Below are 72,089 nucleotides of genomic sequence, written 5' to 3'. Positions count from 1 at the left end.
CTGAGAAACATGATAATTGATAAATTGGAAATAAATAGGAACACTAGATAGCACTGATTTGATCAGGGTTAACTTTCCTCCTTAACTGAGCAGTTCTGATTTCAACAATGATAACTCGGGCTCTATTTTATCTATTATTGGTTGAAATATTTTACCCTTTTTTTATTTTTGAGTCCAAAATACATCCCTAGATACTTACCCAAATCTCCACTTGACTTAACTTGCAAAATGCCTCTGAAGTTTCTTTTGAACTTCGGGTGACAGTTCTTTTTGATTTTGAGCTCTAATTTGTTATAATTTATCCTTAAACATCATAAATTATAGTATTTCTCCAAAATCTTCTTCATTGCCTGACATGATTCCCTACTCATTTAAAAAAAATAAAAAACTATCATCTGTAAAACGAAGGAGAGAAATCGGTATACTCCTCTTGCTCTCTTTGAGACCCTGAAGTTTGCCTTCTCTTTTTGCTTTACTAATCATGATCGAAAGAACATTTTTTCATGAAACAAAATGATATGGTGAAAGAGGGTCACCTAAACTCAGTGCTCTGGTAGGATTAAAACTACTCGCAGGAGAACTATTCATCAGTATTTGGCATCAAACTATCAAAATACATTGCATGATCAAGTTTTTCCATCTTCCCTCAAAAACACTCGCATTGAAAATCACCTTTAGGAAATTCTAGCTCAACCTATCATATGATTTATTCATATCCAATTTCAGTGCACCTATACTTCCATTACCTCTTGTTTTTCTGTTAATCAGATTGATGATCTCTGAGGCAAGAATAATATTAATTATCTCCTATTTTCCTTCGTCCAATGAATGCATTTCAATACAAGGATATGAGATAGATAAGAATTGACTTTAATCTCTTAGTTAATACCTTTAATACAATCTTATAAGCAACATTACAAAAGCTTATCGAACAAAACTGACTATCTTTCTTCGGGCATTTACTTTTTTGCATTAAGACGATAAACGTTTTACTTCTTTTAATAACTTACCCTAATTAAGGAAGTTTAGACATGCATCAGTCACAAGAGCACCCATGACATCCCAATTTTTCTGAAAAAAATATCGCTAGAAAACCATCCGGTCCAGGTGCTTTGAATTTTGTCCAAACCATTAATAAATGTTGGAATTGCATTTAAGTTTTTGGGTTTTTCCAGCTTCTTTTTTTTCTCTAATTTTGAGTTTTTGACATCGTTCACCGTGGAAATATACCTCTGGAATTCCACCACTCTTTGAACTTCTAAATTCAGATAAAGTGCCATGAGCGGAAAAGTAGAGATTCTTCTGCATAGGCCAAATAATTGTTAGGATTAAAGGAATACTAAGACACTGAAAATCATTTGGTAAGAACAGATGACAACTAACACCAACATAAATGGTTTAGTAACAAACATAGACAGATTGATTTTGCTTCATGACAACCTTTAGTACTAAGTCTACTTGTTCTTGAAAATGATTAGAATGTAAAGAAAGTGTTGAAAGCTAGACTGCAATGCAACATGGAACCAGCAGCCAGCTACTGTCAAGCTTAGCAGTAGCAAAGCAACTGGAAGTGCAGCATTGAAGTTTGACCGAATGCCATAGTTGCTTAGTTGATTTTGTTTTAATGTAATCTTCCTTAGTTACAAATTTGTGTAAGAAAGTTAGTAGGATTAGTCTTTGATATAGTGGCTGATTGGTCAGCTACTTTTGTGTATCATTTTAGCTATAATCTAGTATTGTATTAGTTGGGGCAGTTAAACAATTAGGTAACTGTCAAGATGATTTTTGTAACTCCTTATATTTCAAAATTTGAATGAAAATACATGGTTGTTCAGTTACATTTGCTGTGTGTTCAAGTTCTGCTTGCTGATTTCATTTTTCATTTTCTTTTGCTTCGACTTTTCATTGGTTTTGCTTTGTAAATCTGTTATTGTTGCTGCCAATGTTCCAACAAATGGTATCATGAGCCCAAGTTTTTGAGGGGCCTCTGTTATTGGTTGTATTTTGTCAAAATCAAAGCTTAAAAAAGGGAAAATCGAAGGCTTGAATTCAGTCTAGCAAAATGAGTTTCACTCCACCTCCACCACTTGTGTTCACTAGAGAAAACTATCACATTTGGATAGTTAAAATGAAGACATACCTCCAGGCACATGATCTATGGAGTGTGATTGAAATTGATGCTGAACCACCTCCATTGAGAGCCAATCCTACCATTGCTGAAATGACGCAGCATGCTGAGGAGCGAGCCAAGAAGCACAAGGCTATGGCCTGTTTGCAGAATGGTGTGTCTGATGTGATCTTCACTCTTATCATGGCCTGTGACTCACCTAAACAGGCATGGGAGAAGCTGAAGGAGGAGTTCATGGGGACTGACAAAACGAGGCAGCAGTAGGTGATCAATCTCAAGAGAGACTTTGAAAATTTGAAGATGAGAGAATCTGAGACCATCAAGTGGTACTCAGACAGGATAATGGCCATTGTCAACAGCGTAAGGCTCCTTGGAGTGGACTTCAGTAAGAGCAGAGTTGTTGAAAAAGTCATTACAACTCTCCTTGAGAAATTCGAGTCTAAGATCTCTTCACTTGAGGACTCGAGGGACTTATCAGCCATCTCACTGTTTGAGCTGATAAATTCCCTGTATGCACTTGAGCAAAGCAGAGCAAATAGGCAGGAAGAACAGCCTGAAGGTGCTTTCCAGGCAAAAGCCAGTGAAGGCTCAAGTTTGAATGTGAAAGGCAAAAAGCCTTGGCACAATAGGAGAGACAAACCAATAAGAGATGAAGGAAAAATGGTGTTTCCACCATGTGCTCACTGCAGGAAAACAACACATTCAGAGAAGTATTGCTGGTATAGGCCAGACATCCAATGCAGGAAATGCAAATAGTTCGGTCATGTGGAGAACGTGTGCAAAGGCAAGGCAAAGGAGGCTGCTCAGCAACAAGCTCGACCTGCTGAAGATCTACAAGCTCAGGAGGAGCATGTGTTTACAACATCCTGTTTTGTTGGCACAATAAAAGCCAGCAGTGATTGGCTAGTAGACAGTGGCTGCTCACACCACATTGCATCTGATGCAAAGCTGTTCAAGAACCTTGACAGGACCTTCACCTCAAAGATTAGAATTGGGGATGGGAAGCTGATTGAAGCCAAAGGCAAAGGCAATGTGCTAGTAAACACTGGTTCAGGTAACAAACTAATCACTAATATGCTCTTTGTACCTGACATAGACCAGAATTTGCTTAGTGTGGGCCAATTAGTAGAAAAGGGCTATACTTTAGTCTTTAAGGATGGCTGTTGCATTGTTCAAGACTCACTTGGTCAGGAGCTAGTTACAGTGGCCATGACTGATAGGTGCTTCATACTGGATGTAAGTCAAGTAGAAAGAAAGGCATACACCAGCCTTGTTGTTTGCACTGATCTATGGCATAGGAGATTAGGCCATGCTAATTTCAGCTCCCTTGATCTGTTGCATAGGCTAAATTTGGTTGAAGACATGTCTAAAATTGATGCTAATGGGATTGTTTGTGAGGTTTGTTAGCTTGGTAAGCAGGCTATATTGTCTTTTCCTACTGATAGTGCTTGGAGAGCTCAAGAAAGGCTTGAATTGGTGCATTCTGATGTTTGTGGTCTTATGAAAACACCTTCAATCAGTGACAATAAGTATTTTACTCTGTTTATAGATGATTTAACAAGGCTTTGTTGGTTTTATTTTTTGAGGCAGAAGTCAGAAGTGTTTGAGGCCTTATGCAAGTTTAAAGCATTTGTTGAGAACCAATCTAGTTGTAAAATTAGAGCCTTGAGGACTGATAATGGCTCTGAATATGTGTCTGATAGATTTCAGAAGCTGTGTGAAAGTGCTGGGATTCATCATCAACTCACAACTGTCTATACTCCTCAACAGAATGGAGTATGTGAGAGGAAAAATAGAACTGTGCTTGATATGGCCAGATGTCTGCTATTTCAAAGCAAACTTCGAAGCCAATTTTGGGCTGAGGCAGTTAACATCTCAATATACCTGGATTGCCAAGTCGAGCAGTTAAGGATAAAACTCCTTTTGAGGTTTGGCATGGAGTCAAACCAGTTGTAGCACACTTGAAAGTATTTAGTTGTGTGTGCTATGCTCATGTTCTAGTGGAAAAGAGAACCAAGCTCGAGAGCGCTGTTCCAGGAATTTTTCTTGGTTATAGCAGTAACAAGAAGGGCTATAGGGTGTATAATCCATCAACAAAGAAGGTTTTAGTCAGCAGAGATGTGAAGTTTGATCAAGATAGGGTATGGAGCTAGAATGGTGCTGAAACAGGCTTGTTTGAATAGAATCAGTTGGATTTGGTTACTGAACCTACAAAAGAAGGACCAAATGCTGATGCTGTTAAAGATACACCAGTGAGAGGCACTAGAACCTTAGCTGATGTTTACCAAAGGTGCAATGTTGTTGTAGTTGAGCCTACTGACTATGAGGAGGCTGTCAAGGATAGGAACTGGAAGAAGGCAATGGAAGCTGAATTGGATATGATCAACAAAAACCAGACATGGGAATTAGTGAACAGACCAGACCACAAGAAGGTCATAGGTGTTAAATGGGTGTTTAGAGCCAAATACAATGCTGATGGCTCATTGAACAAGCACAAGGCTAGGCTTGTGGTGAAAGGCTACAGTCAGAAGTATGGAGTTGACTTCAAGGAGACATTTGCTCCAGTAGCAAGATTGGACGCAATCAAGCTTCTATTTGCTTTAGCTGCTCAGAAACAGTGGAAGGTTCACCAATTAGATGTGAAATCAGCATTTTTGAATGGTTTTCTCAAAGAGGAGATCTTCATCGAGCAACCAGATGGATTTAAGGTTTCTGGACATGAAGACAAAGTGTACAGGTTGAGAAAGGCATTTTATGGCCTGAATCAGGCACCAAGGGCCTGGTATGACAGGGTTCACACCTACCTATCCATGCTCGGGTTTGAGAAAAGTGCTAGTGAACCTACACTTTATGTCGAAAAGTCAGAGTGTGAGACTTTGCTGATTGTTTCTCTGTATGTAGATGATCTACTAGTGACAGGGAGCAAAAATGAGCTTATTGATGAATTCAAAGTCCAAATGCAGCAAGTATTTGAGATGACTGACTTAGGAATCATGACTTACTTCCTTGGTATGGAAGTGTATCAGTCTGATCAAGGCATCTTCATCAGCCAACACACATTTGCTTCGAAGATACTTGATAAATTTTGCATGCAAAACTGTAAAATAGTCAGCACACCAGTGGCTAAAGGTGAAAAACTGACTAGTAATGAAGATCAGGAAAAGGTTGATGAAAGATACTATCGAAGCCTAGTAGGTTGCCTGTTATACCTAACAGCAACTAGGCCAGATATTATGTTTGGTGTCAGCTTGCTATCGAGATTCATGCACTGCTATAATGAAGCTCACTTGAAAGCAGTAAAAAGGGTCCTTAGATATGTTAAAGGGACTGCAAAGTTTGGTGTGATGTTTGAAAGTGGAAAAGAGCTGAGACTTGAAGGATACTCAAATAGTGACTGGGCAGGTTCTTTCGGTGACATGAAGAGTGCCTCTGGCTACTTCTTCACACTTGGATTGAGTGTGTTTTGTTGGAGTTCAAAGAAGGAACAGACTGTTGCTCAGTCCACAGCTGAAGCAGAGTACATTGCAGCTGCAACAGCTATCGATCAGGCCATATGGCTCAGGAAACTCCTTCAAGACCTTAATGAAAACCAAGCTAAAGCAACTGAGATTTGGGTGGACAATCAATCAGCAGTTGCTATAGCTAAAAACCCTGTGTTCCACGGTAAGACTAAGCACTTTAAGATTAAACTTCATTTTGTTTGAGAGGCTTAGCAAACAAAGGAAGTCAGCCTAGTTCATTTCAGCTCAGGGGCACAATTGTCTGACATGTTGACGAAGCCCTTGGGAGCTACTCGATTTGAAGCCTTGAGAAGTGCTATTGGTATGTGTTGCATACAGGCCAAGGAGGAGTGTTGAAAGCTGGACTGCAATACAACATGGAACCAGTAGCCAGCTACTGTCAGGCTTAGCAGCAGCAAAGCAACTAGAAGTGCAGCATTGAAGCTTAACCGAATGCAACAATTGCTTAGTTGATTTTGTTTTAATGTAATCTTGCTTATTTACAAATTTGTGTAAGAAAGTTAGTAAGATTTGTCTTTGATGAAATGGCTGATTGGTCAGCTACTTTTGTGTATCATTTTAGCTATAATCTAGTCTTGTATTAGTTGGGGCAGTTAAACAATTTGGTAACTTTCAAGCTGATTTTTGTAACTTCTTATATTTCAAAATTTGATTGAAAATACATGGTTGTTCAGTTACATTTGCTGTGTGTTCAAGTTCTTCTTGCTGTTTTCATTTTTCATTTTCTTTTGCCTCGATTTTTCATTTGTTTTGCTTTGCAAATCTGTTATTGTTGCTGCCAATGTTCCAACAGAAAGTAAGGTAGCACTCATTGCTGTTGAATAGGAGTACCTTCTATTTTTTTTCTTTTCTGGATAGCTGATTTAATAAGGAATATCTGATCCTTGATTGCTTTATTTTTGTCGAGTTCCACTGCAGCTACACGATTATGATTATATCAATGAAGAAAAAGAACTAGACCATCCTCCTCGCTGTACCCCAATATCATCTAAGCCAAGTTCTTATTCCCGTCACACATGGATCAATAACTGAGACTGACATTACAGTCCATCTACTAAATAATGAAATGGTGATTAATTCCTGCACCAGGCCTTACAAATGGTATGGAAGATGGGAAGTTAAAGAAACTTGTGATTGTTACGCTACCATGCGAAGGCAGAGGCACTATGGACATCTTCGAGGTGAAGTTGGTCCACCTGTGGAACTGCTGATTCTTTGAACAGCAAAAAGCCTTAATACTAGAAATCTTGATGCATGGTATGTAATATAAGCATGACAACATGTGCATGTTAAAGACAGAAGATTATATATCTGCCAACCTTCCCTTCATATGTTCCCTTTGTAATCAGTGTCAAGTGGCAGCCAGAGTTCCCCCAAACACTTCAATAGGTCATCAAGGACCTCTCTTTTATCAAGGCTCTCAGAAGAGAAGAGCAGACCCCATAACCCCAGTGAAGTGATCAGGGGAATTCCAGAGGATAGCTGACTCTCTATTTCTCCTTCGTGGTTAGATGCTTAGGCAATAGGAAGCCAGCCTACCTATTTATAGGTGAAGGCTCTATACGTGAATGTTGGCCAAGTCATTGTGACGCTTCAACAGATCCAACCGGCATTACATACGAGACAAAATCCAAATGCGGTAATTTAGTGAAACTCAATCTAGTCAGAATTATGGCATTTGGGAATTGGAAATGATGAGATAAAGAATATTTTTTTAGTGGAGTGAACTTGAGCTTTCCCCACACTTTTTCCAGACTTGTATCGTTGTCATAGTTGAGAAAAGTTTATACGCATTGCACTTAATAACTTTGACATATCAGGCATTAATATTCCAAGCTATCTTTAATTAGGAGTTGTCTATATATATGTTTTTGAGAAGGCATTACAAAAAAAAGGTTCAACTAACAGCTGCTTAGAGACTATCTGGGGTGAAGAAAATGATGGATAGTGAATAAAAGTATTTACGGCTAGAATTTTGTGCAACGTTTGACCTCAAAATCCTTGCTAAGGATTCATCTTGCCTGCCATTGCGTCTGGATTAATTTTTGACAAGGGAATTATCTGAATAGCAAGTGCCTTACAGAAAAATTGAGGTTAATCAGCTAAAGTTTCCACATGAAGCAGCCAGGACTGGGAAGCTAAACAAAAAGTAGATATGTTGAAGGTACTCTTTCGAAACTATAGGTTAGGGTTACTTCCAACTGAAGTTTTCTTGTTTTTGGAGACGGTCCTGACATAATTTAATACATTAGGGCAGTTTAAGTGGAACATTTTGCAGCCATAAGCTTTCTCAATTATGCATATCAATGTTATCCAAGAGAGGAACGATTGTTTCAAGAAAGGAATATCTGACAATCTGTGTATTTATAATGTAAATAATAAAAATATGTTATCTCATTGAAAATTTTAATAGAAGAAAAATCTGCAGCATTTGAGCAATCATACACAAGGAATAGGTTAACTCTCTCATGCAATAATTTATATATCAGAGATAATATATTTATTGGAGCAGTTAGTTTGAGATTTACTCTCACTGCAATCCGTTGTTTAGAATATTTAGGTACAAAGTGGAAATAGATCAATGCCAGTTCCCCAACATAGAATACAAGTGGAAACTGGAAAAAGTGAATGGTTGCAAGTTCTCTCTTATAAGACAAACTTTTTCCATGACGGTTATCGAAACCATTTTTTATTTTTGGAAAAAAAATAGTAGCCGATGAAAATTGGAGTCGCCACCAATCTTTTATTAAGGTGTGATTGGACTTTGGTACTCTTCTTCTTCAAGTAGCCTCATTCCTTCCTACTGCATCTTCAGAGGTATAGGAACTAGTGCTTCGATCCACTCCACTGCAACGTCAGAGAGATAGGATTTGTACTTTGTAGCTTCTCAAAAGAACAAAATTTGCTATCTTTAGTCTGCCCCACTGCAACTTCAGGGAGATAAGACTTGTAGCTTCAACTTATTCTGCTACAACTTTAAAGATAAGTCTGATGCGATCTGCTTTACTGTAATTTCAAAGAGATAAGATTCATCATTCTAATCCACTCCACTAAAACTTTAGGGAGATAGGATTTGTTTATTCAGTCTGCCCCACTGCAATTTCAGGAGGCTAAGACTTGCTTTCTTGAGTCTGCTCCACTGCAATTTCAGGGAGATAAGACTCACTTTCTTGGGTCTGCTCCTCTGTAACTTTAGGGTGATAAGACCTGATATGACCTGCTCTCAGCAACTTCAAAGAGATAAGACCTATCCATTTAATCCACTCTACTGCAATTTCAGGGAGATAGGATTATTGGCTTTAATCTGCTCCACTGCAACTTCAGGGAGATAAGATTCGCCATCTTCAGTCTGCTCCATTGCAACTTCAAGGGGATAAGACTTGTTTATTCAGTCTACTTAACTGATATGTCAGGAAACAAGATTCACCGTCGTAGCTTCAATCTGTTCCACTATACTGCCAAGGAAGTAAGATTCACCGTTGCGGCTTCAATCTTTTTAATTGCAATGTTGGAGAAACAAGATTCGCCGTCGTAGCTTCAATCTATTCCACTACATTGCCAGGGGAGTAAGATTCGCCGTTGCGGCTTCAATCTTTTTAATTGTAATGTTGGGGAAATGAGATTTCCCGTCGTAGCTTCAATCAATTCCACTACACCGCCAGGGGAGTAAGATTCGCCATTGTGGCTTCAATATTTTTAATTGCAATGTTAGGGAAACAAGATTCGCTGTCGTAGCTTCAATCTATTCCACTACACCGCCAGGGGAGTAAGATTCACCGTTGCGGCTTCAATCTTTTTAATTACAATGTTGGGGAAACAAGATTCACCGTCGTAGCTTCAATCTGTTCCACTACACCGCCAGGGGAGTAAGATCGCCGTTGCGACTTCAATCATTTTAATTGTAATGTTGGGGAAACAAGATTCACCGTCGTACCTTCAATCTGTTCCACTACTCCGCCAGGGGAGTAAGATTCACCGTCGTGGTTTCAATCTGCTCCACTGTAATGCCAAAGAGATAGGACTCGCTGCCCACAGCTTCAATCCGCTCCACTTCAACTAATCCAAACCTTAACGCCAAGGAGATACGATTCGCCGTCGTGGCTTCAATCTGCTCCGCTGTAATGCCAAAGAGATAGGATTCGCTGCCCACAGCTTCAATTCACTCCACTTCAGCTAATCCAAGCCTTAACGCCAGGGAGATAAGATTCGCCGTCGTGGCTTCAATCTGCTCTGTTAGAATGCCAGGGAAATAAGATTCGTCGTTGTGGCTTCAATCTTTTCCATTGCAACGAGAAGGAGATAAGACTGATGTCTTCGATCTGCTTCACTACCAGATCTGCTATTTTCAACCTACTCCACTACTGCTCAAGGAGACAAGGCTAGAGTTTCATTGGTTTGTTCTCTAGGGAACATGACCTATATAATTCAATTCATGAACCTAATTATGCCTAGTGATTAGGATGTCATGATCAGAATGGATCAAATGCTCCTAACTAGACGTGTATGAATGACATTTGAATGAATGCAAAATGTCATTTTTTTGAGAATAATCCCTCATTATCACTCAGGTTATCATTACTCAAAGTTTATTAAGGTTTTATTGCTGACGTGTTACAACGCCTTTTTGCTCAGCTGGCGTCTCCAAAGAAACACTTAGTTAGATTGCCCCACTGTAACCGTCAAAGTTTAATCCATTGGGATGTAAAATTTGTACCATCTTTCTCTTGTTGTAACCCAATGGTAAAAAGATCTGGCCTTTTCTCAATCCTCTGCTATCACAATTCAAGGATACAGAATGTGAAACTCTTTGGTCTTTTACACCATTCCTAGGGTGTCATATCAAATGCTCATGCACAAATGAAGAGTTTTCTTCTCCAAGGAAACCTTTTCCTATTGCTTGGTGATCATGTTAAGGTTTTTCACCAATCTGACATCTTGCCATTTTGTTCAATCAATATTTTTGACAACAAAATCCAAAGAGAAAGTCTTAATTTAGACACTTCCTTCTCAGGTTTCCAAACTTTAAGCTTGGTGCGTTCTAAATAACAGTCTTGTTTCAGATTCCCGTATTATTTAGAAACTTCTAGAGTAATATTCAAAACTTCCCCTGTGAAAGTTTTATTAGTCTATCAATCATTATTCTAATGCAACATGCTTGCACAAAGATCGTAATACTGACTAAGAAACGAATTAATTCGAGGCATAACTTGAAATAGATAAATTATCAAATATGATAAAAGAAAAAAATGAATTTATTGAGAGTAAGTGTCTTGAAAAGAAAAAAGTATTCAAGAACAGCAAAGAATAAAGTATTTGAAGAACAAACAAATTCAATACAAGTAATATGAGGACTAAGTGCTTCAGATATCGCAGCTTGAACTTCTCGGTACAAACTAAGAACCATTTTGAGTTTAAAATATGTTTAGGAGATCTAGAGTACTTTGTCTATGTCCCGATATATCGACTATTCTTTTCTGTTGATTTAGGTATAGCAAGATCACCGCATGCCCCCAATTTGATCAATATTTGAGCCACCCTTTTCGGGTTTTCAACTCAAATCCCCTTTGGTCTCAAGGTGCCCTTTGCGGGTTTTCACCTTAGCCTCTCCATTTTTTTATTCTTTTCACATTTGTTTCTTTTTTTTTGCGTCTCAAAGTGCCCTTTGCGGGTTTTTACTTTGGTCATCTCTTTCTTTAAGCGAAGTATTTCTTGACTAAATCTGAGTTTACAGGACTTTGCAGGTTTTTATCATCCATCTTGCTCAAAATTAGAGCTCCTTTGGAAAATACCTTCTCTACAACATAAGGTTCTTCCAAATTTAGCATCCGTTTCCCTCTAAAATATTTTTTGTAGAAGGAGATCTTCAACATTAGGTCACCCTCATGAAATTCTCTAGGACGAACCTTTTTGTTATAGGCTTGCATCATTCATTTCTGATACATTTGGCCATGATGAATAACTTTTAGCCTTTTTCCTTCTATCAAGTTCAACTGATCACATCACGATTGGATCCATTCTGCTTCATCCAACTTACACAGCCAATACCTGGAGAAAAAGAATTTCAACCGTAATAAACTAAAGAGAGAGGCATTACCTCGGTAGAGTTTTCATTGCACCATTCATGATATTAATCTTGAACATACCACAAATTTTTGATATCGTGCTGTTGTTTAGATTGCAATGACAGTGTTTAACCCAAACATATCCTGGTATGACTATACGAAGACATCTTTGAATTCTTGAAGTAACTCAGCAACGTCTTGCTTTGTTTCTTCGGTCCTGCATGTTCCCTCAAGGTCACAATCTCCATTTGTCTCCTCATGAGGTAATTTTGTTTCTCTTCTTGCTTTACCATCCTCAAAAATTCAAGAGATAAGCTACAATATATGTCATTTTCAAAGTCATGAAATCCCTCTAAACACATGCCTCGCTCGAAAGGAAATTCTGAGCTTGTAGAAGCGTCACTCATGTTATTGATATGTGAGGACCCATAACAAATACCAAAGAATATACGAAAGAATGTATAAATTTATGAATAACTATTTGTACAATTATGATTATGAATGAATAAAGGAATAATGTGGAAGACAATCTAAAAGAATGAAAGAATAATTATTCGAAAAGTATGCAAAGATGTATTTTCTTAGAATAACGACATTCAGACATGAGCCTATTTCATAAAGGAATTCTTGTTGCCTCTAGGCTAAAAGAAACAAGTGCGTTTTGAACATTATTCTAAGTAAGCTCTAGATACTATAGAGATCTCTTCTACAGTTCAATTATTTTGCTCGCTCCCAAGTTCATAACGGTAGATCTCTAACAAGGTCCCTCCTTCAGTTGTGTCTATGGCATTGATATGAACATTTTCTAACTTCCTCATAGATCACATTCATCCCATTATCAACATGATTGGGTAGTGGAATTTTTTGTACTGGATGAATCATCAAACTTAACAACACCCATGTTAATGAGTCTTTCAACTAGCTTTTTAAAGGTAGTGTAATTCTCTATTGAGTGCCCCGTAATTCCCGCATGGTAGTCGCATTGTGTGTTCGCATCATACCATTTGGGATACGGAGGTTGCACAGGTTCTGAGTAGAATGGAGATACCACATGTGCATTAAACAGCTTCTGATACAACTTCTCACATGTCGTTGGGATGGGTGTGAACTGGAGCTTCTCAGTACCTTGCTTCACACCTGAGTCTTGTCTTGATGAACCCTGCTAATTAGCAACCACCTTTCTTGGCTGATTCACCGTAATTAATTTGCTGTATGAATTCATGCTGTTCACCTCATTTTCTTTTTCTTTTGAGGCTTGCCTTCTGTTATTTCCTCCAACATCAATCTTTTCACTTGTTATGGCACTTTCAATCATTTCACCATTCATGACTATGTCAGAAAAGCTTTTTGTGGCACTTCCTAACATATGTGTGATGAACGGGGCTTTCAATGTATTTATAAAGAGCATTGTCATTTCCCTCTCCAAGAGCGGTGGCTGAACTTGGACAGCGACCGCCCTCCACCTCTGTGCGTATTGCCTAAAACCTTTATTCGACTTCTTTTCCATATTTTTCAAGGTGATTCTATCAGGAATCATTTCTGCTATGTGACTGTATTGCTTCATAAAAACCTGTGCCAAATCTCTCCAGGAACTAATCCTAGTACGACTCAATTGATTGTACCATTTGGATGCTGCCCTTGTGAGGCTATCTTAGAAGCAATGTATTAGTAGTTGGTCGTTATTGACATACCCAGTCATTCGCCAACTAAACATGGTGATGTGGGCTTCAGGGCAACTGGTCCCATTATACTTTTCGAATTCTGGCATTTTGAACTTGTGAGGGAGTACCAAATCTGGGACCAAACTCAGATCCTTAGCATCAACCCCGCGATAGCTCTCGATGCTTTCCATATCCTTGAATTTCACTTCAATCCACCTCTACCTTTCCTCTAATTGCTTTGGAAATTCTTATTTCACTTTTTCTTTTTCAACAACCTCATCAGAGTCGGGTATAATAGGATTAACAGGATTATTCTCAAGGCTAGAGCCCGATCTAGCTCGATAATTCATTGGCCTTGAAGCGTCAGCCTGAAACTGCTGAGGCCCAGTTGTAACAGAAGATTTGAATGAGTATACTTTATCTTGGGCTTGCACACGTGGAGGAGTAAAGCCTAGGGGATATTGGGGTCCATTATTACCTTCCTCTTCGACATTGGCCACAGGGCTCTTTCCTTTATCCTTTCTATTAGTCAACAGTCGCATTAACTATTTCATCATGCTCCCTTGGGATTCCTTCATTTCATCTATCATATTCTGCTAAATCTTCTCGAATTGCTCTTTCATTTCCTGTTGAAGTTGATCCTATATTTCTTTTTGGAATTGTTCGAGCTTTTCCAATCTTTGGTCCATTACTTTGTTTTTTCCTTGTGTACTGATATTCTAGGATAACTGTCAAAATTTTTAGGGTCATTTTGTGAGATTTAATGTACATGATGCAATGCAAAGATAATGCATGAATGCAAAAGAAGAGAGGTGTTGATTCTGATTCAATTCTATTAGAACAACTTTTCTAGCAAACAAATCTCTTTACATAAAATGGATATTTATACGGCCTTGCCCTCATAGGCGGAGACATTCGATCCTCTTCTTCATTCGAGCGTTAAGAGAAATCTCATGAACTCTTCTAAAGGGACGTCTCTTCTATCTCCTTTTTGCTTGATCCGGGCCGCAACTCGTTGCTCACTCATCCTCGCGATGCTCGTTGGCTTCTCTTTAAGAAAGTTCAGCAGCTCTCGAATAATCTTTGTCATCTAGAATCCTTAAGCAATAGAGCCATAGTAGTCCTCCATTAAACTATCATCCTTCTCTTATCACGTTTTCTTGGACCATATTCGGACAACCATATTATCATCCACTTTATCAAGAAACTCATTTTCTTATGACAACCTCTCTATTTAGCAGCTGAACGTGAATCAACACCTCTTTTTTATGATGAAAATGCAATGCAATTGCAACAAAAAAGAAAACAGGTTAGTACAAAGCTAAAGCAAGAATAAATAGAAAGCCTATTCGGGTGACCACTAGGGGTTTGGCATAGCTCTACCTAGGGCAAGTTCCTAAGGTTCCCTATATGTGGTTTGGTTTCTAAAGTAAGGGTACCTGAACCAGAAAATTCCTCAATCCTTACCCATTATAGGCTCATACAGACCGAATTCGATTTAGAGGAATACATTTCCCTATGACTATGCGGAGACGCAAATCTCACGGAGGCATAGGTATGGATGTATCCCAAAAGCGATCCACTATCCTATACGGAGGTGAAAACCTCACGAAGGACTAGCTTCTCACTCCCACTTAGAGGGTAAAATCATTCAACTCATGTAATGTATAATGCAAAAATAACTAAAACAATTAGATCAATTAATAATGAATGCAAAAAGGATCTCATGAATTTTTAAAATCTATTTTTTGACCATAAGATAGAAATTAATCAACTTTGTGGCTCGACTCTCTTATTTTCGTCCCCAGCGGAGTCGCCAAGCTGTCGAAACCATTTTTTATTTTTGGAAAAAAAGAAATATTAGTAGTCGATGAAAATTGGAGTCGCCACCAATCTTTTATTAAGGTGTGATTGGATCACCTAAAAACAACTTTGGTCTACGAGTTTGAGAAAAACAGGTTCGGGAGTTAGTTACGTACGAGGAAGGATTAGCACCCTCGTAACGCCCAAGAATTGGTACCAAGTTGATTAATTAGTGTCTTAATTTCGAGAGTTGATAAATACGATCCTTAATTATTCGTTAAGACTTTTTTATTTCTGAGAAAAAAATGCCACACCCAATGCATTAGGGCACTATATTTTATTTCTTCAAAAACGAGTTTGTCCTAAAAGACTTGTGTTATAAAATTTAAAAGAATATTCAATTGTTTAAAATTTATGAAGAAATCACAGCCCAATACATTAGGGCACAATTTCTTAAAATCCCAAACATCGAATATTTCTTTTATTAAAGTTTTTTAAAAAAATCTTCATTTCGAGAAATCAACACGTCACATCCAATGCATTAGGACACAACATATTGAATTCCCGACAACAAGTTTTTGTTTGATTAAAACGTTCTCAATAATTAGTTTCAACGAAGAAAATTAGAACCCAATACGTTAGGGCTCAATCTTTTCGAAGATTCTAAATACGAGTATTGCCTTTTTTTTTCAAAGTTTTGCATTTTTTATGAATTCAAAAAAAATCGATATAATGTTTTATTAGATGTATGCATAAATGCCACTTTAACAAATAATGATAATGAATACAACAATGGTATAATAGCATGAGTAGTAAACAAACTAAATTAATATAAAAGAAAAAATAACTAATGACATACAAAATATCAAACAAACGAGGAAAATCAAAAATATTCTTTTAAAATATAAATGTAAACACAAGTAAATAACGAAGGAAGAAAATAAAAAAATAAAAATAATATAGGTATAATATATATATATTGAAATTATGAAGAATAAAGACAACATATGATTTACATATAAAATTTTGGATTATAAAATTTATATAAACAAAATGCATAATACATTTATGAAAATAAAGAAAATATATAAATATATATATGTATAAATTATAAAATATGTGTTAAAAATATAAGTATGTATTTAAGCATTTTCAAAAAAACATAGATATATATATGTATATATATAAATATAAAAATATTCATTAGAAGGAATATATGAATATATACATGAACATATATAAAATAATAATTATTTACATATATTTATAGATTATAAAAAATAATTACATATTGAAATTAATTAAATTAAAAAAAAGACTAAATTGAACTATATATAAAAAGTCTGGGGCAAATCCGTAAATAAGTGAAGCCATAAGGACTAAATTGAACGCGTGAATTACATAGAAGGATTGGAAGGGAAATTCTCCCTTTTTCTCTAAACGACGTCGTTCAATTGGGACCAAATTGAAATTGGAAATAAATTAAAGGGCGAATTTTAAAAATAAAAAGAACTTAATTGTAAAAATATTAAAAGGCGGAGGGGTTAAAAGTGAATTTTCCCCTCCGCATAAAAACACGCGGATCCTAGACCGGGTCAGGTCGGTTTTGGGTCGATCTGGGCCTTAAACGACGCCGTTTTCAGTAGGCTATTTAAGCCAAAAACCCTTTCTAAAAATCACTTTTTCGTCTCTTTTTAAAAAAAAAACCTCTCCTCCCTTCTCTCTCAGACATCAAGTCTGGCCAAGGGTCCGGGCATCGGCCGGTCGCCTACCACCGCACCGGCCGCCGATCTCCAGCAACGGCCCCGCCTTCTGCGGTGATCGAAAAAGGGGAAAACCTCAGATCCGATCCATTCGAAGCCCCTAAACCCTGAAAATATCAACAAAAATCCTCAAAGCAAATAAGAAACCTTTCAGTTTCTGGCCACCGATCCTCGGGGGTGGCTCCCTCAACCGTCTCGGTGACGTTTCTGACTCAAACAAAGGTGATTCTTTTCACATTTTATTTTATTCTATTTCAGTACGCAAGAAAAACGAAAAAAATAAATATATAAAAAATCAATAACGAAAAGAAGCAAAAACAAATATCAACCTTTTATTTTTCGACTAAATTTTTTTTATTTTATTATGTTGCTCTTGCGTTGTAAAAATGCTTGTTTTCTATTCATTTTCCCCCCTTTACAGTATCTCCATGGCTTTTTTTTATAGCCAAAATAACAACAATATAAAGAAATGAATCTCTTCTATTTGATTTGAAATCTTTGATTTTGTTTCCATTTTTGTTGTTTCTTGCTGTGTAGGTGAACGTGGCTCGTCCGAGGCGGCGCGGATGCTTGCCCTAGACACCCTAGGGTTTCCTGGATCTGTTTTGGGCCGCATGTAATTGGGCCACTATTTTTTCTTATTAGTTGGGCCATACAGGCCCGTTTGTAATTTGGGCCATTTAGACCCGGGAAAAATCGGGTATTTACAACGATTATAGGATCATATCTACAGATCAAACTATTACAAATTTCTGAGTTGCTCCTTGGTTATTTTTCCCTACTATCAATCATGACTATTACAGGATCATAGATTAATACGGAGAACTACTTGTGCCACATTCATCAAATCCCTTTATTATTTCATTCATCAAGAGAGAAGTCTCTGCCAACTGAACATAGACGCAAGCATCGGATAAATGAGAGGTAAAGAATCCAAATGGTGTCAGTTGATTGTTTTTGAACAATCTTGTTGGTGTTTGACAGAAAAACAAAGGAGAGAGAAGCAAAGAAATGGATGCAAGGAGAATTGAACAAAAATTGAAACCTGAAAACTGATTTCATCTTAACTTTCATTAAGATAAAACATATAAGTTACATAATAGTTTCCTAATACATAACTGCTCCCACTAATTTCATGACTAAAACATAGCTTGAATTACACACAAAATACAACTGACTTATCAACTATTACATCACATTGGACACCATTCAAATCAGCAACTAATCCTACTAACTTTAAATACAAATTACATAAGAACTAAAGCTAGTTACACATGAACAAAATGTTGCTGCTGTACTGGTTGAGCTTCAATGCTTCTTTGTTGTTGCTTTGCAGGCCAAAGTTCAACACTCCTCCTTGGACTTTATGCAACAAACACCAATAATTCTCCTTAAGTTCTCAAATCTTGTAGTACTGAGAGACTTAGTTAGAATATTAGCAAGTTGGTTTTCTGAGCAGCAATGAATCAAATTAACTTCCTTTGATTATTCAGCCTCTCTAACAAAATGAAATTTAATCTTAAAATGTTTGGTTTTGCCACGAAATACTGGATTTTTTGCTATGGCAACAGCTGACTGATTGCCAACTCTAATCTCAGTAGCTTCAACTTGATCTTCATTCAAATCACATAAGAGTTTCCTAAACCAAATGGCTTGATTAACAGTTGCAGCACCTATAATGTACTCTGCTTCTGCTATAGACTGATCAACGGTTTGTTGTTTCTTTGAACTCCAACAAAAGACCCCTGAGCCTAGGGTGAAGAAATAGCCAGATGTGCTCTTCATATCATCAATGGATCCCGCCCAATCACTATCAGAATACCCTATCAACTTGAGTTCTTTTGCCTTCTAAAATTTTACTCCATAATTCAAAGTCCCTTTCACATATCTAAGAACTCTTTTGGCTGCCTTAAAATGGACAACATCACAACCATGCATGAATCTAGAAAGAAGACTAACAGCAAACATGATACCAGGCCTTGTAGCTGTCAAGTAAAGTAGACAACCTACAAGGCTTCTATACTCTTTCTCATCAACTCTTTCATTGTTGCCACTGTTGGTTAGTTTTTCACCTTGAGCCACTGGTGTGCTAACTATTTTGCAGTTTGACATGCAAAATTTGTTTAAGATCTTCAAGGCAAATGCCTGCTGACTTATGAAGATGGCATGATCAGACTGATTCACTTCTATGCCAAGAAAGTAAGTCATTTTCCCTAAGTCATTCATTTCAAAAACATCTTGCCTCTGCATTTTATACTCTTCAATTAGTTCATCCTTTGCTTCCAATTACCAACAAAATATCTACATAAAGTGACACAATCAGCAGGGTTTTATTCTCTGATTTCTTCACATCTTTGATAGATGCCAGTGATGGTTCTTATGCCTCTCGTAGGTACATCATCAAAATCATCACCAATTAGCTCTTCTTCTACTTCAGCTGGTTGTAGATTACTATCTTATTGACCTTGTTCACACAAGCTTGCATCTGTACCATTCGATTTCCATACATTTCCTTCATCAAATTTCACATCCCTGCTCACCATGATTTTTTTGGTGGAGGGATCAAAGACCCTATAACCTTTCTTTGTGCTGTTGTAACCAACAAAGATCCCTGGCACAGATCTTCTTTCTAGTTTGGTTCTCTTCTCAGCTGGAATAAGTGTATAGCAAACACAACTAAACACCTTTAGATGTGAAACTGTTGGCTTGAGTCCAAACCAAGCTTCAAAAGGAGTTTTTTCTTTGACAGCATTGGTTGGCAATCTATTAAGCAAGTACAATGAGGTGTTCACAACCTCAGCCTAAAACTTACTTGGTAATTTGCTTTCAAACAGTAAGCATCTAGCCATGTCAAGTATTGTTCGGTTCTTTCTTTCACTAACTCCATTTTACTGTTGAGTATAGATGGTTGTCAGCTGATGTTGAATTCAGCCTGCTCACACAGCTTTTGAAACCTTTCTGATAGGTACTTAGTGCCATTGCCTGATCTCAAGACCTTAAGCTTACAACTTGATTGATTCTCAGCTAAGGCTTTGAACTTGTTGAATATTCAAGTACTTCAGACTTTTTTTTAGAAAATTAACCCAACAGAACCTTGTATCATCATCTATAAAGAACACAAAGTATCTTCTGTCATTCAAAGAAGAGGTTTTCATTGGTCCACAAATGTCAATATGGACCAATTTAAGCTTGCTCGAGCCCTCCATGCCTTGCTAACTGAAAATGGTAGTCTCACTTGCTTCCCAAGCTGACAAATTTCACAAACTCTGTCTTTGACTTCAACCTTGGACATGTTTTCAACTAAATTGAATTTGTGAAGCAAACGAAGTGATCTATAGTTAAAATGGCCTAACCTTTTGTGCCATAAACTAGCTTTATCAATAAGACTAGTATAGGCCTTCATTTCCAACTGATTCACATCCAACATAAAACAACTCTCAGTCATAGCTACTGTGACTAGTTCTTTACCAAGTGAGTTCTTAATAACACAGGAGTTGTTCTTAAAAGTAAGTGAATAACTGGAAACATGAAAATTTACACATTTTTACATACCCTTTTTAACTTAAAATCATACAATTTCGATAAAATTCTTGTCGAAAAAATAATTAATTTTTACAAAATAATTAAACTGCACTTAAAATATGAACATGTTGAATTTTAGTTAATTTTAATAATTAATTTTGATGAATTTTGGTTATTTTTGACAGATTTGCACAAAGGGCAAAAAATGGCTCGACAGACATTGCTAGAAGCACAAAACCGAGAAGCAATTTGAATTATCGAGGTGAACTAAATTTTAGCCTAAGATGGTTCAAAATTATATGTATTAATTCATATTATAATTAATTTTAATTTATATCCAATTTAATTTGGGTTAATAAATTATTATTAATTAATTATGAAAAAGTAGTCCAGTTGAACTGAACCGAGTGAACCGAACCGACCAAGAAATGGACAGACCAAAAACCGTCCCAAGAGCTTACCCAAATCAACTTATTAGTTTATTATTTAAGCTTGCAAAGAGGCAAGGGCTGCAATACAATTTATATAACCCATCATGGCGAAACCACCCGAATTTTTCTTGGAGTAACCAAGGGGCAGGCACCAGTAACAATTATGTCCAACCTAGATTGACCCAGCCACCTAGTTTTTCCCAACAAGCTTAGAAACCAACGCAAGCTGAACCATCCAATAGCCTAGGGAGTCTATTGATGGCACACATGGCAAAAAATGATGCCTCTCTGAAGAATTTGGAGGATCAAGTGGGCCAGCTTGTAGCTGAACTCAGAAACCTACCACAAGGTGCTATACCTAGTGATACGGAGAATCCGAGGAATCCAGGGAAGGAGCATTGTAAAGCGTTAACATTGAGGAGTGGAAAGACTTTAGAGCACAATTTCGTCGAAGTTGAGAATGAGCCAACTGACGCTCAAGACTTAGAGGAAGTTCAACCAAGTGTTGAAATTCCAATTTCACCGAAAATTGAATCTAAAAAATCCAACAAGGTAACTTCTGAACCAACTAATTCTGATCAACTAATAACTCCGTTAGATGCAGAATTGCCACAGAAAATGAATCAACCAGTTCCAGTAAAGAAACCTCCACCACCCTACCCTCAAAGACTTCAGAAGCAGAAGTAGGAAATTCATTTCAAGAAGTTCCTAGACGTACTCAAGCAACTTCATATCAACTTCATTTCAAGAAGATCAGCATAAGACAACATTCACCTTCCTGTACGGTACATTTGCATTTACGTGCATGCCATTTGGTTTATCTAATGCACCTGCTACATTTCAAAGATGTATGATGTCTATTTTTACTGACATGGTCCAGAAATATTTGGAAGTTTTTATGGATGATTTTTCAGTATTCGAAGATACATATGATGATTGCCTAGCCAATCTAGCCAATGTACTAAGGCAATCCGAAGAAACAAACCTTGTACTGAACTGGGAAAAGTGTCATTTCATGGTACGAGAAGGTATTGTTCTAGGGCATCGGATAAAAAAACATGGAATCCAGGTAGATAAAGCAAAGGTAGATGTTATTAAGAAACTCCCACCTCCAATATCTGTAAAGGGTGTTAGGAGTGTTTTGGGCCACGTCGGTTTCTATCGAAGATTCATCAAGGACTTCTCCAAAGTTACTAAACCCTTATGCAAATTATTGGAGAAGGACACGGAGTTTAAAATTGATAAGGAGTGCTTAGGAGCTTTCAATAATTTGAAGAGTCGGTTAGTCTCGGCACCCATAATAGTCACACCAGACTGGGATTTGCCATTTGAATTTTTATGTGATGCTAGTGACTTCACAATCGGAGCTATCATGGGTCAAGGAAGGAACAAAGTTTTTCATCCCATCTACTATGCGAGTCAGAATCTGACAGGAGCTCAACTGAATTACACGGTAACATAGAAAGAGTTACTTGCTACTGTGTTTGTTTTTGACAAGTTTTGATGTTATCTTGTAGGTACCAAAGTGACTGTTTATACGGACCACTCGGCAATGAAGTATTTACTTGCCAAGAAAGATCCTAAGCCGAGACTAACTTGATGGGTACTTCTACCTCAAAAGTTTGATCTAAAATTCCAAGATCGAAAGAGAGTGGAAGACTAAGTAGCAGACCACTTGTCCAAATTGGAGCTGCAAGAAGGGAACTCTCCTCTTATACCAATTCGAGAGACGTTTCCAGATGAACACATACTGAAGGTAAATCATGTCTATAATACCCCTTGATTTGCTGATATTGCTAACTTTTTAGCTTGTGGTTTGTGTCGATTAATAAGACGTATCATCAAAAGAAAAATTTTATTCACGATATGAAGTACTATTTATGGGAAGAATCATATTTGTTTAAAAAGTGTGTAGATCAAATGATCAGGAGATGCGTGGCAGAAGATGAAGTACATAAGATTTTATACCATTGTCACTCAGCGCCGAGTGTGGGACACTTCGGAGGTACACGTACTACAACCAAGGTATTGCAAGCCGGATTCTTTTGGCTAACACTATTCAAATATGCATATGCTTACATAAAGAGTTGTGATCGATGTCAAAGGGTCGAGAATGTTGCCAACAGAAATGAGATGCCTCGAACAAACATCATTGAGGTAGAATTATTCGATGTTTGGGGTATTGACTTTCTTAGTCCTTTCCCTCCATCTTTTGGTCACAAGTACATATTAGTAGCAGTAGACTATGTGTCTAAGTGGGTTGCGGTAGTGGTATATCTGACAAACGATGCTAAGGTTGTAATAAAGTTTTTGCAGAAACATGTGTTCACAAGGTTTGGAACCCTAAGAGCCATCGTCAGTGATAAAGGGTCCCATTTTGTGAACAAGTGGTTGAAATGGTTATTAGATAAACATGGAGTGAAACAGAAGGTCGCTACAGCTTACCATCCGTAGGCGAATGGGCAAGCTGAACTGGTAAACAAGGAGATCAAAGGCATACTGGAGAAGTAGTTTGCCCGAACCGACAAGATTGGTCTAAAAGACTGGATGATGCTTTATAGGCTTACAAGACAGTATGCAAGACACCTTTAGGGATGTCACCCTATAGGTTAGTCTTTGGGAAAGCTTGCCATTTACCTTTAGAGTTAGAACACAAAGCTTACTAGGCTCTCCAACGACTCAACTTGGATATTAAAAGTGTCAAAGAGAAACGGATGCTTCAACTTAACGAGTTAGAAGAATTTTTAATGTCTTCATACGAGAATGCCATATTACTTAAGGAGAGACTCAAGAAAAGGCATGACAAGCACATCCAAGTTCGAGAATTCGAAGCAGGTCAACAAGTCTTGTTATTCAATTCCAGATTAAGGTTCTTTCCGGGTAAGTTAAAATCACGTTGGTCCGATCCATTTATGATTCATCGAGTCTATCCATACGGAGTTGTTGAACTTCAAGGTAAGGGAGGTAAATTTTGAGTTAATGCTCAACGTTTGAAACATTACTAGGGAGATAAAATTGAACAGAATCAAATCTCGTTCATTTTATCATATATTTAATTTTTCTTGTTCTTCTGTTTGAATAAATGATTTAGGGTATATTTTCGGGATTAGTATGTTTAAACAAATTTTGTCTAGGAGATTGGAACTTAAGCGGGACCGCTTGTGACCTCTCCAATCTTTCCTGGGAATTGATTTTAACATAATTTCCCAAGAAATTAATTCTTAAATGACAAAATAAATTTTTAGTTATTCAAATAAAAGGGTCAATTTTGATCCAAGTTTTATGTTGCAACTCAATTTTGAATTTTCATTAAGTCTAGGAACTTAATTGAAATATTTTTAAAAATTTAGATGCTCTTTTGTAAATATTAAAATTAGATGCCTCTTTTGTAAATATTTTCAAAAAGCATCTAGAATAAATGTCTTTAGTTCAATAAAAAGATGATAATTATTAATATATAATTATATCCATTATAATATATATTAATTATTATCACTTTATTTAGAGTTTGGATTAGTTTTAATTTAATCATATTTTATTCGATAAGTTTTATCTTAATAAATTAATAGATAATAATAATTTAATATGCATTATATTAATTATTAATTGTTATTTACTTTGAGTAGAATTTTAATTTAGAATTTTTAAGAATTTTACTCTAGCTCCTACTATTTTCACTATAAATTCCACCCATCTATTATTATTATTTTCATTCATACACCATTCCCTCCAAAAACAACAAAACCCTTCAGTCTCAAAACCCCCTAAAATTCCCTAACCACAGCATCGCCCAGCTGATCGGTCAGCGCACCCCGCGCGCGCCCACACCAGGCCTCCTCAACGATCCATACGCTGCTCACATCTATCCCCTACTGCGCGCTGCTGCCTTGCATACCCGAGCTCTTAATTTGTCAAAAACCCCTCAACTTATTTTAATTTGTCATCTTTTGATTCAAAATTATTTTTCTTAAGAGCTATTAATTTTTACAAAAAAGGTGGTAAGACCAATTTTTCTCCTAAATTTTAATTTAATTATCTAATTTTTCAATTTATTGAATTATTAATATTTTATATTAATTAAATTTTTGGGAAAATAATTGTTACCATCTTATGATCAGGTTAATCATGCCTCGCAAGAGAACTCGTGCATTTGCCCAAATTGACGAATCACAAAACAAGTTCCACCGTGAAGAAGCCAAAGCAAGATATGAGAGTATCTTCAAGAATCAACAGATGCATCCAGAGAAAGGTTTCACATTGAAAGAAGACAACTATATTGGTTTTATGGCGCGTATTCGTCAGGTTGCTGAAACTCTCAACTGGGAGTTGTTTTGTGAGAAGAGACCTAGTGTGGATAAGGAGTTAGTGCACAAATTCTATGCGAATTTAACCTCAAAATTTAAACGCTATTAATTCTATATGGATAAGGAAGTTCCAGTTCGCAAAATCAAGGTACCAATAACTTTAAACGCTATTAATGAGCTCTTTGAATTGCTTGATTTCGAAAATGACGAGTATTCCTCCTTGATAAGCAATATAGAGTCTGAAAATTTGCAAGAAATTCTTGAGGAACTTACAGTTTTAGATTCTAAGTGGACTGTGTCAAAGCAAGGAATCCACACTTGTCGAAGAGAATATTTGACACCACTCGCAAATGTATGGTTCTACTTCATCCGATTTAGCCTTATGCATAGCTCACATGGGACAACAATCTCACTAGAGAGAATGGTCTTATTATATTTGATTTTAACTGGGAAGACCATTGATGTGGGAAAAATCATTCTGAGGGAAATGTAGAATTGTGCCGTTAGACGTTCACGTTCTGGCCGAGCTTACTTTTCCTTTACGATAATAATTCTATGCTTGAAAGCTAAAATTCTTGCAAACGTAAAGAAGACAAGCTATAGCCAGGGCACATTCACAGATTGGGACCTCTATCGAATAGCTGGAGACTTTGTTCTACAGCAACAAGTTGAAGAATGTGAGGATCCCTAAAAAGAAGAAGAAGAAGAAGATCCCACAGAGATCGAGCCAGTGCAATCGGCTGAAGTCCCTGATAAGGTGGAACCAATGGAACCAGAAGCTGAACCTAATAATGGGACTTCAATGTTGATAGCTCAATCGCCTCGCCCAGATCTTTGAGATGAGCTGTCAAAGTTGATGGACATAATGCAACATATGAAGTGGCAGCAACAAGCTTACTAGAAATACTCAAAAATAAGGGATGGCTTGATGAGAAGTGCTCTTATGAAAATTTACAATGACCCATTTATTTTTGTGCCTGAGTTTCCAGATTACATATTTGAACCATGGAGCCCATTATTGAAAAAGGAACGAGGAGATTCATGCGAAGACAATAATGATGGAGCAAAAGATGAGTCAAATTCAGAAGGATCTGCAAATAAATAAAGGGGGGATCTCGACTTTATGTTATTTATGTTCTTAGGTTATTTTAGGATAAAGTTAATTAGGAATTTTTGCATAATAAAACAAGATATGGAAATCATTAATAAAATTGAACAAGTCGCGAAGTATAAAATGTGGCAATAGATATATACATGTCTAGGATTAGATTTAGAAAGAGCTTGGTACTTAAGCAGTCAAATTGACTCACCTCCTCTTTACTAGAATCCTACTTGGTGTATAGTATCTATTCACTTTAAACAATGAGCACATAAGTAGGGGGACCGAAAAATTGAAATTATTTCCACTCAGAATAAATATTTCTTTTAATTATAATTAGGATATATTTTGTTCAATAATTTGAAATTTTGTTAAGTATGCTAAAATTCAATATAAATAAAGTTCTATTATTTCAATAAATTTTTATGTTAGTTGAATAATGATATAAATATATTTTTAATAAAGTATGCAAATCGTACCATAAAATTTTTAGTTCCTTAAGAAAGGTAGGCATGCTTGAAAGTTTAAGTCTCTAGAATTGACTGAGTAGTTTCTTGAGGTGAAATCCTAGGAAGCATGGAATGTTGAAAGTGATTTAGGCAACTCTTGTTTGGATCGTTTGAGCCTTTCAAGCCAACCTTGATGAAATTTTATCCATTGAAACTCAACTTTGAGACTATATGGCCTAATTTTATTTGAACCCTTACAATATTTAGCCATCACTTCTCTCTTAATTATCTTTAAATTGTCTCAAACACTAGACTCAGTACTATTTAGAATATTCTTTGAAAATAAGTTTGAGGGAGTTGAAAGAAGTATCAAGTGCTCTAAAAATTGTAGTACATACAGTAAAATAGTAAAAAAAGAGAGCACATGTACTTGAAAGAAAATAGATGTACAAAGGAGCATGTGAAAGCAAAGTAAGTTGGAGCATTGAGGGAAACTATTCCAAAGGTCCGATTGAAGCTGAGTCTAGGGTTTAAAAGTCTAAATATATCTATTTTTTACTTACCTCTAGCCTAGCTACGTTACAACCTTTTTAAAGATATATTGATTCATGTTTTCTATGTTACCTATATTAGTGGAGGGAAATTCCTTAATCTTGTTAAGGAAGCATTTAGTCTAATTGTGCTATCATAATAGTTGTTGAGATTCATTTGAATGATATGTATACTTAAGTAGCATAACTATCAAATTTCTTATTTTTGAGCATAAGTATATTAAATTCATAATTCTTGGAAGAATGTTATTTTGAAGGAATTTTTCAAATGTGTTTTCTGAGTAATTCTTTTTAATTTGTGCATTACTCGGGATGAGCAACGAATTAAGTTTGGGGGTGTGGAAACACGAAAATTTACACATTTTTACATATCCTTTTTAACTTAAAATCATACAGTTTCGATTAAATTCTTATCGAAGAAATAATTAATTTTTACAAAATAATTAAAGTGCACTTAAAATATGAACATTTTGAATTTTAGTTAATTTTATAATTAATTTTGATGAATTTTGGTTATTTTCAACAGATTTGCACAAAGGACGAAAAATAGCTTGACAGACACTGCTAGAAGCACAAAACTGAGAAGCAAATTGAAGTATCGAGCCGAACTAAATTTTAGCCTAAGACGGTCCAAAATTATATGTGTTAATTCATAATATAATTAATTTTAATTTATATCCAATTTAATTTGGGTTAATAAATTATTATTAATTAATTATGAAAAAGTGGTCTAGTTGAACCGAACCGAGTGAACCGAACTGACCAAGAAATGGATAGCCCAAAAACCGTCCTAAGAGCTAACCCAAATCAGCTTATCAGTTGATTATTTAATATTTCAAAGAGGCCCTTGAAGACTTGTTCAAGCTACATTCAAACCCCTCCACAATTGGTGGCTTTATAGGTTGGCCCCATGTAACGCCCCAAAAATTTGAGTCTTTAATTACTTTGCATGTTTTGACACAAAATTGCTTGTTTGCTTTAATGGCTTAGTGATTTGGGTGTGTATGGGAGTGTTTGAGAAGCCTGGGTTCAAGTTTTGGCTTCTGTAGAATTTTTAGTTTTACTCTTAAATGAATCTGGACACTGGCATATAGGCCTTATAAATAATAGTTTTTGTTTTATGACACAAAAAGAGCATGTGGTCTAGTGGCAAGGTGGCGTGTTGTGTAACTCTGAGGTTTGAGGTTCAAGTCCTAGATTGTACAATGAAGTATTTATTTTACTTCTTGAGCTGTGTAGGTAGTGGAGTTGGACTTAAACACAGCTAAGGGGAGTTTGAGTAGAATTTGAATGGAGTTGTTGGGAGAGTTGAGGAGAAATCTGTGGAGTAATTTAAGGAGGGATAAGGGGAGATATTTTAGGAGAAAATCAAGGGAAGTGAGGGGAGAGGAGAAGTGTCCCAAATGTGCACTTTGATACTCAGGAAATCCTGCCAAAAGGGGATACTACTTATTTTGGTATACTTCTCATTTCGGTTTTTGGTAATGTTTCCCTTTTTTTTCTTTTTGGTGTCGAATTTTCGCTAAGTTTTTGTCTATCTCTTGGGTTTGTTCGATTACTTTTCTGCTCTTCCCTTTTATGCTTTTGGTTTTGGCCGAATAGTATTTTGGTTCCCTCCTCTATTGAATTCTCCTTCCTTTCAGTTATCGGCTTTTGACCGAATATCCTCTTTGTCTTTCAATCGGTCTACCGTTGTTAGGCTATTTCTCCTTCTACCTCCTAGACGAATATCACCTTTTCATTGTATCATTCTCTACGCCGATCTTTTCTTTGCCGCTTCTTACTGTTCCAGTGCTGCAAGTGTTTCTGACTATCGGTAAAGTGTTTATACTCCTCACTTTTTGATTAAAACTGTTCTCTTCTATTCTTATTCTAAAAATCGAATACTCTCCGTTTTATCCTTTGATTATCGACTCCATATTCTTTCCTCATAAGTTTTTAGTCATTGCGGTTTTAGGGTTTCTTTCGAGGAGTGGTGGATTGTAAGTGGTTTGAAGTAGTCGCAACCCTTGTTCTCTACGTTCAATCAAGGTAATATGCTACCTCACTTTTGGGGTTTAGACCGTATACTGATTATGTTCCTATAGGATATCATTCACGGTTTGAGGCCACTTATATGGCCTAACTTAGTTAATGAGATCATTTTTTGTGGTACAGATAATCAATAAAAGCGTGTGACCAATTTTGGTTGACGGTCTTGGAAGATTAAGTCGCCCTCATTCAAGCAAGGTAAGGATGGTGTTTTTGGATTAAGTGTCAATAAGAGGGTGTTTTACCCTAACGATTAAAGGACTGACATTAGGTCATGATTGAATCTAGGTTGGTGTACGTGGAGATTTGCGCTCTTCTCGTAAATAGGTGTGTAAACACCCTACTGTAACTGTAGAATGGCAAAAGCCAAAAAGCTGAAAATACAGCGTCTGAGACCACACGGGCGTGCGATCGCTCGTGTGGTAAGAAAAATTCGTGAATCATGGGCGATAGACTGTAGAAGCCTCCATGGGCATTTCCATGGGCTTTGGCCATACTGGGCCGAAATGGGTTGTGTGGGCTCAATGGGCTCGTGGGCCCCAGACAGATGAAATCCATAATTTGTGGAAAATACTGGACTGGATTATGTAGATCCCGTAGCCGTGGCAAAATCTGAGCTGAACGGGTCACACGAGCGTGTGGGCCCACATGGGCCAAGTAATGGGCCAAACTTGATGGTTTGTTAAATAATAAAGAGGTTTTTAAACTTAGGAATAGATTCAATGTGACACGCTAGATTCGGCCATAATGTCTAGGCCAGGTTTGGGGTGTTACATTTAGTGGTATCAAAGCCAAGTTACAAAACTCGGTTGTGGAATCGGTTTTGAAAATATTTGGAATTTTTGAAAAACTATTCTTGAAGTGTTTTGGAAGGTTTACAAGTGTGGCACACCGAGTCTCTAGCGCCGAATTCGTAAGTTTTTTTTATACAGTATACTGCTTGAACTGAAATACACTGAGAGACTATTAAAGATAGTAGGACTGTACTGAAACTGTAGGGAGACCGTGATTTACGAAAACAAAACTCTGATTACTGCTTTTCATAAGACATCTCTTAATAATTACTTGAATTACAAATTAATGCATAAAACTTCGTAAACATATAATACATACTTGATATGAGCACTGGGGGTACTCGCGGAAGGGGTACACGAGGCCGCGTTAGAGGGCGAGGAAGTGCTAGGGATAAGTCTTCGACATCAGGCCACATGCCTAATGTTGAGGCTAGGGAGGCACCAACTTCACCGGTGACTGAGACAGGATCATACGATCGAGCGATTGGGAATGATGCTCTATCCCAAGCTATGCTCCGCATTCTAGAAAAGGGTCGCAGGGACAAGTACTGGTGCTGTGGGCCATGGGTCAATTTTAGAATGACTCCGGTCAAATAGAACAGAAATCTTCAGGGGTAATTACCGGTTGGAAGCCACAAAGAGAATAATGGATGACCTCGACTGCATTTCTGAGCAAAAACTAAAAGGTGTAGTGTCTTTACTATGACACGAAGCCTATCAATGGTGGCTTACCGTGAGAGAGGGTACTCAGGCTGACCGGTTAACGTGGGATTTCTTTAAGGTGGTATTCCAAGGAAAGTAAGTGGGCGCAAGTTATGTCGACGCCCGAAGAAAGGAATTTTTGAGCTTGACCTAGGGGAATAAAACTGTGGCAAAATATGAGGTAGAGTTCTTGTGACTGAGTCACTATGCTCGTGGGATAGTGGTGACTGAATATGAAGGCTGTGTGCAGTTCGAGGACGGCCTCCGAGATGAGTTACGAGTCTTAATAGCTCCGCTGAGGGAGCGAGATTTTGCTGCCCTAGTAGAAAAGGAAAAAATCACCGAAGACGTGAAGCGCTCTGAGCTCCAGAACCGTGACAAGGATAGGGGCAGGTATAAATGGGATTTCGGGCCCTTGAGTTCTTTTGGAAAGCCTAAAATGAAGGCCATGCTTGATGGGGCTGTCCGAGCTGGGGTTCCTGTTGTAAGATCACAACCTTGTGCTGATTGTGGGAGACATCATCTGGGTGACTGCTGGAAGAAGATTGGGGCATGTTTCAGATGTGGGCCTATGGATTATCAAGTCAAGAATTATCCTCAGAGGCCTATCTAGATGCAAGCTGCAGGTCAGGGAGAGGTGGTCAGCAGCCACCGAGAGGTTGTAGTGCAAGCCAAAGGTGGAAATGGTGTGGGACGAGGTCGTGGAGCACCAAGTAGAGGTGCTGGTAACATTGAGGCAAGGCAGCCAGCGCTTGTCTATGCTGCTCGTCGCCGAAAGGATGGTGACGCTTTAGATGTTATAACCGGTACGTTCCTAATTCATAATGTACCTTACACTGCTCTGATTAATATAGGGTCTACACATTCATACATTGCTTGCATTGTGTCTGGCACCTTGGGTATCATGTGTGAGAGTACTGGTAATGAGATGATTGTGTTAAGTCCACTGGGACAGTCAGTAAGGGTAGACAAGTTGTTCAGGGATGTGCCCTTATAGTTTCAAGGAGTTATATTTCTAACGGATTTGATGGAGCTACCGTTTGGTGAATTCGACCTAATCTTGGGGATGGATTGATTGGTAAAGCACCATACAAGTTTGGATTGCGCTGCTAAGCATTTGGTGTTGAAGACTACTGGTTCGTAAGGGTTGTGAGGCATTTCTAGCCTATGTTGGTGTATCTGATTCTGAGGTTCTTTTGTTGGAGATATCAGAATAGTTAAGGATTTTTCTGATGTATTTCCTGATGAGCTCCCTGGGTTGCCTCCGAACCGCGAAGTTGAATTTGGTATTGAGCTCCTTCTAGGAGCAACTCCAGTGTCCATCGCCCTTTATAGGATGGCACCGAAGGAGTTGGTGGAATTAAAAGCTCAAATCTAAAAAATGTTGGATCGAGGATTCATTCGACCTAGCGTGTCTCTATGGGGAGCACCAGTGTTGTTTGTAAAGAAGAAGGATGGGTTCATGCGCATGTGCATTAACTATTGGCAATTGAATAAACTCAATATCAAGAATAAGTATCCTTTGTCGAGGATAGATAATTTATTTAATCAGCTGGGATGAGTTTCAGTTTTCTCTAAAATAGATCTTCGTTTTGGGTACCATCAGCTAAGAGTTAAAGAGGCTGACGTGTACAAGACTGCGTTTAGGACTCGTTATGGTCATTACAAAATCCTAGTGATGCCGTTTGGGCTGACGAATGCATCAGCTACCTTTATAGAGCTGATGAACTAAGTGTTCTAGCCCTAACTAGATCGGTTCGTGGTGGTAATTATAAACGATATCTTGGTGTATTCGAGAACCGAGGATGAACATGATACACATCTCCGGATTGTTCTGCAAATTTTAAGAGAGAAACAATTGTACGCTAGGTTCAGCAAGTGTGAGTTCTGGCTACGAGTAGTGACATTTCTGGGTCATGTGGTATCTACTGAGGGCACTAGGGTAGATCCTTGAAAAATTGATGCCGTACTGGATTGCAAACCATCTAAGACCATATCTGAGAGTCGAAGCTTTCTCAGTCTGGCAGGTTATTACAGACATTTTGTTGAGGGGTTTTCCTTGATTATTGCACCTCTGACTAAGTTATTGCGTAAAGGGGTACCGTTTAACTGGACTATTAAGCAGCAAGAAAGTTTTGAGAAATTGAAGAAAGTTCTGATTGAGGCCCCTGTCTTAATACAACCAGAGTATGGGAAGGAATTCACTGTCTACAGTGATGCATCAAACGTTGGTTTGGGTTGTGCGCTGATGCAAGAGGGTAAGGTGGTTGCTTATGCGTCTCGTCAGCTTAAGCCTCACGAGGTGAATTACCCTACTCATAACTTGGAGTTAACTGTGGTGATATTCGAACTGAAAATTTGGAGGCATTATTTATACGATGAGAAATGTACTATCTACACAGATCTCAAGAGCCTTAAGTACCTCCTCATGCAGTTGCAGAAGGAACTGAATCTTAGGCGGTGAAGATGGATAGAGCTGCTTAAGGATTATGATTGCTCGATTGAGTACCACCTTGTTAAGCCTAACATGGTAGCTAACACACTGAGTCGTAGGGCTATATCTGATTTGAGAGCAATGTTTGCTCATATCAGCTTGTTTGATGATGGTAGCTTGTTGGCTGAGCTACAAGTTAGACCGACGTGGACTGAACATATTAAGGGAAAATAGTTGTTGGATGAGTCACTGGTTCCTCGTTTCCGATAGGTTGAGCATGGGAAAACTTCAGATTTTGGGCTGAATAGTGAAGGAGTACTGTGTTTCCGTGGGAGAGTCTGTGTACCGAGGGATAATGATTTGAGGCAGTCTATACTAGAAGAGGTGCATAGTAGTCCTTATGTTATGTATCCCAGCGGGAGTAAAAAGTACCATAACCTTCGTGAGTTATATTGGTGGCCTGGTCTTAAGAGTGAAGTTACTGATTTTGTAAGTAAGTGTTTAACTTGCAAGCAAGTGAAGGCTGAACATCAGTTACTTTCAAGGTTGCTACAGCAAGTTAAAATTCCACTTTGGAAGTGGGAGAGAGTAGCTATGGACTTCGTTAGTGGGCTGCCCCTAACGCCTAGTAAGAAGGATACAGTATGGGTTGTAGTGGATCGGTTGACCAAGTCAGCCTATTTGATACTAGTTCATACTGATTACTCTTTGTAGAAGTTGGCTAAACTGTATTTGGCTGAGATAGTAAGACTGCATGGGGTACCGGTTTCCATAATATCAGATAGAGATCCTCGCTTCACGTTTCGATTCTGGAAGAAGTTGCATGAGGCTTTGAGTACAAGACTGGAATTTAGTACTGCGTTTCATCCCTAGACAGATGGTCAATCGAAAAGGGTGATTCAAATATTGGAGGATATGTTAAAGTGTTCTGTAATAGATTTTCGAGGCAGCTAGGAAGACTATTTACCGCTAGTAGAGTTCGTGTATAATAAAAGCTACCAGTCCAGTATTCAAATGGCACCGTACGAGGCGTTATATGGTCGTAGGTGTCGTACTTCTACCTGTTGGACTGAGTTGGGTGAGCGACGAGTTCTGGGGCCAGAGTTAGTTTCTGATACCGTAGAGAAGGTAAAACTAATTCGACACCAATTGAAGAAAGCATCGGATAGGCAAAAGTCTTACGCGGATCTTAAACGCAGAGATATTGAGTATTCTGTGGGGGACTTCGTATTTCTCAAGGTCTCCCTATGGAAGAAGTTACTGAGGTTTGGGCGGAAGGGTAAGCTTAGCCCTAGGTTCATTGGGTCTTACGATATACTGAAGCGTGTGGGACCGGTTGCCTATCAACTTGAGTTGCCTCCAAAATTAGACCGGATTAACAATGTGTTCCACGTCTCCATACTGAAGCGTTATCGCTCTGATCCCACACATATAGTACTAGTCGAGGAGATCGAGGTTAGTCCAGATCTAACCTTCAAGGAGGAGCTAGTGCAGATATTGGACTGTAGGGTTAAGGTACAAAGAAAGAAATCCATTCCACTAGTCAAAGAGCTTTGGCCTAATAACATTTCAAAAGAGGCCACGTGGGAACCCAAAGAGGTGATGTGACAACAATACCCTCATCTATTCTGACCAGGTAAATTTTGAGGCTGAAATTTTGTTAAGGCAGTTAGAGTTGTAACGCCCCAAAAATTTAAGTCTTTAATTACTTTGCATATTTTGACACAAATTGCTTGTTTGCTTTAATGGCTTAGTGATTTGGGTGTGCATGGGAGTGTTTGAAAAGCCTGAGTTCAAGTCTTGGCTTTTGCAGAATTTTTAGTTTTGCTCTTAAATGAATCTGGACACTAGCATATGCGCCTTATAAATAATAGTGTTTGTTTTATGACACAAAAAGAGCTTGTGGTCTAGTGGTAAAGTGGCGTCTTGTGTAACTCTGAGGTTTAAGGTTCAAGTCCTTGGTTGTACAATGGAGTATTTATTTTACTGCTTGATCTGTGTAGGTAGTGGAGTTGGACTGAAACACAGCTAACAGGTATTTGAGTAGAATTTGAATGGAGTTGTTGGGGAGTTGAGGAGAAATTGGTAGAGTAATTCAATGAGGGATACAGTGAGAGATTTTAGGGAAAAATCAAGGGAAGTGAGGGGAGAGGAGAAGTGTGCCGAATGTGGACTTTGATACTCAGGAAATTCGGCCAAAAGGGGATACTGTTCATTTTGGTATACTTCTCATTTCGGTTTTGGGTAATGTTTCCCTCTTTTTGCTTTTTGGTTCTGAATTTTCGCTAAGTTTTCGTCTATCTCTTGGTTTGTTCAATTACTTTTCTGCTCTTCCTTTTTATTCTTTTGGTTTTGGCCAAATAGTATTTTGGTTCCCTCCTCTGCCAAATTCTCCTTTCTTTCTATGAGTTATTGAATTTTGATTCTCCATTCCTTTTTCTTTCTTCTTCTCTTCCTCAATCTGTTCTCTCTTGATCGAATATGCTCTTTGTCTTTCAATCGGTTTACCATTGCCAGGCTATTTCTCCTTCTACCTCCTAGCCGAATATCACCCTTTCGTTGTATCATTCTCTGCGCCAATCTTTTCTTCGCTGCTTCTTACTGTTCCAGTGCTGCAAGTGTTTCTGACTATCGATAAAGTATTTATACTCCTCACTTTTTGATTAAACCAGTTCTTTTCTATTCTTCTTCTTAAAATCTAATGCTCTCCTTTTTATCCTTTGATTATCGACTATTGATTCTTTCCTCATAATTTGTTACTCGTTGCAGTTTTAGGGTTTTCTTCGAGGAGTGGTGGATTGTAAGTGGTTTGAAGTAGTCGTAACCCTTGTCCTCTACTTCAATCAAGGTAATATGCTACCTCAATTTTGGGGTTTAGGCCGTATACTAATTATGTTCCTATAAGATATCGTTCACGGTTTGAGGCCACTTATATGACCTAACTTACTTAATGAGATCGTTTTTTGTGGTACAGATAATCGATAAAAGCTTGTGACCACTTTTGGTTGGCAGTCTTGCAGGATTAAGTCGCCCTCATTCAAACAAGGTAAGGATGGTGATTTTGGATTAAGTGTCAATAAGAGGGTGTTTAGCCCTAACGATTAAAGGACTGACATTGGGTCATGATTAAATCTAGGTTGGTGTACGTGGAGATTTGTGCTCTTCTCGTAAACAGGTGTGTAAACACCCCACTCTAATTGTAAAACAACAAAAGCCGAAAAGCTAAAAGTACAACGTCTGAGACCACACAGGCGTGCGATCACTCGTGTGGTAAGCCAAACCCCTGAATCATGGGCGACAGATTGTAGAGCCTTCCATGGGCTTTGGCCGTACAGGGCCACGTTGGGCCGAAATGGGCCTTGTAGGCTTGATGAGGTTGTGGGCCCCACACGGATGAAATCCATAATTTGTGGTAAATTCTGGACTGGGTTATATAGATCCCATAGCCGTGGCAAAATTTGGGCTGAACAGGCCATACGAGCGTGTAGGCCCACTTGGGCCGAGTAATGGGCCTTGGGCCCATTTACACCATTATGATTGTTTAGGTTACCTGAGTCGCTCGAGATGACTGCAGACTTTTCGAGTGATCAATTTTTTCACCGAGACCCCAAAATAGGTAAAATAACCAAATGCCCCTAAAGGGTTAAATGACTATTTTACCCCTAATAGATGGGAATGACTGTTATACCCCTAAAGGCAAGTTTACTGATGTGTTCATGATTTGTATATGACTGTTATTGAGTATGAAATTCTGAATACACGTATGATTTATGACATGACATACTGTATGGGGTTGGGATACTATTGTGGAGGAAGTATATTGTTACTTGGCGACTTTGCTTTGTGATATCGCTTTTTGGCGCCTTGTCTGCGATACTATCTTGGCGACCTTCTTGTGATATCATTCTCGCAACCTTGCTGCAATATTGTTACTGGCAGTTTTGCTGCGATATTGGTATGTTGGCTGGGTGGGTCAATTTTATCCCCACATGGTTTGTTGGTGGTACGGAGAGGTGTGTTGGCTGGATTGGGATGGGTTGCATTATTGCACTGTACTGATATTGTATTAGGCTAAGGCCCACATTGTTACTGTATTAGGGTAGGGCCCATACTGTACTGTTACTGAATAGGGCTTAGGCCTAGACTATTACTGCTTGTTGTATACTAACTGACTGATAGGGGATTACACATTGAGTTTTTGTAAACTCACCCTTTCCTATTAACTGTATAGGTAATCCTCAACCATAGGCGATTTGGTGCTGTGAGGGACTCGGGGGTGGCCACACAACTGTACCTGTTCTACACTTGCTTTTACTTAAATTTAAAGTTTGTATTGGGTTTTTTTTATGTAATAAGGCCATTTATGATTGTTTAAATTTTTAATTGGGTTTTTACTTACTTATTTTAAACTGCTAGTGTAGGAGAAGACGAATTTTCAAAATAATTATTGTTTTAAAAGACACGCAATTTAAACATTAGAGTTTTCAAAAGCTTCCGCGATTTTAGATCAACCTATAATAACAATGGTAGTTAACAAGGAAAACGTTTTGACTTGATGATTTGTTAAATAATAATAAAGAGGTTTTTAAAATTAGGAACGAATTCAATATGACACGCCAAATTCGACCATAACGTCTAGGCCGGGTTTGGGGTGTTACACCCCAAGCCTAAATTAGCAAAGTTGAAACTATCAACCTTGCCACATGTATGGCCGGCCAAGGGAGGGCTTTTTGGCTGATAATTTTAGTTATTTTTAGCACCCTCCTTAGCTATAAAAACCCCCTTAGGCTGGTCATTTTAGAAACACACCTCAAGCATTCACATCTTTCCCCTTTTCTCTCCACTTTCTCTCTTCTTTTCTATTCCAAAATTCCCTTGTTCTCTTGCTGATTTCTCCTCTTGGGAAAGAGGCATTCATCATCTATTTGGAGTAGCAATTAAGTGTTCATAGCAGCCTTGGTCGATGAGGACAACGGAGAAGGAAGAACGGAGCAACCGGTCAAGCCACGAAAAAACACCAGATTTGATTCTTGTTCCCTATCTTTTTAATTTTTTTTGTTGTTATGCTAAACATATCTATGAATATTTATGTTGTTGGAATGGTTAATTTAATTAATTTAGCTTGAATTTAATTCGTGTTAGGTTGATTGCATTTTATTTGTTAAAATTATTGAAATTGTGTTTATGTTGTTATAGGCCTCGGTAAGATGGTTGATTAAGTAAAATCATGACTGAGTTATTCTTGCATTACAATTGTTAGGTAACTAATGAATTAATTATTTAAATGAATTGAAATTGTAATTAATGGATACAGTACTTAATCAGTGCATGTTTAATCATCTAAGGTGAGGGCTAGATTAGCAACGGTATCTGACGATATATTTGCCTTGCATAACTTGCTATTGTGATTAAACTGTTTCAAGGTAAGGATACTTTGTTACCTCACATAGTCTTTTATGCGCTTATTAAATCGAGTTAATTGTTTGAATTGACATAGGGATATGTACAAGAGATTATTTCGATTTAATAAGTATGTATGTGCAATAACATATTTGCCTATTAAGATTTGTTTAATCGGTTGAATTGACATAGGGATATAGTTAAGAGATAAATGGATTTTGGCAGGTGAGTATGTTCATAAGTTGCAAATTATCGAGTTTCCGTGAACTTATTCGTAACAATATAAACATGAGTTTAGTAATTCTAAGTTAAGAAATGTAATTAACCTAACACAATTATGTCATCTTGATTAAAATTGTATTTTGAAATCATGCATTTGAGATTTATTTATTTAGTTTACTTAGTTTATAATCTTAGTTTTTAATTACCCTATTCAAACAAAGTATTTTTCTTCACCAAAGTGGTTTTAATAGCATTCATAAATAATTCTTTTCACGAACCTTATGGGTACGATAACTAGACATTTACTTGTCACTTTATTACTTGTTCCTATTGTGTACACTTGCACATTTTCGTCTGACTTTGCTTGAGGTTGCAAAACAGGACCTCCTGAGCTTGAATATCCTCAAAAACTTGAGCTTGATTTTGCTGCTGAGTTTGTGCCCTTCCTTTGTTCTTGCAAACCTTTTCAATGTAACCAAACTACTTGCAGCTCCTACACTGAATATCAGGCCTGTACCAAAGTACCTCTCCACTTGTGTGGACGTTTTGCAGTGAATGCATGGTAGAAATATCTTTCTTCCCTGCATCCCTCTTTGGTTTCTCCCTTTTGTCAAGACATGGTTTCTTTCCTTTGTAGCTCAAACCAGAGCTTTCTTTGGTTTTTGCTTGGAAAGCTCCTTCAGGATGCTCCTCCAGCCTATTGGCCGTTCTTTTCCCTAGTGCATACAGAGCATTTATCAACTCAGACAGTGAAATGGTTGATAAGTCTCTCGAGTCCTCAAATGAGGAGAATTTTTTACTCAAAATTTTCAGGAAAGTTTGTAATGACCTTCTCAACAACTCTACTCTCACTGAAATCATATGCAAGGAGCTTGATGTTGTTGACTGTGGCAAGTATTCTATTAGAATACTACTTAATGGTTTTAGAATCTCTCATCTTCAAGTTCTCAAAGTCCCTCCTGAGGTTGATCAGATGTTGCTGCCTAGTTTTGTCTGACCCCAAAAACTCTTCCTTTAGCTTCTCCCAGGCTTGCTTTGGAGTGTTACAGGCCATTATCCGAGTGAAAATCACATCAGACACTCCATTTTGTAAGCATGACATTGCTTTGTACTTCTTAGCACACTCTTCACTGTGTTGTCTGATTTGTGCAATAGTGGGATTGGCCCTCAATGGAGCTGGTTCTGTGTCATTCTCCACCACATTCCACAAGTCATGTGCTTGCAGGTAAGTCTCCATCTTCACTACCTAGATGTGGTAGTTTTACCAGCAAAGACAGGTGGTGATGGTGTAAAACTCATTTTGCAACAACAATAAAAACAACAGCTTTAGTTTCTTTTTCTTCAAGATTTCTCATAAAATAGCTACCAACAATAAAGGCCCTCAAAGATGACAGGCTCTGTATACCATTTGTTGGTGTTTTGACATACAAAAAAGGAGAAAATAAGCAAAGAAAACGAATGCAAAGATAATTAAACAAAAATTGAAACCTGAAAACTAATTTCATATTAACTTTCATTAAGATAAAACATATAAGTTACATGACAGTTTCCTAATACATAACTGCTCCCACTAATTTCACGACTAAAACATAGCTTGAATTACACACAAAATACAGCTGACTTATCAGCTATTACATCACATTGGACATCATTCAAATCAGTAACTAAACCTACTAACTTTAAATACAAATTACATAAGAACTAAAGCTAGTTACACATGAACAAAATGTTGTTGCTGTACTGGTTGAGCTTGAATGCTTCTCTGCTACTGTATTGCAGGCCAAAGTTCAACAAATCTTCCAGGGCCTTTTTTCATATATTACAGATGCAATAATAGATTTGATGTGTCTCACGTGACTAACTAAAAATATGACTAAGGCAAGTGCACCTATCGATAAATAGTATAGCTATGGTGAGTAGAAATATCGTATCTACGAGGACTAAAAGTATTAATAATTACCGTTTTTCTATTATTTAGCCAACAAATTGGAGTAATGGGTTTAAACTAAAACTACTAAACTAATCTAGCTAAGAACTCAACAGAGAATGGATAAGGAAAATAATCGAATAATAACCAATGAGAGAGACAATACATAGGAAAGAATCCACCTAGACTTCAGCTACTATTATGAATCTGAATTAAATGATTTATTCACTTGGTAACTTGATCCGTAGAAATCCCTAAATTATGGCTCTTTTGAGAGCAAGAGCAACTCTCTCTGGGTTGATTAATTGAAATCTCTTTCTAATTAAAACCCCTATCATCGCATTAACTCGGTCTATAGATTCCCTTATTATTATTTGACTCTAATCCGTAGATTTATGCCATCCTATTTCTAGGATTGCATGCAAATCCACTCAATTATGCTAGATCTACTCTTAAATAGAGACTTTTCCTCCACTGAATTAAGAACATTAAACATGAATTAATATCCCAAAAATATTAAAATAAGGAATAATCACACATAATAAAGAACAATAATCAAGTATTTATCGCATAAAATAAAAATTAAATAATAGAATTCATCATAGGTTTCATCCTCCCTATGTATCTAGGGAATTAATTCATAATTCTATATGCAAACATCTCAAAGTCAGAAAACCACAAGAAACAAATAAACTCATAAAAACTTCAAAAGAAATTAAAAGGAGATCTTCGATCTTGATGAAAATCTGCTTCAGAGTTGGCTCCAATGGTGTTCTTCAAGTTGTTTCTTCATTATTCTCTGATTTCTCCCATATTTCTTCTTCTATTTGATACTTATAGACTTTAGAATGCTCAAGAAGTCTAAAAATTTCATTTTTCCACGTGTTTGGGAAGTAGGTTACGAAATCGACACGGGCTTGCACATGGCCGTGTGTCCAGCTCATGTGGCTCACATGGGCATGTGTCCAACCCGTGTGGCTCCTAAAATCTGTTCTTTTTCTCTAATTTTCACTACTTTTGCTCTCAAATGCTCACCTAAGTATAAGAACATGAATTAAAAGGATTATGAGCATCAAATTCACCAATTTGTGTTAGTAATCATCCAGAAACGCATTAAGAATGAGATTAAAATATGTTAATTTTTTCATTTATCAAGATTTGAGTAAATAAAACTCTTCATTTTCTCCCAATGTTTCAAGTTTTAATTAAGTGATTTAATCTTCAAGACCTAGGAAATAATCCCACTTAATGTTGTCAAGCATGAGGCATGGTGTTTTTGTACATGAAAAAAGGTTCCTTTATTCTTCTTCTAAAATGTGAAAGGAAAAGGTAGGAATGGACATATAAAGAGTTGGGGAAATCCAAAAAGCATTTTGTCCACTTGTTATTATTATTCTATTCTCTTCTCTTGTTTTTCTATACCCCCTATTTTTCCTCAAATATCAGCCAGGTTAAATTTCATTAACTTCAAACCTACGAATTTCACTCACTCTCAATCATTTTCCCCACCTGTGGATCACCATTTCAAACTGTGCCAGTACTAATCTTATTGCACCTTTGCCTATTTATACACTAAACCCTCAGTGCATAAAAATATATACCTAAGAAACTGTAACATAAGAAAAGGGAAAAGTCAGCTATTCCTTGGAGTTCCCTTGAACACTTCACTGAGGCTATTTTAAGACCCTTAACAGAGGGAATTGTGTCCTACTGAAGTGTTTGGGGTAACTCTGGGGGATAGTTGACACTGTTCAATAGCAAATATTATTGGAGGCTTATTTTATGTCTAGGCAAAGCCTTTCCAGTACCATGTAAACTTCCTCATCCATTCTTTTATGCAATTCAATACTGTATGGCAAAACCACATCTTCCACACATTGTAAACATCATATCTGGATTCTTTTTTCAGCATTTGGTTTTCTTCTTATTGTTATGTTTTATTTACACTCAATTTTCAAAGGTTTGTAGATAGTCTAATGCTTTCAATCTCTTTTTCCCAAGTTAAGTTTTATATTTGCATTTACTGCTCCAACAATGCCAACATTTATAATGAGATCCTATTTGCTGAAGGACTAAATTTGATAAATTTCTTTTTGTTCATATTCCTCAGCAAAATAAGTAGATCTTATCTATTAAATTATGATCAGATTGATCCATCAATACCAACTTTCAGAATCAGGGATTTACATAGCGGTCCGTTACTGAAATAGCGGCCGTTATATAACGGTAGCGGTACCGTCCGAAACCGCTACTGCCGAAACTGCTATTATATTTTACAATAAGTTGTGTGAATTTTTTTTCAAAATTCACGATCGCGATACCCACAATGACCGCAATAGCATCCGTTATGTCCGCAACTGCGATAAACGCAATGCAACCGAAAACGCGGCCGCGACCGCAATTTAAATCCTTGTTAGAATAAATACTATTATCAACTTTACTTGGTAAAAAAAACTGCACTCTTTAATTTCTATCCGATAACTAAAACTTAGTTAAGAAACAAAGGAAAGAATGAGAATTACACAAAGTTACCTAATTCGTTGGCATCTCAAACCGACAAATAGGGCAATAATGGTTCTGCTTCAACCACTTTTCAATGCAATCACCATGAAAAATATGAGAGCAAGGCATCCGATAAGCTTCCGCTCCAACTTTAAGTTGCTCCAAACATGCGATGCAAACTTTTTTTATCTTCGTCTTCAACCTTAATCATCTTTAGCATCTCATTAACTAATGACTCTTTTGCTGGAACCATGCCATAATTTCTGCTTTCAAACTCTGACGCGGATTCTGCCAAAGCCGTCCTCATCAAAATCTCATCATCGTGATAGTGTTCCGCAACAGATGCCTGTATCTTTAACCGTAATGGCAAGACGTCACAATTAGTTCCACTTCTGTGCACCCAAACTGATATTCTTCATCCAAATCTGAAAAGTTCATGAATGAACCTACGATAATCAATTGAGTCAGTGTTGATCCGGAGTCTTGTAAACGTGGGGCCAATAATGTCGTTAACTTGGCTCTCGTTTTGCTGAATGTTAAGATTGAAAACAAAGGTTTCTCGTAAGTGTAAACTATTGGTGGTTGAATAGGTGTCTGCTTGGCAATCATGGCGGATGTATATGACAACAACGCTTAGGATTAATTTAACACGCTGGTTGACGATACTATTTTTGCACGGAAGAGATGCCATTAGGAACGTGAAAAGCAAGAAAGCTTTATCTTAAATCTTCAAAGTATCCTATGTAGAAAATGTTCTCAATATAAAAATTGTTCTCTCTTATAAAATCAAAAGCTTACAAACTATTTATAGGCTATAGTCTACCCTTTAAAACAACAAAAAAAAAACTGAAAATATTAAAATCTAATAATAACCATAAACCAACGACTCTTGACCTTTCATTTTCCTAAACAAAAAAACTACTAATTTAAACCCATTAAAAAACAACATAACTCTTAACCTTTCAACTCTTGACCTTTCACTTACATAACTCTTAACTTTTCTTTAAGTTTATTTAACAAAACTCCCCTGTAAACTTAAATGCTTCTGCCATCCTTCATGCCGATTAATTTCTTGTAGTTGTCGAAGAGTACCATCGCTAGCGGTTTTGTAAAGATATCCGCGACTTGGTCTCGACTTGCCACGTGCACTAATTTCACACTTCCTTCCTTTACATGATCTCGGATGAAATGAAAACGAATGTCAATGTGTTTGCTTCTTTCATGATTCACTGGGTTCTTTGCCAACTCAATCGCTGATTTATTATCAACTCGTATCTCAGTTGCACCAAGTTGTTGTTGCTCCAACTCGCCCAACAAATTTCTGAGCCATATAGCATGACACACACACCAAGATGCTGCCACATATTCAGCTTCACATGTCAATAGTGTCACAATTGGTTGCTTCTTTGAAAGCCAAGCAAATGATGTGTTACCCATAAAGAACACATATCCCGATGTACTTTTCTGATCATCTAAGTCTCCGCACCAATCACTGTCGGAATACCCAATCAACTTGTAATCTTCCATATTTGAATAAAATAACCCGAGTGACACCGTTCCTTGAATGTACCGTAGGATTTGCTTCAACGCCTTCCAATGTGAATAAACAGGCTCTTCCATGAACCGACTTACAATGCCAATATTTAGCGAAATGTCAGGCCTTGTGCAAGTGAGATAGCGAAGGCTTCCCACCAAACTTCGGTATTTTCTTGCGTCGACTCGTTCTCCTCCATCGAATTTCGAGAGTTTTACACCTGGTTCTATTGGTGTTGATACCGGGTTGCAATGTGCCATCTTGTACTTCTTCAAAATTTCCTTTGCATATGCCTCCTATGACACAAAAATACCTGTCCTTTCTTGTCGAACCTCCAAACCAAGGAAAAATTTCATTAAACCCAAATCTGTCATCTCGAATTCTTGTGTCATTTTGCTCTTAAAATCCAGTATCATCTCACCATTGTTCCCCATAAAAATGAGGTCATCAACATAAAGAGCAACAAATAACATATTACCTCCATTCTTCTTCACGTAGAGGGCATGTTCATAAGGACATTGTTTGAACCCATTCTCCTTGAAGTATGTATCGATACGAGTATTCCATGCCCGCGGTGCTTGCTTCAACCCGTAAAGTGCCTTCTTTAATTTCAATACCTTCTTCTCCTCTCCATTTTTTGTATACCCGGGTGGTTGTTCGATGTAGACTTCTTCTTCGAGCACACCATTCAAGAATGCCGACTTGACATCCATTTGAAATATTAGCCATTTAAATTGTGCCGCTTGTACAATGAGCAACCGGATTGTCTCCATTCTTACAACGGGAGCAAATACCTCATCATAATCGATCCCCTCCTTTTGCTTATATCCCTTTGCAACAAGTCGCGCCTTGTACCGTTCTAACTCGCCCTGAGCATTCATCTTTCTTTTGAACACCCACTTCACACCAATGGGCTGACTTCCTTTCGGCAATTCCGTTAACTCCCATGTGTTGTTGCGGTCAATTGCTTTAATCTCCTCATCCATAGCAGTTTGCCACTTCTTGTCTCGCACCGCCTCTTCAAAACTTATAATCTCGGAATCTGACAATATGTACCTCATTTGTTGAATCATACAAATCTTGCAAACTTCGCATTTTTGGTTGTTACGGTTCATCTTCATCATCGGTAGTTCAGGATTTGTCGGTATGATTGTTGGTGTAGCGATTGATGATCCTCCATCTTTGATGATAATATCCGTTGAGTTATTCCAATCCCACTCGCTTGCTTCATTGAATCGTACATCACGACTTACCACAACCTTCTTACTTATCGGGTCGAGTAGCTTGTATCCTTTTGTTTTCTCATCATACCCAATAAAAATAAACATTTTGCTTTTGTCTTCGAGCTTCGTTCTTCGCTGATCCGGCACATGTGCATAGGCCTCACTACCGAATACTTAAGATGAGAAACTGATGGTTTTTGTCTGCTCCAAGCCTCTTGTGGTGTTTGATCATCCAACTTCGTATGTGGACAACGATTTTGCACATAGATGGCACATTGCACGGCTTCCGCCCAAAATTCCTTCGACATATTCTTGCTCTTGAGCATTGATCGAACCATGTCGAGAATAGTCCGATTCTTCCTCCCGGCCACACCATTTTGTTGGGGAGAGTACGGTGCAGTTAGGAATCGTCTTATGCCTTGCTCCTCACAATACTCCATGAAAGCCGTCAAAGTATACTCACCACCTCTATCAGATCGTACAGATTTGATGTGTCTACCAGTTGCTTTTTCAACCATCACTTTGAACTTCTTGAACACCTCAAATGCCTCAAATTTTTCTTTAAGAAAATAAACCCAAGTTTTTCGTGAGAAATCATCGATAAAAGAAATGAAATACCTTTTACCGCTAAAAGATTCGGGGGTGATTGGTCCACATATGTCGGTATGAATCAATTCGAGAAGTTGCTTAGCCTGATATTCTGCCTTCTTTTGAAACGAAGTTCTCGCATGCTTACCGAGCACACATTCTTCACAAAATTTTCCCTCATAGTCCATGTCTGGTAGCCCATGCACCAAATTATTCTTCGCCAACTCGTTTAGACCACCATAATGTAGATGGCCAAAACTTTTTATATTTTAGGCTACATAGTTGATTACTTAATTTTCATAACTTTTTATTTTAGATACTAAAAAAAAGTTTATATTTTAGGCATTTTCGTTACATATTTTGGTCGTACATCGTTAATTCAATATTATTTTGAACTCATTTTTGATAGTCAACTTTGAATAAGTTTTCATTTTGGTTACTTTTTTTTTTGTTAGAGTTGTGTGACCCAAATTCTTGTAAAAAAAATAATGGCAAAATAGGGAGATTTGTGGGGGCGAAGGCTACAGATCCCCATTAAGCATAAAACTTGACTGGGGTCGTAACCGGAGACCCCCGCGGTATGGTACAGGCTGTACAAGTGGAATCCATATAGAAGTACACTTCTTCTATTTAATATTAATTAGAATAAGGTGTTTCAACCTTACTACACTACTTCTATTTGACATTGATTAGAATAAGGTTTTTCAACCTATAAATAAATGTAGTTTAAACTCCTATTGTATTATTCGAATTCGACATTAGTGAATTTTCTTCGCCTCTGCCCGTGGTTTTTTCCCCGAAAAGATTTCTACGTAAAATCTGTGTTATTATTTTTCTTTTCTATTACTTTGCGATCATTCTATATTGTCATTGTTGACGTTCAACTTTTACATTTTTAAAATGAGTATTGTATCTTCAAAATTGTAACCTTCCCATAGCGCATATAAGCTACTAGTGTGGTTTTGCCCTAAGTGAGTTCGCACAACCATAGCTGCACCATCCACTAAAATTTATCCCTTTTTAATGCAGTTACCCTGTTGAACCCGAGTAGTTTGATGCATTCAAGTATTTTTGTTAGAACATTGACACAAAGCAAATGGAATGTCTAGAGCTTCTCCATCACCCAATAAAATAATATTGTCTGTATCAATTAAAATGATCTTTCCCTCGTGATCGACTATAGCGGGAACTCCTAAATCTAGAGCCACTTGGTGTTTCAATCTAACTCCAACAATGCAGTTCTTGGAACGAGAAAGCAGAACTGCTTGGCATTATATATTAGAACTCATTAAAGCTTGATTCACATCATTATGCACAATAAAAAGAATGAGAGAAGCTCCAATAGAAAGAAAAAAGTTCATTTTATTTATCAAAAAAGAAAAAAATCAGTTTTGTACTGTAATTGAGTTATTCAACTGTAAAGATGAAACTTAAGATTTTCCTCGTAACTCGATTCCTTGTAAAACTCATTTTCCCTATAAAATCCAAATAATTCACAAGAAAAACTTAAGCTTTTATCTTTTACTAAAAAAATTAATTTTAAAAGAGGAAAAATAAATTTAAAAATATAAAATTGTTTTTCTATAAATATCCAAGTTTTCCTTATACAACCTCAAGTAATTCCTATAAAACTTCAATTTTTCCCTGAAATTCTAAAATTAGTTCTAAAAGAGACAAAATAAAGGAATTTTTTTAAAAAAATGGTATTTCCTCTAAAACCCCAACTTTTTCCTAACAACACCTAGATAATTTCATGTAAAACCCTAGATTTTTCTGCATTTTAGGAAAAGAAACTAAAATTATTTCTAAAAGGAAAACTAAAGGAAATTGAATTGATAAAATGATTGTTCTAGTAAAATAAACCAAGATTTTCTCTTTTACTGGGAAAAAACTAAAATTATTTCTAAAGTTTGTTACAATCGAGAGTTGAGTTGATAAGCTACTAAACTAGAAAAAATATCGATGTTTGAATTAAAAGAATTTACATCAGCAAGAAATAAAGAATGAACGTGAGCTTTTATACAAAATTTAAAACTCATGATTCGAGCTCAATCAATCAAATTTTTTATCATTCTATTCTATTTTATTTAATTTTCACTAATAATTTTTCTAGAACAAGAAATTCAAGAATACAAATGATGAAACCTAGTAAGGCAACTAACCAAATCAAATATTGACAAAAAGGAAGTCAATAAAAAAATAATTTTACAATATAGATATGGATTACAGGTTAACATAAATGAGTTAAAAAAATGTGTTAGGATCAACAAAGTTTACTAGGGGTTAATTCAACAAGTAGTTTAAAGGTTAGACAGGTTAAATCCTAAGTGCCTCTATCATCTCAATATATCAAATCAATAGTATGATCTCGACATGTATAACCGAAGCGAGTTTTAGAATAACAAATCAAGTTGCATACTCACAACCATAAATAAAATAAACACAAAATAAAATATATGCTCTATAGGCTCAAAAGCTCACAAAAAAATATGATTTTGATGTCAAACTTGTAGATTTAAAATTTCAAAATTACTCTTCAGTTCAGGGAGACAACCTAAAACAATAATTTCTAAAAAATAGGTTATCATGCTTGACTCTCTCACGTCTTAAAATATAAATTAAGTAATGCACAAAAATCCACAAAGATTCCAAAACAAAATCAACAAAACTCTAAATTAAAAAAAAATTAACTTTAATGATATGTGCGGGAAAATTACATAAACAAAAACAATTACTCTGAGATTTCATCGCATAAGCATATAAACATCCTCCCCACACTTAAGATGTACATTGCCCTTAATGTACAAACAAAATAAGAAAAATATCATAAGGGAGGGAGAGAACTGAAACGGACCTGAATTTGGATGAATTCGTCAAAATAGTGAAATATGGAATCGTAAGCGATTCAAAATGAAGTACATGTTTTGAGCACACTAATAATTTAGACAAAATAAATAAGATAAAGGGTTACAAAATAGAAAAACAAATGATAAAACAATAACAATAAAGTTCAAAATAAAAATAAAATAAAACATATAAGTATGAAAAATAAAATAAATACAAATAAGAAGAAAAAGAAAAAGAAAACTAAATAAAATCTAAATAATTCAAAAGAAAATAAAAAATAAATCTAATACTATTTTAATAACCAACTTAGCAGAATAAAAATCGAAATAATAATAATAGTAATACTAATAATAAAGAGGATGGTTGGTTTAGTGGGTACCAACGATGGTGTTGGGGGAAGGAAGAAAGAAAGAAAAATGAAACCCCCGAGCACTAAAAGAGGGTACATGGTCATGTGCTAGGCCATGTGAGCCACACGACCATGTGGACAAGTTGTGTATCTCTCTGAGGCCGTGTGGCCTATTAGAAAATTTTAAAAATTTGCTCCAGTGTCCACAAGGCCTATGACACGCCCGTGTGTCCAGGTCGTGTGTCACACACGACCATGTGGAATCACTCAAACCGTGTGTTGTTGTCGTTCGCTTCTTCTACGCCCATGTACATGGGATTGCAGGTCACACAGCTGTGTCGCTAGGCCTTGTTCCTCCAGTCAGACCATGTGGGTCAAAAAATAATTTTGAAAAATTAGCTTCAATATTTACACGGCTTATGACACGCCTGTATGTCAGACAGGGCAGTGTGGATCACCCCAGACTATGTGGGCCACCTTTTTTTAAAATTTTTTATTTTATTTTTTCTTTGTCATTTTTTTGAATTTTTTAAGTAATAATAAAAGGTAAGTGTACTAAGCACATAGCATAGTTAAAATAAATTTAAAAAATTTGCCTCTCAAGGAGTGCTTATTTAAAGTCTAAGCTTGACTTCCTTTTTGTAAGCCCACGGTTAAGTCAGATTTTGGAGTTGGAGCTCCTTTCTCTCTTTATCAGTACTACCACCAAAATAAAGTTTGAGTCACTGACCATTTACCTTGAATGTGCCATAATCAGGGTGTGTTACCTCAACAGTTCCATATGGGAATATGTTTTGTACCACAAAAGGATTTGACCATCTCGATTTAAGCTTTTCAGGGAACATTCGTGGATATCAATTGTCTAACAACACTCTGTCTTCAACTTTGAATTGGTTCGTCTTCTCTAAATGCACACCATGACATCGTTTTGTTACTTCTTTGAATGTTCTCGGTTTCTCATAAGCCTTTGGTCGCCATTCATCTAATTCATCAAGTTGCACCATTCGTTCTCCACTCGTCCCTTGATTTTTATCACCTTGAACAGGACATGGTTCTAACACATTTTCATTAGTGATTTTTTGCAAAGAATGTTGAGTCACACGATTACTAACATTATCAGAATAACGAGTATCATCTCACTCGCTAGAAACTCTCACAAATTCACATGCTTCAAGAGTAACCTCCTCATCACCTACCCTTAGCACACACTCACCATTACCCATATCAATAACAGTTCTAGCAGTGGCTAAAAAGGGTCAACCTAAGATCATGGGTACCTCAAAATCCTCATCCATGTCCAATATAACAAAATCAACAAAGAATATAAATTTATCTTCTTTAACAATTACATCCTCAATGATACCCCTAGGATACTTAATTGATCTTTTATCTAATTGAATACTCATCCTACTGGGTTTTGGTTCCCTGAGTCCAAGTTGTTTGAATATTTTATAAGACATAAGATTTATACTAGCACCCAAATCAGCAAAAGCTTCTTCTACATTTAAGTTACCAATAAAACAAGGCATAGTAAAACTCTTGGATCTTTAGGCTTAGTGGGTAGTTTGTTTTGGGAGAATGGCGGAGCAATCCTCATTGAGCTCCATAGTTGACAGTCGTCTAACTTCCTTTTATTTGTTAACAACTCCTTTAAAAATTTTGTATAATTTGGTATCTAAGAAAGGGTTTTCAACAAAAGGTAAGTTAATATGAAATTTTTTTAAAAGTTCAAGAAATTTACTAAATTGTTTGTTCATGTGGTCTTTGTTTACTTTTGCCGGATATAGAATTTGTGGTTTGTATTATTTGACCACTGGCTTATGTGCTTTCTTTCCATAATCCCATCATTTCCTCAACAGCTTCTTTTCAGGCTCGACTAACTCTTCCACGATTCGAACAATTATTGTATGCACTTGCTCTTTTGAGTTGGTTTTAGTGTGAATATAGGTAAGCTACCTTGTTGTCTCTCTGAAACCAGTTTAGCAAGCTGTCCAATTTGATTTTCATGCCCTTGAATCGATGCTTGCTGATTTTTTAGAGCTATCTCAGTGTTGTGGATTCTAGTTTCAGACATCGAAATAAATTCAGCTAATATCTTCTCAAAGTTTGGTTTCTTTTCTTGTTGATAAGGTTGCTAAAAACCTGGAGGGTGTTATGACCTTTGATTACCTTGACCACCCCAAGAGAAATTTGGATGATTCCTCCATTTTAGATTATAATTATTGCTATAAGGGTTGTTTTGAGATCTAGAACTATTACCCATAAAATTGACTTGGTCATGCTCCATTTTAGACTTGAAGGGAAAACTTTCTAGATTCATCATCCCAACTCCAGTTTCATCTCAATTGCATTATCAGATTCACCTATTTAGCCAAACTCAAACCATCAATTTTGTTATAAAGAGCTTCAACCTGACTCGACAACTTAGAAACTGCATCAATATAAAAAATTTCAGCTACCTTGGCAGGTTTTACTCTCATAACTTGCCACTGAAAATTGTTTAGTGCCATCTCTTCAATAGACTCTTGGGTTGTCTCAGGTGTTTTGTTATTCAATATGCTACCAGCTGCTACATCAACCACCTGTCTAGTTGAGGGGTTCAAACCATTGTAAAAAGTTTGAACTTGGAGCCATAGTGGTAGTCCATGATAAGGACACCTTTTCAACAAATCCTTAAATCTCTTCCATGTATCGTATAGTGTCTCAATGTCAAATTGATCAAAAGAGGAGATGTCTTTCCTCAACTTAACTATTTTAGCTAGTGGAAAATATTTCATCAAAAGCTTCTCAATCACCTAAGCCCAAGTCATGATAGAACCCCGAGGAAGTGAATCCAACCACTATTTTGCCTTGCTCCTTAAAGAGAATTGGAACAACCGTAAGCGTTTGACATCATTAATAACACTATCAATCTTAAAAGTGTCATAGATCTCTAGAAAATTAACTAAATGAGCATTCAGATCATTATCTGCAACCCATCAAACTTAACATACTACTAAACATCTAAATTTTGTTTGGCTTAATCTCAAAATTTTTGCAATAATAATTAGTCTGACAATACTCAATTCAGCCCCAACCAAAATGGGCTTAGCAAGGTCATACATAGTCCGAGGAGCTGGATTTGGTGGAGGCTGTTGATTATTAGGATTATCATCCATCTCAACAATAATGTCCTTTTCCTCTTGATCATCTATTACAATATGTTGACCTTAATTTTCTTTAACCTCTCTACGACTTTTACGAGTATTTTTTACGATCTCACTATAAAAAACTAATGGTTTCAATGGGTTGCCTCTAGTCATAAACCAAAAGAACCTATAAGAATTAAACAAAATAAAAATAAAAATGTAACAATTAAAATAAAAATATTAAAAAAATAAAAATGACTAAATTAATAGAAATAAAGTTGTCCTAATATTCTAGTCCTCAGTAATGGCGCTAAAAACTTGATGCATCGTGAACAAACTAAAACTGTGACAAAGGCTAGTGCACCTCTCAATTAATAGTATAGCTATGGTGAGCAAATATATCGTTCCCACGAAGACTAGAAGTACTAGTAATTACCGTCTTTCTATTATTTAGCCGATAAATTCGAGTGATTGATTAAAAAAATTAACTAAATTAATTAACTAATGAACACTACAAAGAACAAAACACAAAAAAAATCGAGTAATAACCAAGAAGCGAAACAATACCCAAGAAAGAATTCACCTAGACTTTATCTGTCACTATCAATCTAAATTACACAATTTCTTTACTTAGTATCTTAACCCATAGAAATCCCTAAATTATGCTAATATCTCTTTTGAGAGTAAGAGCAACTGAATCTAGGTTGATTAATTGAAAATTCTTTCTAATTAAAACCCCTATTATCGCATTAACTCATGCTATGGATTCCCCTGTTAGATTTGACACTAATCCGGTAGATTTATGTTGTTCTATTTCTAATATTGTATGCAACTCCACTCAATTACGTAAGATCTACTCTTAAACAGAGTCTATTTCTCCTCTTATTTTAGCATATCATACATGGATCAATAATCTAGAAATATTAAATCAAGAATTAAGCACACATAATTGAGAACAAGAAACTAAGTATTTATTGCGTAAAATAAAAATCAAACCGTGACACTGCAAACCCGACTAGGACGACCAGCCCGAATTCAAAGAGTTACGAGACTAATCCTAAACTGTAACAAGTACAAACTACCAGGACCTATTTTGAGTTACAAATTAAGTGTGTTTCTATTGAGTTTTACCCTTTACGAGACTAATCCTAAATTATTACTAAGTTTCCTTATCATCTAGGGCTAATTAAACCAATCAATTTTCAAGAGTAAATCGTAACAAAAACATATTAGAATACCAATTGAAAAAGACAAAAATTCAAACCACCCAAAACCCACACGGTCGTGTCCCCTAGACTGTATGTCATTAAATGATTGTGTTCGCATTGCGAAAAACTTTTAGGCATATCACACACGTCCGTGTGGAAATCCCACATGCCCGTGTGTGATAGCTCCAATTTCCAAACGCCCGTGTCACTTACCGACACTCCCGTGTACAACCCATGACACACCCGTGTGGACAGGCACACGCCCGTGTGAAAACCATTGCAACTATTTTTTTGAAAAACTCATTTTAAAACTCGATTTTGCATATTTTAGTGGTCAATTTAACCTGATTTAACTACGATTAACTATTATACATATACACACAACTTCAATTGAATTTATTGACATCAATTAAACCTCAATTAAATAGAATTAGGAAATTAGTCTCATGTACATCAAACACCGATTAAATCAAACAAGTGGCGTACCTTAGTCGCTAGTAAACCACTCCGTGGAAGTTTAATTTAAACAATCGTTAGTATAAATTTCATGTTTCACACACCGTGTTAACAATCACCGTGTTATCAAGCAACAATATATCGTAAATCAATCAATAATTAAACTCAAACATGCCTCAAAATTATTATAAAACCATCAAAAATAAATGTTCAATGTCCAAAGTCCATTTATAACCAAAATCAAACTATATTCCTAGGAGTTCCACAATGCCCAATTACAGTTTCTAAAATGTATAATAAAGTCTCTACCAAGCCTAAATCTCTTGGAGCTCTCTTGCTCGACTCCTCAGCTCCTCAATCTAGTCAATTATCTAGACGAATGTGAGAGTTTGAGCTTTAAAATGCTCAATGAATGTTAATAAAAACAACAAGTAAATTAACATCTAATTCATGCTTAATTCACAACTAATCATTCACCAATTGTCATATAAAAATAATTAAACACGTCAATTTACTTTTCATAAGTATTTTCAACACCAAAAATCAATTATTCAAAGCTTTCAATCATCAATTGTTATAGAAATAATCACAAAAAAATCAATTGTTATAATTAAACAAGTCAATTTAATTTTCATAAGTATTTTCATACATCGGATAAACGGATCTCTGAACTCCCACAAATATCAAATACAATCCACTAAGTTGAGCAGGCCAAAGCACACGGTCCCTTATCCGTTTTACCAGTTTTCACTTATTTTCAATCCTTTTGCTCCAAATGCTCTATTAAGCATCAAAGCATGAATTTAAAGGGTTAGGAGCATATAATTCATAATTAACATTGTTTAATCACCCAAAAACACATTAAGAATGAAGTACAAACATGTTACTTTTAGCACTTAACAAATAGCGTGCTCTTATTTTCTTCCAACATTCACTTCAGTGTTTGTTTTCGCAGTGTTCACATGTTGGAATGGTCATATCTTTTATTGGACCTTTAACGTTGTCCACCAATTTCACCGATTGATTGATCGAGTGTTTTTTTAACCCAATTTTTAATGAAGTTGGTCTCTATGATCTTCAAGTCCCCTTAGTTCACTTTGGTAGAGGTCTTGAATTACAGGTCCTAATTCTCTTTCTGAGGGCTTCAAAATTTTCTACTGAAGAAGGGTCAACAATTTTCAATCCTATAATTTGATGAATTACAGGCATTATTGTAGTTTACAAAATAATTTTTACTATTCCTTGAAGGAATTTTGTTATTTCACGGAATAAGCCTTCAAAGCCTTTATCCTTTTGGCGAGATCTATCTTCTCTATTCTCACCTTAAGTACTAGTTTGATCATCATCGTGTGCATTCATCTCCATTTTTTTGACCTTTTACAGAATGATTATCACTGTTAACTTCTAATTCAACAACTCACATTAACTCATTAGACATTTACAAATATAAGACAAAATAATTTACAATCAGCATCCAATCCTAACTCAGACTTGACTCAACCTTGACATGTAACTCTAAACTCAATTTTTTAGCTCATTTTAGTTCGAGAATCAACTAAACCTATAGCTCAGATACCACTAAATTTAACACCTTATACTTGACCCGATCGTTAGGTCCAAGCTACAGTGTGTCAAATTCATTGTCGGCTTCTGCCTTTCCTTTCCCTTTCGACGATACTGCACCATTTTCAGCAATTGAATGTTTAAATGTGAAATCCCTAAGGCCAAAAGTTATTCTTCTTCTTATTCAATTTTCTATTGTTAAAGATGAAAATAGAAATATGTTTATTTATTTATTTTAATTATAACAAATTTTACTATATAATCATTGTGTTTTCTTTGTTCCTACTGCCCACTATAGTTTAAGAAGGTATAATTGCCTTCTTAATCCCTACTCCTAGTTTCTAATTAAATTTTTTTCTAACAAATGAACTTTTATCAATTTTGCAATTTAGTTCCAGTACCTTAATTAATCACTAATTCGAAAAAATTACCTATTCAAAGTTTAATTAAGTTAGAATTTTACGGGTTCGATTTACGAAAACAAGCCTTGAAATTGCATTTCTGACACCACCAACTTTTGGGTCGTTACACTAAAGCTGGTACATTGTGTATAGGACTTCTATAGTATGTAGCGTCATGCACTACATTGGGATTCATAGCCCGGGAATGGGTAAATGATATCCTCTCATTGACATTGAATGGCTATTGAAAAGTGAACGTGTCCACCGATCGTTCGTCTTTCTAATGAATGACTTGATTACTTTTTGATAGTAAATACATTTTCATGTAGGGAGATGTAATGGTTACCATGAGATAAAATAGGAACATATTGAGAGAATGAATTTATCCCAAAGAGATCAATGATATCCTATGAGGGTAACACACTTATGACAATGTCATTGGATGAGCACTGATCGAGTTACTTTCGTAATGGTATGCCATTGGCGATAGCTCAATCATGATATTATATTGGAATAGCTTTGTGACTAAATTAATTTATAATTAATCGGTGAAAAGATGAAACTTAATTATAAATCATTTGAGCCCTAATCGCATATATCCAATCGATCCCTTCGCTAGCTTGTTGAAACCAAAAATGAATTGCATGTTGAATGAAATAAACAAAAATGATAAAAATAGAGAAATGAGAAACATTTGGAAATAAATGTGGTTCTCTCCAAAATAAAATAACCTGAAAATGAATTTATGGTTTTCAAATATAAGAAAGTTTGAAGTTGGAAATAAATTCATTGGTCATGGTGAATCCATTGAATGTAGAAATATTAAATATATTTTCTCATAGATTCTTTTACGGTAAAGTTGTCATGATTTTAACGAAATTAGAATTGGGTTGAGAAAATTATTTAATTGGGAAATTATTTAATTAAGTTAATTTGAGATGTTTATTTTGGGAAATAGAAAAACAAATATTGGGTTGGATCGAATTATAAATTACTAGGTTAAAAGTAGAGGAAGTACTTGTAATTAGACCTGATATGGGAAAGACCAAAAAATCCCTCATTTTTAAAAAAGGGACGACAAACCCTGGCTTGTTTAACTAAGGTTGCCACCTCACATACTCCTCGCTAGACTAGGAGTACATTTTTCTATTAAAATAAATCTTTACAATTCAACAAGGGTTTTACCTCTTCTTCTTATAAATAGTTGACACCAATGAGACTAAATATACAACTTTAAGATATTATTACTCTACCTATAAATAATGAGAGTTTATTCTCTAAATATTAAATTTATTTTCCAGAATAACAATTCTATCTGTTTATATTGAGAAAAGATTTGCTTTCACATTGAAAGTAAAGAAAACTATTTCTAGTTATATATTTGATTTGAATTGTTGGAGCCCACACTCTATATAGTTCATGGTATGAGAATAGTGGAGAAGGTTGTTCGATTGGAAGTCAGGAACAACAATGATTCATCAAGTTGAAAATACGTATGATTTTGGTAAAGGGTTTATTGCTATAATTGTCACAAATCGCTTTTCAAAATTTTTATTTTTCGTTGTGCAAGAAAACTATTTTCAAATCAGATTTTTTCCAACAATTGACATAAGAGCATCAGGTTGTATTATGTTTATAGTATAAATCAAGATTAAACTTCTCTCTTCTTCATGTGTGATTAATTTTGATAAGATGTGACATGTTTAGGGTTATGCATGCGAATGAATGCATGATATCATTTTATTATTGTGTATGATAAAGTAATTTTTCCAAAGTTATTATTCCTAGAAAATTAAATGTAATTTATTAATTTACCGTGTAACATCCTAAATTTTTGGTTTAAAAATGTAAAATTGTAACATGAATTAGCCATTAGCTTAATGGTTATGACCCATTAGCTTAATGGTTAAAAAGGAAATAAGGAGACAATGCAATTAGCTCAAGCTCTCGAATTCGATGTCCTTCCCTTGCAAAATAGCTTAATTTTGCTAAATTTTCTCCTTCCCCCTATTTTTTGTGCCGCCCATGCCTATTAACCTAGGTATAAAAAGTAATTTTTCACTTAATTATCAGCCTTTAGTCTTTTACTTTCAACCCTAGCCGCCCCTTCTTCTTCTTCTTTTCTCTCCTTATTCAATTTTCTTCTCCTTTCCATCATTGTGTCGCCGCCCAAAACCCCTTTCTCTACCGCCATCTTTTCATCATTATGAGTGGATTTTTTGCACCATTCTCCTCCTCTCTATTGCTTCCATTCCCCTTAAATTTTCAGCCTCAAACCTATCACTTTTACCACTCAAAAATTGTCCTCTATTGCAACCACAAAGATCTCTGTTGTCGCCCTTTTTTCCTTTCTAAAGTAAGTGCCTTTTTCTTTCATTTTTCTTATCAAATTTTTCTATAAAAGGACCATTTTTATAGATCTTGAATGTTGATGACTTTTAATGATTTAAATGATAAATTTCCAGCCTTCAAATTAATATTTATTAAGCTCCCAAAGTAGCCACAAAATCACCACCGTTGGTGGTGGTTGACACCCCTAAAACCTTTCTTTTTGTGGCTGCCATTTTGAGCCCTTGTTTCGATTTAAAAATATGATTCCATCCTTGATTTACTTATATTTTTCAAGTTTAGATAGGTTCATTTCTTCCTAAAAACAAATTTCTTTGGTGTTTTTCAAAACAATCCTCTTCGTTGCCAATTTTGGTGGTGTGTCCCTCCTAGAACTTACATTAGGGGCTGTTTACTTTTGTTACTTTTACAAATTATTTCCAGCAAGGTTTATATCTATTAAAAAATTCTTAATCAGCCTTTAATAATTTATTATTTAGGGAAATTTGATCTCCCTTTGTTTGGCGACTTAGATCTAACAAATTGGGAAGAGTAAGTGCGGTTGTTTGCGGGTTAATGCGTAGTTTTGACTTTTTTATTAGGGAATGTGTTAGTTGATTTAATTAAGGTTTTAAATGGATGATTAGTTACTAATTTAGTATTTTATTGTGTTAGACGCTGACATAAACGCTCCAGACCAATAGTGAGACATTCACCCTTTGCGCCTTCATTTCTCACTGAATCAATGTAAGTGAACTAACTGATTTGGATTTTGTAATTAAGATATGGTAGCACTATTTTGGTAAATCCAATAGAGGGTGTTTTACAACTTATTTAAGAGCATCTTAACTTGGTAAATTTTATATTTTAACTTAGGTTCAATTTAAGTTTAAAGGAGGAATCGCAAATTTTTCAAGTAGACCAAAATTAATGTGTGGGTTCTAACCTGTAGACTTGAGTTTTTAAATTTTATTTTTAGTGGTTAAATTGATATTTAAGCTTGCTGGTCGGGCTTATTTAAATGGCTAATTAAGTTATTTTAATGTGGCCGAATCAGGTACGTTTTGAGCCCTAATTAAATGGCACGATTGCAAAATTTGCATGGTTGATTAGTTGTTTATATGTGAGATGTTGTATGAAATGAAATGTATGATTTATATATAAAATGAATATTGGTGGTATGCATAAAATGTATTAATATGTAAATAAAGACTGTATGTTTGGGTGATGTGCCATGAAATGCATTAAATGAAAGTTAGCTATACATGCACCGGAAAGATTACTTATGAAATGATTATGAAATTAAGGCATGTTAGAATGTCATTGTATTGATAGTGAAATCGAATGCTTGATAAGTGTTACTATTGAATGAAATTGAGTAATGTAATCAGGGCGTGTAAAGAATGCTTCTAAAATGTAAATGTAATAGAAACATGTTCTTGGTTGTATTTTGTATGACATATCACATGTGCATTAAGTTTGTATATATGTTGTCAGTGCACTGCATATTGTGCACTACACCGGGAATGATGAGGAGAATAATGATTATATCGCATTTTGAATAGTAGTATAATTGCATTACGTATAAAGATGGTTTAACTGCATTAAACTTAGCTTAATATGTTTAGAGTTTGGCAGATGGGTTCTAGGGAACTCGTGGTGTGTAGTGGATGGTTTGGTAAGATTCTTTTTGTAATGTATTATGTCCAGGACACACTCGAAAGATAATATTTTATGTTATGTGATATGTTGCATTAATTTATTGATTGATATTTGTATGGATAATTGAATGTTCTTACTATTTAGACTCACACTAAGCTATTTTGCTCACCCTATAGTTTCAAACATCTCAGGTAATGCTCAAGACTAGGAGCAGACACGGCATGCGGACATACAACAAACTTTGAACTAAATAATTATTCAACATAAGTTTTACTTAAATTTCATTTGGTTTTTCTTTTGGACTGTAACGTTATTTGGATTGTGGTTTGGGTTTTATTCTATTTTGGTGTTTTCATTCATGAATACTTAACACTTTAATTTGATTTTTAAAGCATATTCTAAAATTGGACAATGCATGATACTTGGCTTAATGTTAAATCTTTCATAAATTTAGTTTTCGCTGCAATATAAGATAGTGAGGTTTTGTTGAGTGAAACAATGAGCAATGTGTTTTCTAAAACTACACTATCAATAAGCCAATCAAGACAACACAAACTTGACCCAGCCAAACTGGCGAGAAGCTAATGGTGGTTTGGCTACAAGAGGCTTTTGGTGGTCCAACGGTAGTGTCCGATGGCATGGGCCAGTGATCAAAGCTGACGGCAGTGATTGGCAATGGTGCCTACTGGTGGTCTGACAATGACCCAAGATAGTTAGACAATGATGGTTTACCAATGGCCCAACGGTGGTTGACGGCAATGATGATAAGAAAATGTGAATCGGTATCGTAGTAGAAATTCATGGTGGCAAAATTAAAGACTAAAAGTATGCTTTAGGGTAAATTTTGTATTTTTTTTATTTTTCTAAGATGGATTCATGGAAACTTTGGCTAGTTAAGGTCATTTAAATTTTTATGCTTTTATATATATGATAAGCATGATGATATTTATCTAACTACAAATGTATGTTAATACATATCTATGATAAGCATGTCATATAGTTTTGGGAAGAATGCTACATGCACTTTTGATGCATATATTGATCATTCATGATTGAAATTAGAGATTGAAAACCTTGCCTATTTTTAAAATATTAAGTGGGAAAAGGTCCCTAAACAAGACTTACGACCTCCATCAATGGTCTCTTGTGATGGCATGACAATTTAACTACCCTACAATAGGATTGTCATGTGGACTTCACTGAGGAGATTTCCTGAAAGTAAGTCGAATTTTCTTGTAATCATGTGATAGTTGGACCGACATCTGAGGTACGTATTATCGTGTGATATAACAAGAGTTTTGTCTTCAAAGAGCACTACTAGTCACAACATGTTACTTAGTGAGATTATCCCACGATGACTCATTTGTAGTGCATGATGCAATAGGTGTTGAGTTGATGGTTATACACTCAAGATATTGTAGTTAAATAACTTTCCATGAAGCTCTACTTAAGTTAGAGTGATGGACAAACATTGCACGATTATTAGTACATGTGAATGCCTAAAGAATTAGGTTCATGTACTAATTGGATGGAAATTCATGTTCTTACTAGTTGATCATGATCACTCCATAGTGGCTTGATTCAATGGTTGTAGGAATTTTCATTACAATGATTTACAAATTTTTCAAAGATTAATATAAGATGCATGCATCATCTTAATGCGTAACGTATGTGACCTAACGTCAAATGTAGTAGTTATTTTGGGATATTTTCGCACCTAAGGAGTTTGTTTTCTAGGGATTTTATAATTAATTATTACAATTTTAGTAGTTAGTAGCTAAGTAGTAAAAGTTAATAAAATATGTGTTTTTGACACATTTTTTAGTGCTAGTAACCTATTAGGCCAGCATGGGCCTAAACCTAGGTCAAAAGCAATAATGACTCAATGGTTGAGTTTGACAAGATTTTAAGATTCTATTTGATATCGAGCATTTATTAGTATTAGGGGCATATTGGGCATAAAGTGAACACATTTTATCCTATAAATAAAAGGCTCCTGTACACAAATTAGTGTATAGTTTTAGACGGAGATAGTTTTCTTCAGTTTTTATTTTTCTTTTCTTTTAAGTTCTCTTAGTTAGAAGATCTTATTCCGATGTGAAGACAATTGCAAGCGGAGATTGCTTTGAAACCAGGCTTCAATATATTATCAATGAGCATTCTCTCTACTATTTTATTTTATTGTTTTATTTATATTTTGTTAATTAGATCAACTGACAATTTTATGAATATTAGAATAATTTCTCGCGCTTTATTCATATCTTGCATGATTCGTTTGCTAAACTGATTAATTACTTAAGTCGATTAATTAACAAAAGAATAATGGTTCATAATATATTTAGTTGATATAAATTATGTGTTCTTAAACCCTTGGCTTGACAACCCTAAGAAGTAATCAAAGGTTAAATGAGGTCGGGAGACAAGCTTACTGAGTAAATCATAATTTATCTCAATTGAGAAAGTGAGGTTTGGAGATAAGCAAGTATCTACCAATTAATTAATTAGAAGAGGTCAGAAGGTAATACTAGTTAATTAATAGCTAAGACATATTAAAACCTTACTTCTGAAATTACTTAATCTCCTGTTTATTAATTAGGGTTTGAATCGATCATAGGCTAGAGACTTGCATTTTTTACACTAGGAGTAGGAAATTCCATTAGGTTAATTTAGGTTTATTAATTTAATTAGTTTACTCAATATTTTTTGGATTTACACTAATAATTTGTGACTCGATTGGATTAATAATTACTTTCTGTAATTAATTGAATAATAATTTCTCCAATTTACAATTCTTTGGGTACGATCCTCGGAACACTTACCGGTGTTTTGTTGTAACACAATACTATATTACAAATTGACTTGTATGCTTGCAAATACCGCACTTAAATATTTATATTTTTATTTGCATGTTTACTCTAAACGATAACACATTTAAAGGAAGTCAATAATTTTGCAAAACATTTTCAAATATTTGCTTGATAAAAGGATATTAATTAATGAATGTTGTATTTTCAATTTGAAAATGACACGTACTCCCCTATTAAATATAGTCACTGAGAACAAATTGAACAAAAATAATTATAAGAAATGGAAAAGAAACTTGATGATTGTCCTAAGCTGTGAGAAGCTTAAAACAGTTCTTGATAATAAGTGCCATCAGACCACTCAATTTGAGGCTAGAAAACATTGGGAGGAGTCTAATGTGATAGCTCGTTGTTATATGCCAGAAAGCATGACTAGTACCCTTTATAAGCAACTGGATAGAGTTATAAGACTGCCAAAGTGATTCTAGACAAGCTAGAGTTTGGAGGCTAAGCTGCCTTGGCATGACTGCCAGATATTACTAGTTTGATGAATGCCCAGCAAAAGTTGGACACTCCGGTCAAAAATCATATGATTGCTCTTATGGTATAATTTGCCAAGGTCACGAATATTGAGGCTAATTTGGACTAGAACACTCAGATTGAGATGGTTTTCAAGAGCTCGTACAAGAATTTTGCAGGCTTCTGGGCCACATATAACCTTGCAATAAGACCACGACACTTATAGAACTCTTGAAGGTTACAATCCTATGTGCAAATGCTGAATGGTGGTCAGCCCGTCTGAATAGTAGAATAAAACATTATTGTTGCGTATTCTTCAAAAGGGAAGGTAAAGCGTGCTAGCAAAGGTAAGGCTAAGGTCCTTACGCCACCACAAGTGGAAATGAAGAGAACTAGGAAGCCTAACGACTTATCTAAGTCTAAATGCATCATCTGTAGTAAGAAATGACACTTCAAGGTGAACTATAAATAGTGGAAGGAATACCTGGCCACCAAAAACAATAGTATAGAACTCTTGATGATAGAAGTTGTTTTAGTGAAAGATTCAATAGATCTTTGATCATTGATTCAGAAACCACTAATCACAAATGTGTTTCTTTATAAGGGTTTGAGGAGACAAAAGATCCTAAAGATAAGAGCCTATTGTTGCAAACCGAAAATGGGACAATTGTGGTAGCTGAAGTAGTGGGAGATGTACATCTTTATTTTGATAATTTTAGGAAGATTATTTCGAAAGACGTTTTCTATGTACCATGTTTCAAAAGAAACTTGATTTCAATTTCCTACATATAAAGATAGCTTGATTGTGACTTTTACTAATAATATTGCAATATTTAGAAATTTCAAACTTCTTTGTAATGTATGGATGTCAAATAATCTTTATTTTAGCAAACAAAAAAAGTACACACTGCTTGAGACTGAAATTTCAAATAAAAGACTTAAAACTTCTCAGTCTATTGAGGCTTACCTTTGACATTTGGGACTTGGTCATATTAACCAAGAAAGAATCACTAGATTTTTGAAAGATGGCACTTTAAGTTTGCTTAACAGTCCTCCATTTGGAGAGCCTTGCCCAGTGAATGAATTTATTCAACAATCATTCGAATCAGCTGTTGACTTAAACTCAATCTACCCTTACTCAAAGAAGTAATTGTAGCCCCAATACCAAAATTCATTGTCACAAATCACACACCAAAATACCTCACAATAAGATCAATAAACTCTCCAAAGAATACCTTAAATATTTTTGCAAAATAACCACAAGAAAATAGCAAAGTTGTCGACAAAGACACTCCAAAACTGCTCTAACTATGTGGCACAAAACAACCTATGTATAGGTATCTTCAAATGGTCAATTAATAATGTTTTGATAGATTTTAAAATCCTATTTAAAAGCTAAACTTATCCAATTAATTATCCCGAGTATTTATCACATAAAAGTCTTCATAAATCGATCTTCAACTACTCCAACCCTCTCTTGAATAAATATGATATTTATCTTTAAAAAGTAACATTAACAGTAAGACTTTCAAAATTATCCAGTTACCTCAAGCAATTCAATTGGGAGTCTTAGTACCGTAGTTTACCCATGATTCTGGTGTTGTCAAATATGCCACATTCAAGTGGACCGAACTTGACACAAATGAAATCTATTCAAGGCCCAAGTAGAGAAACAATTTCTCTATAACATAACATGGAACAACCAACATCAACTTGCCAACAAGAATATTTGTAAATCGTGATATTATCATTGTTAAAATAATTAAAATTTAATTATAAATTAATATAAATTTAACAATTTAAAAACATTATCGTGAAATATTGATAATAATTTTGATTTAATAGTTGAAAGAATCTTGAGCAAACATCAACTTATAATTCAATAATTTAGTTTAATAGTTAAATTTTCAATTTAAGTACTAAAAGAATGTTGATGTAAATTAAGCTCCAATTATAATTTAACACTTAAATTTATAATTTAAGTCGTAACTCAATTTTAAAAAGTTAATGTAAAGTTGAGTTTTAATGAATAAAATTCTAAGCATAAAATAGAAAAATATTTTATCAATTAATTATCACTTAATTCATATTAGAATTATGTATCAATTAAATTTTAAGTTTAGCTTTATAAATAGCATCCAATAGTTAGAAATATTCCATCTTGTAGCAACCACAAAATTTCTCCGAAAGATGGAGATTATTAGCATTGATAAGTTAGAAGTATCTAAAATCTTTTATTAATATGTTGTGTGATTTGACTATGCCTTGTCGCTAACAATAATTTTTTTATACAATTCCTAGAACTAGCCATAGAAACATGCTTGAACACGTTCAAACCCACATTCTCTTGCCCAAGCAACAATGTTGATGCCAACTAAGTTTAATTCTCGAAACTTATATGTTGAGCATATTTTTATCCTTTTTCGTTGAAGTAGCCCATGTTCTTAATTTGATTATATTTTGGCATTTACCCTTTTCTCTTAATTTGAATACTTTAAGTGTTAAGTGCTTATGGATTTATTTTTGAGGTTAAAGTATTGAATGACGAGATTGAAAATTGTGCTTAATTGATTATCCTTTATAATAAATCATAAGTATGATTACTCACTTGGCTATATCATGAGTTTCAAAAGAACTAGTGGCCCAACTGAGTAACTGAGGGTAGGTGTTTGGTGTTTCCTAGTATGTTCCTCTAATGTAGTTATGAGTAAATTTAGAGGTTGTTTAAGTGTGATTAACTGAGTAATTTAGGATAGGTGTTTGGGTTGTCATCTACACTCGTGTTAACGGTAATCATCCTAAATTTGTAGAAGTGAAAAAGTAAAAAAAAAGCATAAAAAGGAAAAAAAAAAGCAATACAAGTGCTTAATTGTGTTTATTGCTAAATATTTTGAAATTCGCTTCTCTAAAATTCTCATGCTTTGTCAAAGGGTATTGGTGAAACAAGTTATGACAGAAAAAGATGTTTGTGTCACACCCCAACTCTAGTGAATCCAAGATTTTGGCGTGTAGTAGTGAAATAATCTGTTTGGCGAAGTGTAATCCGTCCAAATATTTCTTTTGGCATATTGTAATCGTCGTGTAAATGAACATTTTATTTCAGGATATTCTGCTATTTAAAGGAAAAGATAATGCTAAGTGATAAGTGGTAAGTATGATACGAATTATCGCCAAAGGTATAAAACGTCTTGTTTGTCTAAAGTACTGTGCTAGTTAAGTTGTAAAGTGACCTAGTTAGGAACCAACTGGATAGAATAGTTTGATATTTATAATGCAAAATTTTCATTTATATTTCTCTCAGAGATTGTAGACCACTAAGAAGGCAAATTATGAAATGTGTGACACTTGTTAAGTTCCAATAGGTAGGATGGGTCATATTTATATGGGTGAGAAGGATTCTGATGGAGGTTCTTCTTCTTCTTTCGAGAGTACTTTCTGATTATTTTTCTTAAATCCAATGGCATCATTTCTTTATTATGCTGAAAGTTAAGAATTCTTGGTTTAATAAGTGATCATTCGATCTTTTGTTGTTGCTGCTAGTTTAAGAAGGATGGTGGAATATGGAGTTTTGAACTACAGTAGGTGAGTAGCAGGTGAATCTTTACCTTGACTCTCTCTCTTAAGTAAAATTTTAAAGTAGAAGAAATGTATATAATATAATTATATTTATAATAATTGGTAAGTGTGTGAGTATAGTAAAGATAAGATAAGTGTTATGATGATATGTAATAAGTTCTGTTGAGAGGAATGCTAATTGGTAAGTATGTAGGTAAAGCTTGTGACATGAAAAGTATGAGTCAATCAGGAATGCGATCAAATCTGGGTAAGTGAGTAATGAAAAATGTCTTATTATAAAGCCTCTAGTAGGGCAGTTATATTGCTAACCATATTGGCATGATATGCCTGTATTTGTATTCATGGTGTAACCTTCGATTCGATAGTGTATGAATCAAAATGTCAGATCATGATACTTGAATGTGTGTAAGACCATGGGATTAAGACCCATGGCATGATATGTCTTTATTTATATTCATGGTGTAGCCTTCGATAGTGTATGAATCGAAATGATAGATCACGATACATGAATGTGTGTAAGACCATGTGTTTAAAACCCATGTCATGATATGTTTGTATTTATATTTATGGTGTAGCCTTCGATAGTGTATGAATCAAAATAGTAGATCACAATACATGAATGTGTGTAAGACCATGTGTTTAAGAGCCATAGCATCATATGTTCATATTTATATTCATGGTGTAGCCTTTGGTAGTGTATGAATCAAAATGGAAGATCACGATAAATGAATGTGTGCAACACCATATGGTTAAGACCCATGGCATGATATGTTTGTACTTATATTCATGGTGTAGCCTTCGATAGTGTATGAATCAAAATAGTAGATCATGATACATGAATGCATGTAAGACCATGTGGTTAAGAACCATAGCATGATATGCTTGTATTTATATTCATGGTGTAGCCTTTGATAGTGTATGAATCGAAATAGAAGATCACGATAAATGAATGTGTCTAAGACCATATGGTTAAGACCCATGGCATGATATGTCTATCTTATATTCATGGTGTAGCCTTCGATAGTGTATGAATTGAAATGAAAGATCACGATACATGAAATTATGTATCAATCCATAAGGAAGAAACCTATGGCACCTTCTATGAAGTCCACTGAGATAGTAAAAAAAAACTGTGTATGATGCCTTTTATGGCGTATTTTGTTTGGCCCTTGTGGTGTGTTCTACCAAGTTTGTTTGATAAAATATGCTCATCCACCTCTGTGGTAAGCTATGGATAAATTCTAATGGTTCTATATGAAGTATTGTTGAGATAAAAGTTATGATATGTTTGAGGTTAAGGGGTTTTCCTTGAACAGAAATGTGTGTTTGTATGTTAAGAAGGGTATCTACCATGATAATCTGTTAGTGTTTAATATGGACGTATCTGTAGCTATGTGTGACCTAAGAAATTGCTAATGTGAGTTCGTCTGTGATATGTAGTGGTTGAATCATTATTATTTGGAATCTGCCATATTTGGGTTTTATAATGATTTTTTCTAAAACCATTTGCAATATAAGGTGTTGTTATTCCAATATTTTGGGGTTCTGTGTATGGAATTCATCTGCATTATTTGAGTAGTACATTATCACTGTAAGTTGGTAAGGTATCAAATTAATGTATGATTTAAATAATAGTTTGGTGGTATTCAGATTCGTTTAAGTATTAGCCAAATGTGTATGTATCTGCCAATGTTTAATGTTTGGGAGCAACTGTTTTGGGATAAGGGTATGTGTTAAGCTATAGTTTGCATGAAGTGGGCTCTGAAGGCAAGTTCTTTTGATAAGTGTCCATGAGATAAGGCGATATATGAAATGTCCGGAAGGATCTACAATTAGTTAGATAAGAAAGAATTGGTATGTTAAGAGTATGATAATTGGCATATAAGTGGCATATAAGTGGAAACCGAGTCTGTAATAGTATTCGCCTGATACAGAAGAAAGTGGTTCAAAAAGATAGATGGTGCACAAATGTTCTTCAAGTTATTTAAAGTCTCTGCCCACATATTTTTGTGATAAAAATCGCTAAGTTCTTCAGAACTTACACTGTTTGGTTTTGTTTCAGGTGTGTTGTTGGAGTATACACTAGGAGGGACGATTCCAGGAGTACGCCAAGTTAGCGAGGAAGTGGGTTATTATGCATACAATGGGAAAGTAACGCCGTTAAGATTATGACCTAAGAGTTTGTCCATAGCAAACTTTTATATTGTATATGTTGTAACAAGTTTGATGTAATGACTTATTTTGTAATATTTTCCCCTTGTTTTCAAATATTAAGTCTATTAGTTAAATAATTAGAAAAATGTTTTTACTAAGAAGTTTATGGTAACTGTTTCGAAAATCCTGTTTAAGTATTTTGTGTAGTAACACCTAAGATCCAGATCCAACGAATTGTGTCGGGTTGAGGATGTTACAATATGACTATGAGGAAGAAGGAAATATGATACTTTATGCTTAATCGAATTTAAAAGTGACTAGGTGCTTAAGGTTTGTGAACCTAATTTTCCTTATTATCATACCTAAGTCCTTTTCCTTAAAGCCCTAAGTGACCTTAAAAAACATATTAAAGGTTGATCATGTTCCCATGATTTTTGTAATACTTCTTATGCATTACACATTGTTAGAAAGGACGACCACATGTAAGTACAAAGATTCATTATTTCTAAATGGGATAAATCTCAAAATTATACATGAACTTTGATTTAATGTGTAATTGTATACATAAACTTTAATTTGGTGTAATTATACACGTGAAACTCTAATTGTGGTTCAAATTTATACTTGAAACGTTAATTTTGATTTAATCATACATATTTAAAGAAATAAATACATCAATTTATCTTTATATTGGATAAATATAATTATTTATGTATGCAATATATAAAGATAAAATTATGTTATATCAATAATTGTGTTAATAATTTACAAGAATTGGATCAAATCAAAATTTACATGTTTAAAATTGCAAAAATCAAAGTTCATGTATACAATTCCACAATAAACCATAATTCATGAATAGTTTTGGGATTTATCCTTTCTAAATCTTCCTAACTATATGAATTATTGTTGTAGCTAGGTTTTGCTTATCATACAAGATTTCAATTTTGGTCATGAAAGCTTAATTACTTGTTCCATGGGTGTATAACGATATTTTTATTTATCGATTCGAGTATTTCTTTTGTAACACCCAGTACCCGGTCCAGTTTTCGGGCCTGAGCTACGAGATGCTACAAATAATACCAGAACAGTAATGTGCAACTTAAAACATTAAATGATCATATTTACAAACACATTAATTATTAAAAATGAAAACTGGACTAAATCGAGCATAAAATACAATAGATTAGATTTGGGTACGAAAAAGGACCAAACTATAACATTTTAAAAACGTTAGAATCTGGTCAATACCTAGTGAATGGTATCAATATCATTTTGGCATTCTGCAAAACTTTAAAATTTAGGGTTCAAACATTTTATCCATAACTTGAGAAAAAGTATCGATGTAAACAATTAGGTATCGATACTTATTATAGGTACTGATACCGAATTGGCATACTGTCATTTTGAAACCTGTTCATTTGGTCAAGTATCAATACCTTGGTCCCTAGAATCGATACTTTTATCCAGATGGTCAAAAACCACAAGTTTGAAAGTTCATTTCATGCCCAAACCTATTTCTTATTTCATAAATACATATAGGTACACAAATAACCTACATAGAACTCTTTCAACCCATTACAAACATGCCATGATTCAACCATGATCAATTCATTTATTAATTTATTACAAACGGTACTCAAAACACACTCATTAGTTTTCATTCTTTACCAAAGTACCTATATCTAAAGTTAATACATATTCATCTCTAACTAACCATTAGGCTTCTAACTAATTCTAAGGGCATTCAACATTTAGCATCATCATTCATACACATACATGCCTTCCAAAATTCAAACTTTGGTATTCTTAAATCACATACAATGTTCTTAAGTTGTAAAACTGATAGGTGCTAAAAGTAAAATACTTTAACCTCATTCTTAATGCATGTTTGAATGATTATTTTGTGTTAATGATGAATTTTATGATTCTAATCCTTTAAATTCATGTTTTTATACTTAGGAGAGCATTTGGGAGCAACATGAGTGAAAAATGAGTGAAAATCAGAATATTGGGGCGAGGTACAAGGGCCACATGGGCTAAACCATTCCACAAGGTCATGTGGCAGGCCATGTCGATTTCACGAATTGCATTACAAACAGTGGAAAAATGTAATTTTTAGGGTTTTTTAGGCATTGTAAGACCTATATATGATAAAAATAAGAAGATAGGAGAGAGCCATCATAAAATATTCAAGAAAACAACTCGAAAAACACTATTGAAACAGATTCTGAAGTAGATTTCCATCAAGATTGAATATTCCCTTCTGATTTGTTTGGAGATTATAATGAGTTTCTTTGTTTCTTGTGGTTATATTGTCTCTATGATGTTCTTATTTGCAAGCATGAACTAATTTTCTAAATACCTAAGGGAGATGAACCCTATGATGAATTTTGTCTTTTGATTTTTATTTTATGCAATAAATACTTAGATTTTGTTCTCA

The 72,089-nt window shown here is 35.5% G+C and overlaps 1 protein-coding gene and 1 non-coding gene across 2 annotated transcripts; both read left to right on the top strand.

The window, feature by feature from the left end:
* Positions 1-34,269: 34,269 nt before the first annotated feature.
* Positions 34,270-34,863, top strand: LOC128036129 (uncharacterized). The gene has a single exon (XM_052627005.1). It carries the CDS (start codon positions 34,270-34,272, stop codon positions 34,861-34,863), a length of 594 nt encoding a protein of 197 aa, XP_052482965.1.
* Positions 34,864-52,487: 17,624 nt separating this feature from the next.
* LOC128036400 (small nucleolar RNA R71) lies at positions 52,488-52,594 on the top strand. The gene has a single exon (XR_008193197.1). It is a non-coding gene; the product is annotated as a small nucleolar RNA R71 (small nucleolar RNA).
* Positions 52,595-72,089: the final 19,495 nt, after the last annotated feature.

The sequence above is a fragment of the Gossypium raimondii genome, chromosome 13, assembly GCF_025698545.1.
Source record: "Gossypium raimondii isolate GPD5lz chromosome 13, ASM2569854v1, whole genome shotgun sequence".
NCBI classification, from domain to species: Eukaryota; Viridiplantae; Streptophyta; class Magnoliopsida; order Malvales; family Malvaceae; genus Gossypium; species Gossypium raimondii.
This window is presented reverse-complemented; position numbering and strand designations above follow the sequence as displayed.

Coding starts and splice junctions, on each gene's coding strand:
- LOC128036129 (XM_052627005.1), top strand. CDS start 34,270: ATGGCACCGTACGAGGCGTTATATGGTCGTAGGTGTCGTACTTCTACC.